This window comes from Oncorhynchus kisutch, linkage group LG1, assembly GCF_002021735.2.
Source record: "Oncorhynchus kisutch isolate 150728-3 linkage group LG1, Okis_V2, whole genome shotgun sequence".
NCBI classification, from domain to species: Eukaryota; Metazoa; Chordata; class Actinopteri; order Salmoniformes; family Salmonidae; genus Oncorhynchus; species Oncorhynchus kisutch.
In genome coordinates, this window is record NC_034174.2 from 33,454,652 (window position 1) to 33,508,268 (window position 53,617).

Sequence of the window (53,617 nt, forward strand, 5' to 3'; positions counted from 1 at the left end):
TGGGAGGGAGGGGTACTGTCTGAACTGTTTCGGTTCACTTTGTTGTTTTTGTTCAGTGTTAATTTACTTTATTAAAAATATGGACACTTACCATGCTGCGCATTGGTCCTCACCTTCTTCCACCACCAACGGCCGTTACATCCCTCGTAATGCTGTGGGCTTGACTTCATCAAAGAGGAACAGTGGAAAAGAGGTATGCTGAGGGGTGGGGGGGAAGAGGGAATAGACACAATCTGATCTGACCTGGTCCTCTCAGCTCTCATCTACCCACCCCAGGGGTGTGTGTGTGTGTGCGGGTCGTGTGCGGGTGTGTGCGGGTGTGTGTTCAGGTTATGCCTTTCGGCAGATTGAGAGACCCTCCTCTGTGGTAAGACCTGGTGTCCTGGAAGTTCTAAACAAGTGAGAGAGACTTGAAAAATTCTTCAAACAATCCATCTTTATTTGATATCAATAAATTATTGCAATAATGAAGCTGGTCGACGAACCACCCGTAAGTGATTTGTTGAGAGCTCTGCAATAATGAGGCTGGTCGACCCCACACTCTTGAGTGTTGGCTCATGTACTTCTACTCCCCTAAATGGAACTCCTACTCGGGTAGCTAAGGGGACATGCCCACACACATACCAGTCTGTCAGGTTAACAGCTAGAACAGTGTGATTCAGGTGAAATAACCCAGTGTCCTCCCAATCATGGCGATGGTGCGGAAAGCGCATTTCCTGTGGCTTCACCCCAGGGAGGGCGAGAGTGGCTGATATTTTAGTCCTCCATGGGACTGCGGTCAAGTTGGTCAAGTTGGTTGAGTTCAGCTTTTCTGCTCTCTGTTGTTTGCCTGTTCCAAGCGCCCATACTCCAGCTTTAATGAGGAGGATGAACACGAAAGCAACAAACATAATGCGTAGAGTCTGGTCCTGGTCCTCCCATGATGATCTAGACTGCACCTGGTGGTGGCTCCTCCTCTGGTACATCCTCAGCTGGATCGTGTGGCACTTTCCGTCAGTGGCTGGCGTGGATCTCCACGTAGATCTCTCAGACACACGAACAGTGGTTGGAGTGGTCAGCAATACCTGGAATGGTCCAGTCCACCTCCTCAGATCCTTGACTACCACCCAATCACCTGGCTGTAGCTGGCACAGGATCCCCACTAATGGCTGAGGCAACGATGCTTTCACCCTGGGAAAAATAGCCTTCAGAACGTTGTTTAGAGCAGTACAGTAACTTACCATAACATCATCGCAGACCAACAGGGTCAGCTTGTTCAGTGGGAAAGGGATGTTTAGCATTCTCATAGGTCTGCTAGTCAGTATCATATGAGGTGCCAACCCAGTCATCCTGTGGGCTTGCCCTCATAAACATCAGTGTCAGGGGCATTACTGTGACCCAGGGGAGGCCAGTCTCTGCCATGAGTTTCACCATGTAAATTTTTAGGGTCTGACCAGGCATGGTGTCAACTCAATGAAATCCATCATCACATGTTCAAATTGCCCTTCTGGGGTTGGGCAGACACAGGCATGGGAATCCCCCTTCCTGCATTGTTATTCCTACAAATCACACATTTTGCACAATATTGTTCAGCAAACACAGAAAATCCAGGTGCAAACCAAAAATGATTTACAAAATTTACCCCTCCCCCCTTTGACACATGGTCCTGGCCATGTGCCAACTTTGCCAGGTAGGAAAAACACGAACATGGTTGGGTTGGGAGCCCAGCCGGACCCAACCTCAGTTTCTGCAACCTGTCATATGTACACAACCTATTCTACTTCCTCAACTCGACAGGACAGAGGATTGCAAGTCAACGATGTCAGTAGGAGAGAAGAGATTCTGAACAGGAACCGCAATCATCTGCAACACAGGCAAATCGAGTGACACAGCTGCTGCTTTGGCTGCCAAATAAGCCATTGAGTTGCCCTTGAAGACAGGATCAAAATAATTAGTATGATCCAAACATTGACATACAGCTATTGCAGAAGGGAGAAGAATAGCTTTCAAAAAGTTATTTTGAGGGAGAAATAGTTTCCCCAGAGGACGTGAGGATCCCACACTATTCCCACAATGTACCAAAATCATGTACTTCCCCAAATGTATACTGGCTATCAGTGTAGATAGTAACTGACTTTCACCGGTATGCAAGCTTTTTTGAGTGCAAGAAGTTCCACAACCTGCGCTGAGAGATGTGGTGGAAATGTAGCACTTGTGGTTAATGCATACACAACCAATAGTTCTCCTTTCTCAGATCTCCAAGCCAAGCCATCTACAAAAATGTCCAATTCAGCATTCAACAAAGGGACATCAGTTAAGTCTGACCTTGGTTTTGAGACAAGCTCAACTAGAGCTGTGCAGTCGTGGGGTTCTCCGTCTTCTTCAGTTGGCAACAATGTAGCTGAATTCAACACAGTGCATCTTTTCAGGGTTACATAAGACATGGTTAGCAACACATTCTTATAGTGGAGCAGCCTTGCTCGAGTCAGATGAGCCATCTTAGTCTGTGAGATGAGAGCATGAACAACGTGAGGAACATGCACAGTTAGTTGCCACATAGCCACAATGTCAGCACATGCAAGTACAGCTTCAGTAGCCGCAGCCACAGGTCTCAAGCAACAAACCAGACCTCTCGCCACACTATCTAATTGCTTAGAATAGTAACCCACTGGTCTCTGCTTCCCCCCATGATCTTGTGTCAGCACAGGTGATATGAAACCATTCTTCTCACACAACAGATTGAAAGGTTTAGAATGGCCAGGGAGACCCAAACAGGGAGAGGTAGTCATGAGCTGTTTCAGTTTCATCAGGGCAGTCAGCCCTTCAGGGGTCCATTTGATCTTGTCATTCATAGCCATTTTGTGGCCATAGATGAGGTCAGAGAGAGGCTGGGCAACCTCAGCATAGTCAGGCAGCCACGCCCTACAATACCCTGCCATACCAGTCAATGACATCATGTGCTGTTTTGTGGGACAGAGAATTGTTCTCTCTGGACCCAGCTGCCTGCCATTTGGGGTGATATCATGTCCCAAGTACTTTACAGTTTGGGAGACAAGTTGCAACTTAATTTTTTATACTTTGTGGCCATTCTTTGCTAGAATAGTCAACAGAGCTCTTGTGTCAGTTTCCCACGCCTCCAAGGTCTCAGAGAACAATCAGAGCACATGTCATCAACATACTGTATTAGACTGCTTCCCTCCGGGGGAATGAAACCTTTTTTTCACTAATGCAGCTGAAATAATTGCGGGGGATTCGGTAAAGCCCATAGGCGCGACCGTCCACGTATAATGGCACCCGAGAAACAAAAAGGAAAACCAGAAATGTGACTCTGGTGCAACCAGAATGCTAAAACATGCATTAGCCAGATCCATAACAGAAAACCATTTAGCTGTAGCTTGAACTGCTGACAACAGTGTAGTTGGGTTGGGAACCACTGGGGCACAAGCATAGACAGCCTCATTAACTGGCAAACTCAACAAAACACCAATCCCCTGATGCTTTTCTTACTAGCAAGATAGAGGTATTGCAAGGTGACTCTGGACACAGGACTAAGGCTCCCTTCTCTCCCATTTAAGCATGGACAGGGGTAATAACCTTGATTGAATACCCTTGATTGAGTGGATACTGTGCTTTAGAGGGCCGGCGGGTTCCTTTAGGTGCTACCACAAGAGGTTCCACCCACTTCCCAAAATCACACTTGTCCACTGCCATAAGCAGTCAGGAACCCTCTCAACAAGGGTGAGTCCTCACTCAGAAGCATGATGTATGTGGCGGATGGAGGTTGCTCAAGTTCAACTGGAGTATCCCAGTTGAACGGGTAACAAAATGTTAGTGTGCTGGGTGAAGATGCTGACACATCTGGATGCATTTCCCAATCTGTAGCTCCCATCAGACCCTTCATCTATACCCCAGTATCCGCCCGCTCAACTGTCTGATTTAGCAAGGGACACATAAGGAGTACTGTCTTCAAACAGGTAGAGCTTTTTCTGTGCAGGGGTTAAATGAACCTCTAAAGAACAAAAATCACTGCTACAGTACAACTCCTCACACTGCACTGACTCTTCATCTACACTCTGTGAAAACCATTCCTTCTCATAGCATAAATCCCTTGTCAATGGTGAGAAATGGGAAGTGCAATGTAAGCCTGTCTCAGACATGAAACTGCACTCGTGGCCCCAAAAGCGTTTTGCCATTGAGAAAACACGAGCAATATTGGGCACCTCATCGTTAACATCACATGCATAATACCAGTCACAAAACTCAGACATCAGCATCAATTGCTCCCCTTCTTCATCCTCATGTATAACTGTGAGCCCAGTGGGTCCACATGTTATGTTAACACCCAATTTGCATGTGAGGTCTCTGCCCATCAGATTGACAGGACAGTGGTCAGAGTAGAGAAATTGATGCTGGCACTGCTCCTTAGAAAATTAGACTGGCAAGGGCATGGTAACGTGTTCCCTGAAAGGGAGACCCAAAGCCCCTAATGTTTTGACTGTTTCACTAGACAGGGGAGGTTTCATCATAGCTTTACAGTTAATCACACACATTGCAGCCCCAGTATCAACAAGAAAAATGATTGACTCACCATTGACGCAAGCCTCCACTGTTGGCTCAATTCAAGGGAGTGTAGCTCTTTAAAAACAATTGTTCCAGCATTTCTGTTAGCTCAACTTCGTCTGTCCCTGTCTCATCATCACGTCAATATTCTCCCTCCTGTTCTTGGCCTGGCCCTGGGTTATACAGGGTCATCTGTGTAGGCAGGCCCAACTGCCATTGCCCAGGTCGGCCTCTTCCATGGGGGCCCTCTTGGGACAGCCACTGCTGTTGAGGCTGAGATTGAGGGGGTGGCCCAGGCCACTAGTTTGGTGGCGGGATGCCACAGTCCTGAAGCTAATGCTGGCCCATGTCCTCTAAGGGCCCCCCCTCTTCTGACTCTTGGTCCACTCCTGCCTCGACCTCTTCCACCCATCTGAGCTCCAGTCTGAAGTGCTTGATCACATTGAGCTGAGAAATGGCCAGGTTGCCTACATGTGAAACAATTTCCCGGCTTAGTCTTACCCCCACGACCCTTCCCAGCCCCTCCTTTGGCTGGCGCCTGGCCTTGGTAGAAAGTCAAATGAGCAGCTTGTAGCTTCTGGGTCGTCACCTTCTCTTCCTTCTTCTTCCACGTCTTTTGGATCCACACAGCAGGCTGTCAAAACGTGTGTCCTGCCTCTCCTCTCTGGTGTCAACTTCTTCTGTAGTCTGGTTTTACTCGCTGGGGGAGGAGATGACTTTGACCCCGACTGTGATGATGTGTCGCTGTCGTCCTCCACAGCCGAGCTGCTCGGGCCTCCCATCTGGGGGAAGGGGTTAATGCTCTTTCTTTCCTTTGGCTCCCTCAGCAACTTCTTTATTTCTTGACAACTTTGGAGTTCCTCCCATCATGTCTGCCAGGCCAGTGAGTGGTTTGGCCACCACATCTGTCAACAGGGAGGCGGCTTGCGGTAAGGGCGGGGACGTAAGCACTGGTGCAGTAGGTGGCAGGGGCTCCAGCAGGGCAGGTGGAGGAGGAGAGAGGGGCAGCCCATTGTCCACTGGCAACACTGGGTAGAGGTTAGGAGGAGAAGAGTAGGGAGGGGGAAAATCTCTCTCATCATCTTTCCTATTCTTCCTCATGGTTTCTTCTTTCCCCTTCCTATCTTCCCCCTCAGTCTGTATTGCCATGTTCTGACGCGGCAGACCCCTAAATGGGTCTTGTCTTTCTGTACGCCTTTCTGCCTCTCTCTCCCATTTCCTAAATTTAGCCCAGTCTATGTTATCCCCTTTTCCTTTTTTCTTTCCCTCATGTTCTGTTAGTCTTCCCCTTACTTCTTCTAACAGTGTCACACTCAGTGTCCCTGTCAATGGAAAACCACCTTCCCAATGCCACAATTGCACCTGGTCCAGAACGTCCCTTCCCCACTTATCTGCCCCACTTATCTGGGTCCCATCAGGGGGTTTGGCAGGCCGTCTCCTTTGCTCCCTTGTGCTCCCATGGTTTCTGTTTCATGCTCACACAAACACATAACACAGAACACATACAGACGGAACAGAAAAAAAACGTCTTTAACCCTTTCACACGTACCATCACACGGGTGTGATTGTTCCACAGTGGTCCCTGAAGCGTACGATCACACCCATATGATTAGAACACTCATTTAGAACGGCCAGTTTCGATTGACGCAACAATCAGCGTTTGAGCTGGCCACACTTTTTTCAGAAACTATTTACACAAACACAGTCCTTACAAAGTTATGTCCAGAATGTGAGCAGTTTATTTTTGGATGCAATGTTCAGATATTCACAGAAGTATATATAGCATGACACAATCATCCTAACCGGAAAAAGGTAGGCTACATTTGTCCTAGCGCTAACTGAGGAAAGATTGACCCAACACAAGCAGTCATATTTTCTAACTCTCGTCTGACATGAACTACAATATGAATTAGCTAATAGCAATTACTATGTATAATTAATCAACTCACGTGTGAGCTCACCATTGATTGAAATAACTAGGTAAAACACTTTATAGAAATCGAAAGTAATCCGACGATTAGTTTCAGTGCACAGCCATGCATTTTTTCCTCACAGAAACCGAAGATAATAAGAGAAGACAAGAGGAGTTTGGTCTGTTTATAGTATGCATGTTGAAGGTGTGTGTCATCTACCGTCGTTCACATCCCACCATTAATTTCCGGAAGTCCTCAAAAAATTTGTGAACTTGTAATGCTCCGGGTGTCGTGGGTGTGGAGTCAAACGCAGGAGACAGAGAGTGCAATGCTGTGCTCTTTAATTGCACCAACGCACCACAGGGTGCTCACAATAATCACGACCAGGAACTAACATGTTCCTCTACTACCAAGCCGAAGGTTACAATGATTAATCCCGCACAACAACCAGGCGGGCCGGCTGTCTAAAGAAGCCCAACTAATCATCACAAACAGGTGCTACCAATAAACATACAAGGAGGGGGAGGAAAGACAATCAGTGGCAGCTAATAGGCCGGTGACGACGACTGCCGAGCGCCACCCGACCGGGAAGGGAAGCCACCCTCGGTCGGACTCGTGACAGTACCCCCCCCCCTGACACCGTCCTCGAGGTCGCCCCGGAGGATGAGGTGCAGGGCGATCCGGATGGAGGTGATGGAAATCCCTCAACATGGATGGATCCAAGTTGTCCCCCACCGGTACCCAGCACCTCTCCTCCGGACCGTACCCCTCCCAGTCCACGAGGTACTGCAGGCCCCTCACCTGGCATCTTGAGTCCAGAATGGCCCGGATCGTATACGCCGGGGCCCCCTCGATGTCCAGAGGGGGGGAGGGACCTCCGGCACCTCACTGTCCTGCAGGGGACCAGCTACCACCGGCCTGAGGAGAGACACATGAAACGAGGGCTTAATACGATAATAGGAAGGGAGTTGTAATCGATAACACACCTCGTTTATTCTCCTCAGGACTTTAAAGGGCCCTACACACTGCGGACCCAGCTTCCGGCAGGGCAAGCGGAGGGGTAGGTTTCGGGTCGAGAGCCAGACCCTGTCCCCCGGTACAAACACGGGGGCCTCACTGCGGTGGTGGTCAGCACTCCTCTTCTGCCGTCCACTAGCTTGTTGTAGAGATTCCTGGATGGCCCTCCAGGTCTCCTTGGAGCGCTGTACCCATTCCTCCACCGCAGGAGCCTCGGTCTGGCTCGGATGTCATGGTGCCAGGACCGGCTGGTACCCCAACACACACTGAAAAGGGGACACGTTAGTAGAGGAGTGGCGTAGTGAGTTCTGGGCCATTTCCGCCCAGGGAATGTATCGTGCCCACTCCCCTGGCCGATCCTCGCAATACGACCGCAGAAACCTACCCACCTCCTGGTTCACTCTCTCCACCTGCCCATTACTCTCGGGGTGATAACCGGAGGTCAGGCTGACAGAGACCCACATCTCACAAATGTGGAAATTCTGGAGATTTAAAAAAATAAATTCTGACAATGAGTCTGAGTATGAAAGTCAGGAATCAGATTCTGACAGTGACAGTGAGGAGCTGCCCCCCAACCTTGTAGCCATTGAGAACCCTGAATCTGAATTTCCCTTGTCCACTGACGAAGTACCAGGTCCCTTTGAAGATGCTGGTGGTGATCAGCCAGTCAGCTCCAAAGATGTCCAGCTCCAGTTATGATATTGGCAAATAATGTTTGTGGTTTCTGAAAGTACAGAATAAAGAGGAATTATTCATTAGAATACAATATAAGGATATAGCAATAAAACAATACTACAAAGAAGTAACATAAACGCTGCTATAATTTTTTTTTATTGCATTGACAAAATCACAGATTTGAGTTATAACAGTAAGAAACTAACTTTTGAGCTCCACAAGGGGGCAAGGCAGGGCAGAACAGAGCTATGCTGAATAGACCAAATAAACAAACCATGGTCATATTTTCTATTTATTTAACCAGGCAAGTCATTTAAGAACAAATTATTATTTACAATGATGGCCTACTCCGGCCAAACTCAGACCACGCTGGGCCAATTGTGTGCTGCACTATGTGACTCCCAATCACAGCCAGTTGTGATGCAGCCTGGATTTGAACCAGGGTGTCTGTAGTGACGCCTCTAACACTGAGATGCAGTGCCATAGACCGCTGCGCCACTTGGGAGTCATAAGGCCAGGGAGCTTCAAAATACAACACAAGCTAATAGTTCTCTGACGCCACTAGCATTGTTTTACAGAGCCAATAGATTAATGTAGCTACGTAAGCACAATTGACTACAACACCATAAAGGTTATAGACGCAGGGTGGCAGGGTAGCCTAGAGGTTAGAGTGTTGGACTAGTAACCGGAAGGTTGCAAGTTCAAACCCCTGAGCTGACAATGTACAGATCTGTCGTTCTACCCCGGGTAGTTAACCCACTGTTCCTAGACCGTCATTGAAAATAAGAATTTGTTCTTAACTTACTTGCCTAGTTAAATAAAGATAATAAAATGTGTAACATTACCTCATGTGTCTGCGGTTATAAGGAGTATATTATGATCCATACATATAGTGAGCTACGGTATATGGAGACTATTATGACGTAATAAGGCACTTACTTTGATAGAAATGCAGCCTGGATATGAACCAGGGAGTCTGAAGCACTGATGTGCTGTGCCACTTGGGAGTCATAAGGCCATGTAGCTTCAAAATACAACACAAGATAATTCTTCTCTGACGCAATTAGCATTGTTTTACAGAGCTAATAGAAGAATGTAGCTTCATAAGCACGATTGACACCATAAAGGTTATAAAATGAGTAACGTTACCTCACGTGACCGCGGTTATAAGGAATATACACAAATATATAATGCTCCATACATACAGTACACTACAATAGAAATGTGGAATGGAAAATGGAAAATGTGAACACGTGTGCAGATCCTGTTCTGACGGGAGATGAGCAAATGTCTGCAGATGTGAACTGCACAAACAATTGGGAAGTGCTTGGGGAATTTTGTCCGTACCAGAAATGTCCCAAAAATGTAACTGTCCGCAAAAGTACAAATTACTTTTTTTATGTGAATGAATGAGGAGGTGGAACACACCTAAATTCAAACTGGTTTTAGAAAATAAAAACTTGTTAGAAAATCATTTGAAATTGAAGTTGAAACAGCCTATAAATATAAACTGCTGCATGCTTAAGTTTGAGGGCAGCGCTGATCAAATGTACTGTTACGTATCAATCACATTCTGGAATGGAGAGAACATTCTAACATCACGTGCATAAAAAACTCACGCTGTGGCGACCGTTAGAGATATTTGGAACTCACGCATGAAAGGGTTATAATAATATTTTCTTCTGCTAACTAGACTCTACCGAGCCATAGGGGAGTAGTTGGGTCCCCGTTAAAATATTGTTTTATTAAAGGTCCAAATGCAGGATGTTGTCTCCACACAGGCTCGTCACCCACGGCAATCACCATAGTGTAGAGTCTTCCATTCCTATCCAAATACACAAAACTGCCTACTGAGTACCCATGTCTTCTACTTAAGTTTGTAACATGTTCCCAGAAATCCAGTCTTAATTAATATTTTCTCTTTTCCACCACAGGAGATGTACCAGGTAAAGGGAAACATTGTAACCCAGGGCATACCCTTCAAACACAACTAAAAACACCAATAAAAACACAACAGGAATGAACTCACCAGGCAAAGAAACCCACTCAGGAGAAACTCACGCACTGGACTTTTGTTCTTACACAACCTCACCAGTCCTGCTGAGATCAACCAGCCATGGCCATGGACTTTTGGTTAGCCCTCAACTGTCTAGTTAAACAATTATGTTTAAGGATTTACTCACTTAAAAACACTCTTATCAACTCAGCACAGTCCTGCTAGCCACCCTCTGGGCGTACCCTAAAACAGGGGCTTAAACTGTTGAGAACCATCCAAGCTCACCTCTCTCAATGTTTCTATGTTCGGGATATGGTATCCACCCACCCACCCTGCTGCCTCTTGGATCCTTAGGCGGGTCTCAGCTGCTCCTTCAGGAATGCGTCTTCTCTGAGATCCCAATTTGGAATCCCCTGTAAATGTTTACCCAGGTCCTCAGGAGCGGTCAGTAAGTGAAGTTACATATCTCATCCTCGTCGCTAAGAATGTCATGGAAGTTCTAATCAAGTGGTAGAGACTTGGATAATTTTTTCAAACAATCAATCTTTATTTGATATTGATTCATTATTTCAATAATGATGCTGGTCGACGAACCACCCGTAAGTGATTTGTTGAGAGCTCTGCAATAATGAGGCTGGTCGACCCCACCCTCTTGAGTGTTGGGCCGAAAGCTCTGACATACAGAACTAAAGAGAGGTCTTAAATAGTAGACCTGTAAATGCTTAGTCATGGCTGGTTCCACCACAAACGTCTCAATGTGTCGAACCAACCGATATCTACTGGATGAGGTGGCCAAATATTCAGAGTCCTCTGTGTTCTCATGCGAGTTCTAAGAACAGGTTGTTCTTAGAATAGAGGATGAGGAGAGGCTTTGTTTGAAACAGACAGGTTTCAGAGTACAGAGGGTGGGGGTAGAACACAAGATGTGCACAGCCGTGGTGGATTAGGTATAGAGTTATGTGAAAACAGCAATTTACACAACCAGAATAACAGAATTGTACATAGCTATCATTTAAAGTAATGGTAATACAAATGTTTTCCTAACACTGGTTCCAGAGCCAGGGAAGGGAGGGGAGGAGGTGTAGGGGCAGGACAGACATTGAGTTACAGCCCTCCAGGCTCCACCATGTATCCTACTCTAACAGCAGGTCACCTTCTTTCACCAGACAGTGACGGAGCCTAACATTCAGAGACACAAATACACACACAGTAGCAATCCTGCCTAATACACATAGACGTAACATTTGAAACAAGGTCTAGTTGTGTCCGCAACCGGACTAGATTGTGAACGATTCTTGGCAGAATGCATTGTTTGACTGACATGAGGGTTGTAAACACACCCCCCCCCCCAAATGATTCGTACTCGAGTTTGAGTTTGTTGAGCAGAGGCTGTATACAGTTGAAGTCGGAAGTTTACATACACTTAGGTTGGAGTTATTAAAACTCGTTTTTCAACCACTCCACAAATTTCTTGTTAACAAAGTATAGTTTTGGCAAGTCGGTTAGGATATCTACTTTGTGCATGACACAAGTGGGTCAGAAGTTTACATCCACTAAGTTGACAGTGCCTTTAATGACTCGAGAGTCATGCGTTGCTTGTTGTAGGGAGCTCTGTAGATTGTTCCATACGTAATATCATCGGCTTCATTGACAAACAGTTAGAAAGACACACCTCAAATCATGACAGAGAAGAGGAGAGAGGGAGAGGAAGGAGGAGAGAGAAATAGTTTAGTTGTTCATTTGGTCTGCCGGCTGCAATGAGTCCTGCAGCAGGATTGATACATGCTCCAGAGACGTGTTCAGACTAACAACTACCTGTCATATATTACGCCTGTAGGGAAATAGATCATGCTGAAGGCAGCATAGAGAAGAAAAACACATGTTTCTAACAAATAAATGATTGCATGGTGCAGGAATAAATTAAATTAGTTGATTATTGAATGTTATGTTGGACGCAGCTAATAGAACCAAAAACCTATAGTTGATGTCGGAAGTTTACATACACCTTAGCCAACTACATTTAAACTCAGTTTTTCGCAATTCCTGACATTTAATCAGAGTAAAAATGCCCTGTCTTAGGTCAGTTAGAATCACCACTTTATTTTAAGAATGTGAAATGTCAGAATAATTGTCGAGAGAATGATTTATTTCAGCTTTTATTTATTTCATCACATTCCCAGTGGGTCAGAAGTTTACATACACTCAATTAGTATTTGGTAGCATTGAATTTAAATTGTTTAACTAGCCTTCCACAAGCTTCCCACAATAAGTTGGGTGAATTTTGGCCCATTTCTCCTGACAGAGCTGGTGTAACTGAATCAGGTTTGTAGGCCTCCTAGCTCACACAATCTTTTTCAGTTCTGCCTAAAATCTTCTCTAGGATTGAGGTCAGGGCTTTGTGATGGCCACTCCAATACCTTGACTTTGTTGTCCTTAAGCCATTTTGCCACAACTTTGGAAGCATGTTTGGGGTCATTGTCCATTTTTGAAGATCCATTTGCGACCAAGCTTTAAACTCCTGACTGATGTCTTGAGATGTTACTTCAATATCTCCACATAATTTTACACTCCTCATGATGCCATCTATTTTGTGAAGTGCACCAGTCCCTCCTGCAGCAAAGCACTCCCACAACATGATGCTGCCATCTCCGTGCTTCATGGTTGTTCTTTGGCTTGCAATCTCCCCCTTTCTCCTCCAAACATAACGATGGTCATTATGGCCAAGAGGTCTATTTTTGCTTCTTCAGACCAAAGGACATTTCTCCAAAAAGTACAATCTTCGTCCCAATGTGCAGTTGCAAACCATAGTCTGGCTTTTATATGGCGGTTTTGGAGCAGTGGCTTCTTCCTTGCTGAGTGGCCTTTCAGGTTATGTTGATATAGGATGAGTTGTACAGGTACTCTTCCAATTGACTCAAATTATGTCAATTAGCCTTTCAGAATATTCTAAAGCCATCACATAATTTTCTGGAATTTTCCAAGCTGTTTAACTTCAGTAGTGTAGGGGGCAATATTTTCACTTCTGGATGAAAAGCGTGCCCAAAGTAAACTGCCTGCTACTCAGGCCCAGAATCTAGGATATGCATATATTTGGTAGATTTGGATAGTAAAAACTCTAACGTTTCCGAAACTGTTAGAATAATGTATGTGAGTATAACAGAACTGATTTGGCATGCGAAAACCTGAGAAAAATCCATCCAGGAAGTGGGATTTTTTTATGTTTGTAGTTTTCTATTGAATGCCATTACAGTATCCACTAACCTAGGACTCAAATTGCACTTCCTATGGCTTCCACTAGATCAACAGTCAACAGTCTTTAGAAATTGTTTCAGGCTTGTATTATGAAAAATGAGAGAGTAAGACCACTCTGAATGAGTGGACCAAACAGTGTCCCAGAGGTTTTTTATGCGCATGACTGAGAGCGCGCCTTTCTTGTTTACCTTTTATATTGACAACGTTATTGTCGGGTTGAAATATGATCGATTATTTAGGCTAAAAACAACCTGAGGATTGATTATAAACATCGTTTGACATGTTTCTACAAACTTTACAGATACTATTTGGACTTTTTGTCTGCCTGTTGTGACTGTGTTTGAGCCTGTGGATTACTGAACAAAACACGCGAACAAAACTGAGGTTTTTGGATATCAACAGGGACTTTATCGAACAAAACAAACATTTATTGAGTAAATGGGAGTCTTGTAAGTGCAACCATATGAAGATCATCAAAGGTAAGTGATTCATTTTATCGCTATTTCTGACTTTTGTAACTCCTACTTTGCTGGTAACTGTTTGTAATGATTTGTCTGCTGGGCGCTGTTCTCAGATAATCGCATGGTATGCTTTCGCCGTAAAGCCTTTTTGAAATCTGACACAGTGGTTGGACTAACAGGAAGTTAATCTTTAAACCGATGTATAACACTTGTATGTTTTATGAATTTTTATAATGAGTATTTCTGTTTTTGAATTTGGCGCTCTGCAATTTCACTAGATGTTGGCCAGGTGGGACGCTAGCGTCCCACGTACCCTAGTGAGTACCTTCTTTGGGATAGTGGGTAGTATTTGGAAGTTTGGATGAATGAGGTGCCCAAAGTAAACTGCCTAGGATATGCATATAATATATGCATATAATTGGTAGCATTGGATAGAAAACACTCTACAGTTTCCAAAACTGTTAAAATAATGTCTATGAGTGATATGAACTGATATGGCAGGCAAAAACCCGAGGACAATCCATCCAGAATCTTTTTTTTTCACCTCACCAATGATTACAATGGCTGTCAATGGGAATATAAAATGAATACCTCCCAGATTGCAGTTCCTAGGGATTCCACTAGATGTCAACAGTCTTTAGAAAGAGTTTCAGGCTTTTTTTTTGAAAAATTAGCTAGAAATTGTAGTTATTGTAAGTGGCTCCCATTTTGGCTGTAGTGTATGTAGCGTGTTCCGGTGAGGGTGCGCACTTCGTTATTTATCTCCTGTAATGAGCATACTATTCTCCGTCTTAAATTGTATTGTTTATTTACATATTAGGGTACGATTATTGATCAGAAACGTTGTTTGACTTGTTTGGAAGAAGTTTATTGGTAACTTACGGGATTCATTTGTATGCATTTTGAACGAGGGAAACCGGTGGATTACTGAGTCAAGTGCGCCAAGTAAACTGACTTTTTGGGGATATAAAGAAGGACTTTATCGAACAAAAGGACCATTTGTTATGTAGCTGGGACCCTTGTGATTGCAACCAGATGAAGATCTTCAAAGGTAAGTGATTTATTTTTTCGCTATTTCTGACTTTTGTGACGCCACTGCTTGGTTGGAAAATGTAGGTAATGCTTTTGTGTGCGGGGCGCTGTCCTCAGATAATCACATGGTGTGCTTTCGCCGTAAAGCCTTTTGAAATCTGACAAAGCAGCTGGATTAAAAAGAAGTTAAGTTTTGTATATGTTGTATGACTCTTGTATTTTCATGAATGTTTAATATTACAATTTTTGTAATTTGAATTTCGCGCTCTGCAATTTCCCCGGATGTTGTTGAGGCCGAGTGTACGCCTATCCCAAAGAGGTTTTTAATCTAACAATATCATGCTTATCTTTATAAAAAAATATTTGCATCGAAAATGTACGAATTAACATCCTTCTGTATGCCTATATCTGTATGCCTATACCTCCTTCTGTATGTCTATGCCTATATCCTATATAGCAGTAGTATCTGACAAGTATAAAGAAATGCATATCGGTGTCGGGAACATGGCGCCGACATATCTCTAGCTCAGTCGCTCCAGGGCTAGGCTTAAGCTTATCTTCCCTTATATTTATATTTTAAATATTAATATCATACAGTGGACACTTAGGCCTATACACATAACTGTGGATCATTTGGCCAATATTGCTTGTTGATTGATGGCGCTGGCAGCATCTGGTAGGAGGTTTCTTTCTCTTTCTTTCTACACTTGGATCTGAACAGATCTCTTGGATCTCACAGGTCTTTTTCCACGGGCCTTTTCGGAATTCGTCTGACTGTACTCCTGTCCATTTGGAACAGGTTTCTGTTTTTTTTATTACATTTTTTATTTATGCATATCAGGTTGGGTGGGAAAGCCACAGATTCACAAATACTAAATTACAGAACACACTCAAGAGAAACTATCACATTCCTGAGCAAAGTGATCCCAAATCTAGCATTTGAACTGCCCAATAGGCACCCGTACATCTAGTTGTAGGGAGCTCTGTAGAATGTTCCATAAATAATCTGATCTGTTTCCTTGACAGACAGTTAGAAAAGACACATCTCAAATCATGACAGAGATGAGGAGAGAGGGAGAGGAAGGGAGAGAGAGAGATGGAGGAGGGGAGTAAGACCTTTGCGCAAGGCAAATAAATAAGCAACTAGGCAGGCCAGGGGAAAAATGCATCTCACGTCCTCTTTGTTAGGATGGACAGGAACGAGGGAGGAAAAGGAGAGAAATGAAAGGAGACATGAAAGAGAGAGGCTAAATGGCTGGAAGGAGGAATACAAGCTTGTTCCAAATAAGACTGCTACCAGTGTCTGCAGAAGGCAGGCAGAAAGACTGGATGACAGAGAGGAATATACTGTAGAGTAAAGAGGGAGAAAGAATAAAGGGAGAGAGAGAAAGTAAAGAGAGAGAGAGAGAGAAACATAGACAGAGAGAGAGAAATAGAAGGAAGAATTGGGGATGGGAGTGTCAAAAAAGACAGCTACATAAACAACAGCCCAATACCTTTAACTACAGTATGATACACTGATGGAGATAGAGGACTGTTCCATATGACAGCACCTAGTAACAGAGGGAGAGAGGAAGGTCCCACTGCAGAAGATGTGTTGAAGGGAGAAGGAGAAGAGAAAGAGTAGGATGGGTTGGAGAGTGTGAAAACAGTTGAAGGGAGAAGGAGAAGAGAAGGAGTAGGATGAGTTAGAGAGTGTGGAAACAGTTGAAGGGAGAAGGAGAAGAGAAGGAGTAGGATGGGTTGGAGAGTGTGGAAACAGTTGAAGGGAGAAGGAGAAGAGAAGGAGTAGGATGGGTTGGAGAGTGTGAAAACAGTTGAAGGGAGAAGGAGAAGAGAAGGAGTAGGATGGGTTGGAGAGTGTGGAAACAGCTGTGGAGAAGTAGCCATATTATCACTGTCACTATGGTTGGCTCCCCCATCCTCCATCAACTAGAAACAACCACACACACACACACACACACACACACACACACACACACACACACACACACACACACACACACACACACACACACACACACACACACACACACACACACACACACACACACACACACACACACACACACCCTCAGTGATCCATGGTTCTAGCAGACTGTCTGATCCCCATCTCTCCTCAGGGGGGTGTAAATCTGGAGGAATCTAAGGGGCTTCATTTGGACACCACTGTGAGGGGAGTAATAATTCTCTTTCTCCCCCCCCCCCCCCCCACCCCCACCGCACGCACGCACGCACACACACACACACACACACACACACACACACACACACACACACACACACACACACACACACACACACACACACACACACACACACGTTTCAAGTCCATGTAAAGTCATTTCAAGCTGTAAATAGATCTTCCATGCTGTATAGGTTGAAAGGTGTGTACTCCACGGTACCTACCAACAGCTATCCATGTATTTACTGTAACGTAGAAGAACGAACGGTGGCCATGCGGCATTACACAGAGCATACACACAAACCCCTAAATCATTACATACTGTAGGATATGGAATGGGAGAAAGAGTGGGAATGGATGTCCTTATCATGGTGGTCAGCTGTCTCATCAGATCCAGAGAAGCAAATCCAGCTTAATTCCCCCTCTCTCCTCTCAGCCCCACAGCATGAGACCGATCGAATGAGGGAAGGAATGGCAGGGGGATGAGTGTGAGATAAAGGAGTAGGAGAGTGAAAACAATGGATGGGGAATGGACACATACAGGTAAGACACATTTTATAATCGGTTAACTAAAGTCTGAGTACAATATGCTCTGGGAAAAGCTGTGTCTGTCTGTCTGTCTGTCTGTCTGTCTGTCTGTCTGTCTGTCTGTCTGTCTGTCTGTCTGTCTGTCTGTCTGTCTGTCTGTCTGTCTGTCTGTCTGTCTGTCTGTCTGTCTGTCTGTCTGTCTGTCTGTCTGTCTGTCTGTCTGTCTGTCTGTCTGTCTGTCTGTCTGTCTGTCTGTCTGTCTGTCTGTCTGTCTGTCTGTCTGTCTGTGTGCTCGCGCCCATGCATGTGTGTGTGTGTGTGTGTGTATGTGCATGTGCGTGTGTATGTAAAAATAATGAAAACACTTGAGTAAATGAGGGATAAAAAGTATGTTGAAAGCAGGTGCTTCCACACAGGTGTGGTTTCTGTGTTAATTAAGCAATTAACATCCCATCATGCTTAGGGCCATGTATAAAAATGCTAGGCAGGACATTATTTTGGCTACCATGGCTATGCCCCCATAGGATGACAATGCCCCCATCCACAGGGCGCGAGTGGTCACTGAATAGTTTGATGAGCAGGAAAACGATGTAAGCTATTTTCCATGGCCGTCTCAGTCACCAGATCTCAACCCACTCATGCGGCGCATGAGACAGCGTTTTCCACCACCATCAACAAAACACCAAATGATGGAGAATGGTGTTGCATCTCTCCAATAGAGTTCCAGACACTTGTAGAATCTATGACAAGGTGCATTGAAGGTTTTCTGGCTCGGGGTGGCCCAACGCCCTTAAGCATTTCCTTTATTTTTGGTGTTTCCTTTATTTTGGCAATTACCTGTATGTTTGTACGTATGTGTGTGTGTGTGCTCAGATATCAAACATCACACCGTGGTACCATATTCAGCCTGAATGTCCTCCCCTCCTCTCCTGTTCTAGTCACCTTCTCCCCAATTTATTATTAACGAGCTCTGTGGGCCTCGTTAGTGGCCAGACACACAATGCTGCTTCCACAAACAAAACAAAACGCTCCAAACCGGCCTGGGTAATTGCCTTTTTTCTTCGATGTCTCTCTCGCTCTATCGCTCTCTCTCCTTTCTCTCTCTCCCTCCTCTCTCTTCTTCTTCCTTCTTCTGCTGACACCTGCCGCAGGAGAACTTGTAAACAAATGGACACACTCACCAGGACTGTTTCTTTCTTGCTCTCTGCATTTCTCTCTCTCTCTCACCTATCTTCTCTATCCATCTCTCTGGTCTTTAAGGCCACAGTTTTTGCTTTAATCTTATCCCATCCCTCCCTTCTCCCTCTTCTCCCGCTCATTGGAATTCTCCACATCCTTCTCTCTGCCTTATTAGGACCATCTCTTTGAGCCAATTAAACGAGTCCTCCTCTCCTTCTCTCTTCCTCTCCCTCTCTCCTTCTCCCACCTCTTACATCGAAACTGAACACCTCCATACCCTCTCTCTGCCTTTCTCTCCTCCTCCACATTTGGGGACGGAAGTATGTGGAACTTTTAAACGCCCAAATAATGCAAACAAGGACTCACAGAGACAGAAAGCGGGGTTAGAGAGTGGAAAGGGAAAAAGGAGAGAGAGAAAGACCAGGATGTGGAAAGGGAAAAAGGAGAGAGAGGTTAAAAAAGGAAAAGAGAGACAGAGAGACAGATGGGATGCTCTACTGCCTGGCTGGTTGACACACACATGGTCTCTGCAGACGGAGAGAGAATGGTGAGGAGAGAAAGAAGAGAAGGAAAGATAGAAAGAGAGTTTATGTTAGAGACGTACGCCTCCACCCCCCCCCCCCCTCCCCAGAATGAATCTGTATGCTTCGCTTCTCCTAGATCTTAGCATTCCTCTCCATTTCCTTCCCCTGACTCTGAGAGGAGATGCAGACAGCATGGCCTGTCACAGTCACAGGTGTGTGTGCTTGTGTGTGGGTCACCGTGTGTGTGTGGTATAATATAATAATAATACATGACATTGTTATCCAAAGAAACATAGGTGCTTCCATTGTTTACGTATGGGTGGTCCTGGAAATCAAACCCACTATCCTGGTGATGCAAGTGCCGTGCTCTACTAACTGAGCTACAGAGGACCACTGTATCTGTATGCGTGACTGTGTGTGTGTTTGCCTTGTCAATGAGAATGGACAGGAGATATTAGGCTGACAGTATTGACAGAGAGACCCCTGTGACTTCTGTAAGCTTAAAAACTCACATCAGGGACTTGAGATGGACACACGCTCTCCTCTCAGTCCAGCTTTTCTCCAATAACTATGAATTATTCACACAACCCTGAATGACAGTCCTAATGAGGAAATAGTTGCTAAAAGTAATTATGCATGTGTGTGTATGGTGTGTGTGTGATATGTGTGTGTGGTGTGTGAGTAAATGTATGCATGTGTGTGGGTTTGTGCATGACTGAGTGTGTGAGAGGTGAGAGTATAACATGCGTATGTATGTGTGTGTGTGTGTGTGTGTGTGTGTGTGTGTGTGTGTGTGTGTGTGTGTGTGTGTGTGTGTGTGTGTGTGTGTGTGTGTGTGTGTGTGTGTGTGTGTGTGTGTGTGTGTGTGATATGTCAGACACTCATGTTTTCTCCTACAGAGACCATAATTACAAGCAGCGCCGCTGGACATGAGGAATCATTAAGACTCTCTGTCAAGGAGAACATCTTTCTGAGAGAAGCCTTACTAGACATACAGACTAGATCTATGAGAGAAAATCTAGTACTTACGGGTATCCAAGAAAGAGAAGTTCCCGAAAACATAGTGAAAGAATTCTTTCTTACAGCGCATCAAATCCCATTAGATACTGTCGATAAAATCCAACTCGAACGTGTACAACGTTTTCGGACAGAGGACAGAGATATTAGCGTCCAATCATTGCCAAATTTGTTTTCTGTAAGGATAAAGTAATGGTTAAAAGCCTGGATAAAAGACTCGCTGGCACAAAAATAGGCATGAATGATCAGTTCCCGAGGGAGATTTCAGAACGGAGCAAAGTTCTGTATCCAATCTTCAAGGAGAATAGATTAAAAGGGAAGTGTGTAGCTCTTGTAGTTGATAAACTGTATATTGACAACCAAATGTTCTGAGACAGAAATACTTCCACATGGCTATTCTAAAAATGACAAAGTTCTCATAGAGTCAAATAATGTAACACCCAATACCAGCCATAGTAGGGATTGTAATATTTTTTTTTTTTTGAGAAAAACAATTAAATAAAATTGTTAAATAAATAAAGTACAACTACACTGTACCTTTCAAGATAGGGAATGTTGTAAAATAATTAGTATTCCATTTTCCATTTCTAGTATTTTATAAATGGATAAAACGACATTAGAAGAAAGGATAACTAGCAAAATGATACATTTTCAAATATAACTAATTGGAACACAAAAGTACTCAATCAACATGGTGGAGATAGAACCACAGCAAACAGAAGACATAGAAGGCACAGTATGTGGGTATGTGTGAATGTATTGTCATGGAAGGTGAGGTATGTGTTTTTGAAGTTTGGAAAAGTGTGACATTACGTGGTGTTAATAAGGGAGTGAGAAAGTAAATGGTTGCATACCAAATCAAACCAAATTGTACTTGTCGAATACAGTGAAATGCTTACTTACCAACTTAACCAACAATGCAGTACAAAAAAAGAGCAGCAGTAAAATAACAATAGCGAGGCTATATACAGCGGGTACCGGTACAGAGTCAGTGTGCAGGGGCACCGGTTAATTTAGGCAATTGAGGTAATATGTACATGTAAATAGAGTTATTAAAGTGGCTATGCATAGATAATAACAGAGAGTAGCAGCAGCGTAAAAGAGGGGGGGCTAAGCAAATAGTCTGGGTAGCCATTTGATTAGATGTTCAGGAGTCTTATGGCTTGGGGGTAGAAGCTGTTTAGAAGCCTCTTGGACCTAGACTTGGCGTCCCGGTACCGCTTGCTGTGCGGTAGCAGAGATAACGTTCTATGACTAGGGTGGCTGGAGTCTTTGACAATTTGTAGTGCCTTTCTCTGACACTTCCTGGTATAGAGGTCCTGGATAGCAAGAAGCTTGGCCCCAGTGATGCACTGGGCCATACGCACAACTCTCTGTAGTGCCTTGCGGTCGAAGTCCGAGCAGTTGCCATACCAGGCAGTGATGCAACCAGGCAGTGATGCAACCAGTAGGCTCTCGAGGGTGCAGCTGTAGAACCTTTTGAGGATCTAAGGACCCATGCCAAATCTTTTCAGTCTCTTGAGGGGGAATAGGTATGGTCGTGCCCTCTTCATGACTGTCTTGGTGTGCATGGACCATGTACTTTGTTGGTGATGTGGACACCAAGGAACTTGAAGTTCTCAACCTACTCCCCTACAGCCCCTTCGATGAGAATGTGAGCGTGCTCGGTCCCCCATTTCCTGTAGTCCACAATCATCTCCTTTGTCTTGATCACGTTGAGGGAGAGGTTGTTGTCCTGGCACCACATGGGCAGGTCTCTGACCTCCTCCCTATAAGCTGTCTCGTCATTGTCGGTGATCACACACTGTTGTGTCATCTGCAAACTTAATGATGGAGTTGGAGTCGTGCCTGGCCGTGCAGTCATGAATGAACAGGGACTACAGGAGGGGACTGAGCACACACCCCTGAGGGGCCCCGTGTTCAGGATCAGCGTGGTGGATGTGTTGTTACCTACCTTTACCACCTGGGGGCGGTCCGTCAGCAAGTCCAGGATCCAGTTGCAGAGGGAGGTGTTTAGTCCCAGGGTCCTTAGCTTAGTGATGAGGGCACTTTGAGGGCACTATGGTATTGACCGCTGAGCTGTAGTCAATAAATAGCATTCTCACATAGGTGTTCCTTTTGTGCAGGTGTGAAAGGGTAGTGTGGGGTGCAATACAGCTTGCATCATCTGTGGATCTGTTGGGGCGGTATGCAAATTGGGGTGGGTCTAGGGCTTCTGGGATAATGGTGTTGATGTGAGTGTCACGATCGTCGTAAGGAACGGACCAAAATGAAGCGTGGTATATGTTCATGATGAAGTTTTTAATTAAAGAAAGCACTGAACACTGAATACAAACTATACAAAACAATAAACGAATAACGACCGTGAAGCTATAATGAGAACTGTGCTGACACAAGCAACTAACATAGACAATCACCCACAAACAAACAGTGAAACCCAGGCTACCTAAGTATGATTCTCAATCAGAGACAACTAATGACACCTGCCTCTGATTGAGAACCATACTAGGCCGAAACAGACAGGAAGAGGTTGAAAATGTCAGTGAAGACACGTGCCAGTCGGTCAGGGCATGCTCGGAGTACACGTCTTGGTAATCTGTCTGTTGACCTGTGAATGTTGATCTGTTTAAAGGCCTTACTCACATCGGCTGTTGAGAAAGTGATCAGACAGTCGTCCGGAACAGCTGACGCTCTCGTGCATGTTTCAGTGTTACTTGCCTCGAAATGAGCATAGAAGTAATTTGGCTTGTCTGGTAGGCTTGTGTCACTTGGCAGCTCACGGATGTGCTTCCCTTTATAGTCTGTAATAGTTTGCAAGTTCTGCCACATCCGATGAGTGTCGGAGCCGGTGTAGTACGATTCGATCTTAGTCCTGTATTAACACTTTGACTGTTTGATGGTTCGTCGGAGGGCATATCGGGATTTCTTATAAGCTTCCGGGTTAGAGTCCTGCTTCTTGAAAGCTTTCGGCTCTACCCTTTAGCTCAGTGCCGATGTTGCCTGCAATCCATGGCTTCTGGTTGGAGTATGTACATACAGTTACTGTGGGGACGACGTCATCAATGCACTTATTGAGGAAGCCAGTGACAGATGTGGTGTACTCCTCAATGCCACTGAAATAATCACAGAACATATTCCAGTTTGTGCTAGCAAAACAGTCCTGTAGCTTAGCATCTGCTTCATCTGACCACTTTTTTAATGAACCGCGTCACTGGTGCTTCCTGCTTTAATTTTTGCTTGTAAGCAGGAAAAAGGAGGATAGAATTATGGTCAGATTTGCCAAATGGAGGGCGAGGGAGAGCTTTATACGCATCTCTGTGTGTGGAGTAAAGGTGGTCTAGAGTTTTTTCCCCTCTGGTTGCACATTTAACATGCTGGTAGAAAATAGGTCAAATGGATTTAAGTTTCCCTGCATTAAGGTCCCTGGCCACTAGGAGCGCCGCCTCTAGATGAGCTTTTTCCTGTTTGCTTATGGCCATATACAGCTCATTGAGTGCGGTCTTAGTGCCAGCATCGGTTTGTGGTGGCAAATACAAAGCTACGAAGAATATAGATGAAAACTCTCTAGGTGGATAGTGTGCTCTAAGGCTTATCATGAGATACTATACCTCAGGCAAGCAAAACCTCGAGACTTCCTTAGATATCGTGCACCAGCTGTTGTTTACAAATATACATAGACTGCCACCCCTTGTCTTACCAGAGGCTGCTGTTCTATCCTGCCGATACAGAGTATAACCCGCCAGCTGTATGTTATTCATGTATTCGGTCAGCCACGTCTCTGTGAAACATAAGATATTACAGTTTTTTATGTCCCGTTTGTAGGATATACGTGATTGTAGTTCGTCCACTTTATTATCCAGCGATTGTATGTTGGCCAATAGTACCGATGGATAAGACAGATTAGCCACTCATAGCCGGATCCTCACAAGAAACCGGCTATCTCCTTCCACGATACCCCCATCTCCTTCTCCTGTGAATGACAGGGATGAGGGCCTGTTCGGGTTTCTGGAGTAAATCCCTCTCATCCGACTCATCAAAGAAAGACTATTAGTCCAGTTCAAGATGAGTAATGTCCAGAAGCTCTTTTCGGTCATAGGAGATGGTAGCAGCAACATTATTTACAAAATAACTTACAAACAATGTGAAAAAACAAACAAAATAGCACGGTTTGTTAAACCTCTCTGGGATAGGGGGGACGCTTGCGTCCCACTTGGCCAATAGCCAGGGAAAATGTAGAGCGCCAAATTCAAATAAAATACTATAAAAATCAAACTTTCATTAAATCACACATTTAAGAAACCAAATTAAAGCTACACTCATTGTGAATTCAGCCGGCATGTCAGATTTCAAAAAGGATTTTCGGCGAAAGCATAATGTGCTATTTTCTGATGATAGCACAACCGTAAACAAAGAGAGAAAGCATATTTCAACCCTGCAGGCAGAACGCAGAAATAAAATATAAATCATGCCTTACCTTGGACGAGCTTATTTTGTTGGCACTCCGATATCTCCCATAAACATCACAAATGGTCCTTTTGTTAGATTAATTCTGCCGTTATATATCCAAAATGTCCATTTATTTGGCGCGTTTGATCCAGAAAAACACAGCTTCCAACTTGCGCAACGTCACTACAAAATATCTCAAAAGTTACCTGTAAACTTTGCCAAAATATTTCAAACTACTTTTGTAATACAACTTTAGATATTTTTAAACATTAATAATCGATCAAATTGTATACGGGACTATCTGTGTTAGTTCAATACAGGAAGACAACAAACTAACGCTACCTTTCTGGTCTCTAACAGTACACATAACGTGACAGTCATTCAAGATGGCCGTACTTCTTCATTAGACAAAGGAATAACCTCAACCAATTTCCAAAGACTGGTGACATCCAGTGGGAGCGGTAGGAACTGCAAACAAGTCCCTTAGAAATCTAGTTTCCCAATGAAACCTCATTGAATAGACAGTGACCTAAAAATACAAAAAATCGGAATGATTTTTCCTCTGGGTTTTGCCTGCTACATAAGTTCTGTTATACTCACAGACATGATTCAAACAGTTTTAGAAACTTCAGAGTGTTTTCTATCCAAATCTACTAATAATATGCATTTCTTATATTCCGGGGATGAGTAGCAGGAAGTTGAAATTGGGCACGCTATTTATCCAAAAGTGAAAATGCTGCCCCCTATCCTGAAGAAGTTTTAAGAGCCCATAAAACAGCAGCCTTTCCCTCCGGCTCAATATTCCTAATCTCAAAACCTAATCTATGAGCAAGAGTTGTGAAAGAGAGCTTTCAATTTTGTGCAGATGAGGGATATACATTATAAAATCATTTATTTTAATTAATTTATATATTATAAATGAAAAATTATGAATTTATACATTATTTGTATATATTTATTTATTTATTTTCCTATCATGATGGAACGGTCCCCAACCCTATACCCTAGACACTCACCGGAACGACCCATACACTAAAGAGAAGTCCCTATCTGTTTTGTGGGCCTGCTGTAAGCTGCTTATATGCAGCCAAAACAGAAAGATAAATGCGATCAGCAACATACTAGAGCTGTCACACTCTGATCTGTTTCACCTATCTTGGTGATTGTCAACACTCACCTCCAGGTGTCTCCTGTTTTCCCCATTAGTCCCCGATGTAGTTATCCCTGTGTTTCCTGTCTCTCTGTGCCAGTTCGTCTTGTTTTGCCAAGTCAACCAGAATTTCTCCTAGCTGCTATTTTTCCAGTCTCTGTTCCCAGTCTTTTTTCCTAGCCCTCCTCGTTTTGACCCTTGTCTGTCCTGATGCAGAATCCGCCTGCCTGACCACTCTGCCTGTTCTGACCTCGAGCCTGCCTATCCCATTCTATTGTTTGGACTTGGACCTGTTCACTGAACCACTGCCTGTCCTGACCTCGAGCCTGCCTATCGCCTGGTACTGTTCGCCTGGTTTATGAACTCTCGCCTGTTCCCGACCTGTGTTTTGCCGACCCTTTTGGTGTAATAAATATCGGAGCTCAATCCTCTGCCTCCTGTGTCTGCATTTGGGTCTCGCCTTGTGCCCTTATAAGAGCGGCATCACCCCCTCAAGATTCTGAGCCTGCCTGGTGGGAAAAAAAAGCCAGAGCCCCCTGATGGGAGAGCATAGTACACAAGGATATTCTCAAAGCTGCTAATGAGAACCTTGATAACCTTGTACCTAGCCATTGTGGATTCCATTGGGGTGTCCCCACCCAGGTAGTGGCAGTGCTGGCAACACTGTCTGTGTGGGAGCAAGATGTACATATAGGGAGAAACATAATACTGTACCACAAGAGAAAGATACACTTAGAGTGCATTTGCCATTCTGGTAAAATGTATTGTCTATTGTATAGGACAGGAAACCAAGTAAGGCCATGAGAGCATAGGACAGCTGGACATACCAAGGTCAGAGGGACATAGAAAGGAGGGGGTCAGCCAAATGACCAACTGATGGACTATAGACATAGGGCATATATTTTTAGGACATGAAGAGAAGAGACACACAGTCTACTAGTCCTAATAAGGACAAGCTAAACATAAGGGGCCCATAGGATAAGATGGGCATGTATTATTTTTGGGACATGAAAAGGTCCTGTCATCATTATAACTTGACTGAAAGCAGATATGGGCGTTATTGGGCGTGAACAAGCAGGAAGCACAGATTGGGATATAATGGTGGCAGATGGACTGAGGGAAATAACTTCATTTGCATGTGGGATGGACTCATATGTTGTATGTGTATAAATCAGAGCCAGTGCTCTGGAAAAGGGTGTGTTCCGCGGACCATCTAGGCTTCTGATATGTTTGTATTAAAAGCCTATATTGAATTCACAAGTTCTTGTAAGTGTTATATTTTGTAACGATCCTCCACGACATCTGTAGTAACCCATGGGGAGGGGGTCACACTCGGACAATCAGAGAGGGGGCATATTATTGTGGCCCTGGTGGCACAAAATAATCAAAGGTCTGACTGCACAGAGATGCTTGGGGAAATGATCATAACGGGGCACCATCTGATCTCCATCACCAAGGACTTGACATTTGTTAATCAAATCTCAACATTTTCCAATTCTTGCATGCTTTCTCAAACAGCCGTAACTGTATTTGCATTCATAAATCAGGTCCTTTCTTGAGTTGGGCTCTGGGATGTAACAACCGTTGAGGATCTGAGCTGGTTGATTGTGGGGGAAAGGGGTTGAGTGTGTGTGTGTGTGTGTGTGTGTGTGTGTGCGTGTGTGCGCGTGTGCGTGTGTGATAATGTGCGTCTAGGTGGTAGGTGTAGGAGTCAGGCGCAGGAGAGCAGGGATGTCTGAGATGCGTGTTTTAATAAGAAAGTCCACCAACACAGGAATGGCACAATCGAAAAGGTAACGCCACCTTTTGCTACGATTACAGCTGTAAGTTGCTTGGGGTATGTCTCTATCAGTTTTGCACATCGAGAGACTGACATTTTTTCCCATTCCTCCTTGCAAAACAGCTCGAGCTCAGTGAGGTTGGATGGAGAGCATTTGTGAACAGCAGTTTTCAGTTCTTTCCACAGATTCTCGATTGGATTCAGGTCTGGACTTTGACTTGGCCATTCTAACACCTGGATATGTTTATTTTTGAACCATTCCATTGTAGATGTTGCTTTATGTTTTGGATCATTGTCTTGTTGGAAGACAAATCTCCGTCCCAGTCTCAGGTCTTTTGCAGACTCCATCAGGTTTTCTTCCAGAATGGTCCTGTATTTGGCTCCATCCATCGTCACATCAATTTTAACCATCTTCCCTGTCCCTGCTGAAGAAAAGCAGGCCCAAACCATGATGCTGCCACCACCATGTTTGACAGTGGGGATGGTGTGTTCAGGGTGATGAGCTGTGTTGCTTTTACGCCAAACATAACGTTTTGCATTGTTGCCAAAAGGTTCAATTTTGGTTTCATCTGACCAGAGCACCTTCTTCCACATGTTTGGTGTGTCTCCCAGGTGGCTTGTGGCAAACTTTAAACAACACTTTTTATGGATATCTTTAAGAAATGGCATTCTTCTTGCCACTCTTCCATAAAGGCCAGATTTGTGCAATATACGACTGATTGTTGTCCTATGGACAGAGTCTCCCACCTCAGCTGTAGATCTCTGCAGTTCATCCAGAGTGATCATGGGCCTCTTGGCTGCATCTCTGATCAGTCTTCTCCTTGTATGAGCTGAAAGTTTAGAGGGACGGCCAGGTCTTGGTAGATTTGCAGTGGTCTGATACTCCTTCCATTTCAATATTATCGCTTGCACAGTGCTCCTTGGGATGTTTAAAGCTTGGGAAATCTTTTTGTATCCAAATCCGGCTTTAAACTTCTTCACAACAGTATCTCGGACCTGCCTGGTGTGTTCCTTGTTCTTCATGATGCTCTCTGCGCTTTTAACGGACCTCTGAGACTATCACAGTGCAGGTGCATTTATACGGAGACTTGATTACACACAGGTGGATTGTATTTATCATCATTAGTCATTTAGGTCAACATTGGATCATTCAGAGATCCTCACTGAACTTCTGGAGAGAGTTTGCTGCACTGAAAGTAAAGGGGCTGAATAATTTTGCACGCCCAATTTTTCAGTTTTTGATTTGTTAAAAAAGTTTGAAATATCCAATAAATGTCGTTCCACTTCATGATTGTGTCCCACTTGTTGTTGATTCTTCACAAAAAATACAGTTTTATATCTTTATGTTTGACGTCTCAAATGTGGCAAAAGGTCGCAAAGTTCAAGGGGGCCGAATACTTTCGCAAGGCACTGTATGGCTCATTAACCTTTATGGACCAAATAATGATGATCCCCGCTTCTTTGAAAATATATATAATAAATGATCAACCCTGCAAGCAATACAATACTCTATTATTATGGTGGGAGATTATAATACTGTTTTAAATACCATAAAGGAAATCACACTACAAACTATCACTCTCATGCTCTTAAGGAAATCCTGAATGTCATGGATATGGTCCAAACACACCAAGACTGTCGTGAAGAGGGCACGACAAAACCTATTCCCCCTTAGGAGACTGAAAAGATTTGGTATGGGTCCTCAGATCCTCAAAAAATTATAAAGCAGCACCATTGAGAGCATCCTGACGGGTTGCATCACTGCCTTGTATGGCAACTGCTCGGCCTCCGACCGCAAGGCACTACGGGGGTAGTGGGTACGGCCCAGTACATCACTGGGGCCAAGCTTCCTTCTATCCAGGACCTCTATACCAGGCGGTGTCAGAGGAAGGCCCTGAAAATTGTCAAAGACTCCAGCCACCCTAGTCATAGACTCTTCTCTCTGCTACCACACAGCAAGCGGTACCGGGGCACCAAGTCTAGGTCCAAGAGGCTTCTTAACAGCTTCTACCACCAAGCCATAAGACTTCTGAACAGCTAATCAAATGGCTACCCAGACTATTTGCATTGTCACCCCCTCTTTTACGCTGCTGCTACTCTCTGTTATTATCTATGCATAGCCACTTTAATAACTCTATTTACATGTACATATTACCTCAATTACCTAAACTAACCAGTGCCCCTGCACACTGACTCTGTACCGGTACCCGCTGTATATAGCCTCGCTATTGTTTTTTTACTGCTGCTCTTTAAACAAATTACTTGTAATTTAAATTTAAAAAATTGTACTGCATTGTTGGTTAAGTTGGTAAGTAAGCATTTCACTGTATTCGACAAGTACAATTTGGTTTGATTTGGTATGCAACCATTTACTTTCTCACTCCCTTATTAACACCACGTAATGTCACACTTTTCCAAACTTCAAAAACACATACCTCACCTTCCATGACAATACATTCACACATACCCACATACTGTGCCTTCTATGTCTTCTGTTTGCTGTGGTTTTATCTCCACCATGTTGATTGAGTACTTTTGTGTTCCAATTAGTTATATTTGAAAATGTATCATTTTGCTAGTTATCCTTTCTTCTAATGTCGTTTTATCCATTTATAAAATACTAGAAATGGAAAATGGAATACTAATTATTTTACAACATTCCCTATCTTGAAAGGTACAGTGTAGTTGTACTTTATTTATTTAACAATTTTATTTAATTGTTTTTCTCTCCATTTTTTTATTATTACAATCCCTACTATGGCTGGTATTGGGTGTTACATTATTTGACTCTATGAGAACTTTGTCATTTTTAGAATAGCCATGTGGAAGTAGAACATTTGGTTGTCAATATACAGTTTATCAACTACAAGAGCTACACACTTCCCTTTTAATCTATTCTCCTTGAAGATTGGATACAGAACTTTGCTCCGTTCTGAAATCTCCCTCGGGAACTGATCATTCATGCCTATTTTTGTGCCAGCGAGTCTTTTATCCAGGCTTTTAACCATTACTTTATCCTTACAGAAAACAAATTTGGCAATGATTGGACGCTAATATCTCTGTCCTCTGTCCGAAAACGTTGTACACGTTCGAGTTGGATTTTATCGACAGCATCTAATGGGATTTGATGCGCTGTAAGAAAGAATTCTTTCACTATGTTTTCGGGAACTTCTCTTTCTTGGATACACTGCTCCTATTCTCTGTTTATTATCTATGCATAGTCACTTTAACTCTACCTACACGTACATATTACCTCATTTACCTCGACTAACCTGTGTCCATGCACATTGACTCTGTACCCCCTGCATACTGTATATATCCTCGTTACTGTTATTTTACCGCTGCTCTTTCATTATTATTATTTCAATTTGTTTTATTTTTACTTATCTATGTTTTACTTAACACTTGTTTTTCTTAAAACTGCATTGTTGGTTAAGGGCTTGTAAGTAAGCATTGACCTTACTGAGGATATTGGAAATGTTGTCAAAGCCTATTGGATGATTTAACTATTTAACTAGGCCAGAGGAATTTTTAACTGAATTTTCCCAACATAACATGGGTACTGTCACGCCCTGGTCTAAGTATTTTGTGTTTATCTTCATGTATTGGGTCAGGCCAGGGTGTGGCATGGGGTTTTTGTATTGTGGTGTGTTTTGTCTTGGGGTTTTGGTGTGTATGTATTGGGATTGTAGCTAGTGGGGTTATCTAGCAAAGTCTATGTCTGTCTGGAGTGGTTCTCAATCAGAGGCAGGTGTTTATCGTTGTCTCTGATTGGGAACCATATTTAGGCAGCCATATTCTTTGAGTTTGTCGTGGGTGATTGTCCTTAGTGTCCTGATGTCCTTGTTCTGTGTTAGTTTACACAAGTATAGGCTGTTTTCGTTACGTTTATTGTTTTGTAGTGTTTGTGTTTAGTGTGTTTGTCATTAAACATGAATCGTAATCTACACGCTGCATTTTGGTCCGACTCTCCTTCACCACAAGAGAACCGTTACAGAATCACCCACCACCAACGGACCAAGCAGCGTGTTAACAGGCAAGAGCCACAGGAGAGGCAACAGAGGCAGCAGCAGCAGCAGCAGCAGCAGCTGCAGTGGGAGAGGTTGCACCACCTGGAGAAATGGACATGGGAGGAGGAACTGGACGGTAAAGGACCCTGGGCTCAGCCTGGAGAATATCGCCGCCCCAAGGAAGAACTGGAGGCGGATAAGCGGTGAGGCGCTGGTATGAAGAGGCAGCACGGCGACGCGGATGGAAGCCTGAGAGTCAGCCCCAAAAAATTATTGGGGGGGGGGGGCTCACAGGGAGTATGGCTATGCCAGGTAGGAGACCTGCGCAAACTCCCTGTGCTTACCGGGGGCTAGAGAGACCGGGCATGCACCGTGTTATGCTGTGGAGCGCACGGCGTCCCCAGTGCGGGTGCACAGCCCGGTGCGGTATATTCCAGCTCCGCGTATCGGCCAGGCTAGATTGAGCGTCGAGCCAAATGCCATGAAGCGGGCTCTACGCATCTGGTCCCCAGTGCGTCTCCTTGGGCCGGCTTACATGGCACCAGCCTTGCACTCGGTGTCTCCGGTTCGCCTGCATAGCCCAGTGCGGGCTATTCCACCTCGCCGCACTGGCAGTGCGACCGAGAGCATTCAACCAGGTAAGGTTGGACGGGCTCGGTGCTCAAGAGCTCCAGTGCGCCTGCACGGCCCGGTCTATCCGTCACCACCTCCACGCACCAGCCCTCCGGTGGCAGCCCCCCGCACCAGGCTGTCTCTCCGGCCCATCCTTACGGGGGCTCCCTCCTCTCCAGCGCTTCCAGAGCCTTTCTCCTCTCCTGCGCTGCCGGAGTCTCCCGCCTGTTCAGCGCAGCCAGAGCTGCCAGCCTGCATGGAGAAACCAGAGCTGCCAGCCTGCATGGAGCAGCCAGAGCTGCCAGCCTGCATGGAGCAGCCAGAGCTGCCAGCCTGCATGGAGCAGCCAGAGCTGTCAGTCTGCATGGAGCAGCCAGAGCTGTCAGTCTGCATGGAGCAGCCAGAGCTGTCAGTCTGCATGGAGCAGCCAGAGATGTCAGTCTGCATGAAGCAGCCCGAGCTGCCAGTCTGCAAGGAGCTGCCAGTCTGCACGGAGATGTCAGTCTGCAAGGAGCTGTCAGTCTGCAAGGAGCTGCCAGAGCTACCAGTCTGTAAGAAGCCGCCAGAGCTGTCACCCTACATGGAGCAGCCAGAGCCGCCAGTCAGCATGGAGCAGCCAGATCTTTCAGTCTGCCAGGATCCGCCAGTCAGCCAGACTCTTCCAGATCTGCCAGCCAGCCAGACTCTTCCAGATCTGCCAGCCAGCCAGACTCTTCCAGATCTGCCAGTCAGCCAGACTCTTCCAGATCTGCCAGTCAGCCAGACTCTTCCAGATCTGCCAGTCAGCCAGACTCTTCCAGATCTGCCAGTCAGCCGGGATCTGCCAGAACTGCCAGTCGGCCAGGATCTGCCAGTCGGCCAGGATCCGCCAGTCGGCCAGGATCTGCCAGTCAGCCAGGATCTGCCAGTCAGCCAGGATCTGCTGGATCTGCCAGTCAGCCAGGATCTGCTGAAACCACCAGCCAGCCAGGATCTGGTAGATCTACCTACCTGCCTAAGCTTCCTCTCACTCCCGAGCTTCCTCTCACTCCCGAGCTTCCTCTCACTCCCGAGCTTCCTCTCACTCCCGAGCTTCCTCTCACTCCCGAGCTTCCTCTCACTCCCGAGCTTTCTCTCACTCCCGAGCTTTCTCTCACTCCCGAGCTTTCTCTCACTCCCGAGCTTCCCCTCAGTCCCGAGCTCCTTCAGTCCCGAGCTGTCCTTCAGTCCCGATCTGCTCCTCAGTCCAGTGGGGTTCTGGGTGAGGACTACTAGGCCATGGTCGGCGGTGAGGGTGGTCTATCCAGGGACGCGAGGAGAGGGGACTAAGACATTGACTGAGTGGGTTCCACGTCCCGCGCCGGAGCCGCCACCATGGACAGACGCCCACCCGGACCCTCCCTATTGTTTTGAGGTGCGTTCGGGAGTCCGCACCTTAGGGGGGGGTTCTGTCACGCCCTGGTCTAAGTATTTTGTGTTTATCTTCATGTATTGGGTCAGGCCAGGGTGTGGCATGGGGTTTTTGTATTGTGGTGTGTTTTGTCTTGGGGTTTTGGTGTGTATGTATTGGGATTCTAGCTAGTGGGGTTATCTAGCAAAGTCTATGGCTGTCTGGAGTGGTTCTCAATCAGAGGCAGGTGTTTATCGTTGTCTCTGATTGGGAACCATATTTAGGCAGCCATATTCTTTGAGTTTGTCGTGGGTGATTGTCCTTAGTGTCCTGATGTCCTTGTTCTGTGTTAGTTTACACAAGTATAGGCTGTTTTGGTTTTCGTTACGTTTATTGTTTTGTAGTGTTTGTGTTTAGTGTGTTTGTCATTAAACATGAATCGTAATCTACACGCTGCATTTTGGTCCGACTCTCCTTCACCACAAGAGAACCGTTACAGGTACAGCAAATCAGCTTATTGTATGGGACACTTTTAGATGTGCCTTTGGGGGCCATGCAATTCAGTGCTCATCTCTAAAACAAAAACGATTTAGGTCAAAGGAGTCCATACTAACAAAGGAAATAGGAGGTCTAACAGAACAGATATATATCAATAAAAACTATACCATAGAGACTCAGAATAGGTTAGAGGAAAACCTAAAAGAAATGGAGGAACTTATTCAACAAAGATCAAGTCTAATATATTATAATAATAATGCAAACTGGATGGAATATGGGGAAAACTACACCAAATTATGTTTTTGTCTTCAACATAGAAATAGAAATTACTGAAACTTGTTACACATGATGGAGTCACACATGATTCACCAAATTATATTTTGAAAGAGGAAGCAAAGTACTTTAAGCATACTGTATGTTTTCATTTCAGTCTCCTCCATCTCCTCTAACTGACGCTAATTGTATGGATTTTTTTCTATTCATAATGTAAAATGATCAGCCGTACAGAAAGACTCATGTGAAGATGAAATTACATAGGAACTTCTTGATGCAATTAAAGCCTTTAAGTCCGGGAGAACTCCCCCAGGTGTACGCGCAATGCCGTCGGGGGTACGCCAAATAAAAATGTGATTCACATTTAAAATATATATATATATATATACTTTTTTTTAAATATATGTTCACATTTTCAAACAGTCCATTTAGAATTTCCAATGGTGCTATACATTTGGGTGAGGTTTATTTCTCGCCTGAGTAGCCTCGTTTCACTGCCAAAAACAAAATTAAACCATCTAGTGTTCAGCGAATAACAACACAATGTCAAATACCGGTAGCCATGTCAAAAAATGAACATCCAATCACAATAACTGTTACTCTTGTTACATCTGCTCCTTCCACGCCCTCTACTTCTGATCCTGTGTCTCTGTTTTCCCAAGCCTGACGCTGCTTTTCTCTCTGCTACAGTTCCGTCCTCTCTGACTCTGGTCCCTGTCTCCAGTCCCTTGTGTCATCAGTCCTGCTTCCCAGCCCCGGACCCGAACTCTACTGCTTCCTTGGATTCCCGACCTGCTTACCCTGCCCCTACTCCCCTTGCCCCAGCATCTGCCACAGTTCCTGGCTCCCGCTCCCTGCTACCCCCCCGATCTTCTCCTGGCCTGCACCCCATCTGACCCTGCTTTTCAATAAATACCTTAGTTACCTTATCTCTGTCTCCTCGTTTGAGTCTGCAATTGGGTTCACCTGCTCTGCCCCACGTAACAAGTCTCTCGCGGGAATTCCACTAACGCTCCATATGTAGCCAAACGTAGCTGCTGCTCATGTTGGTATCTGTACTGATGGCACAAAAGTCATGACAGGGAGACATAGTGGAGTGGTAACGCACGTGCAAGCAGTTGCTCCCGACGCCACTTGGGTACACTGCAGCATCCACCAAGAGGCTCTTGCTGCCAAGGGAATGACTGACAGCTTGAAAGACGCTTTGGACACTACAGTGAAAATGGTTAACTTTGTTAAAGAAAGGCCCCTGAACTCTCGTGTATTTTCTGCATTAGGCAATGATATGGGCGGCGACCATGTAAAGCTTTTACAACATACAGAAGGAAGTGTGCTGGTTATCAAGGGGCAAAGTATTGACCCATTTTTTGAATTGAGAGACGAGCTTAAAGTTTTATTTTACTGACCATTTTCACTTGTCTGAGAGCTTGCATGATGATGATTTTCTCACACGACTGGCCTATCTTGGTGATGTTTCTCCGCAACTGTATTGAATGTGAGGAACAAAATTGAGGCTATGATTAAGAAGTTGGACCTCTTCTCTATCTGCATTAACAAGGACAACACACAGGTCTTTCCATCATTGTATGACTTTTTGTGTGCAAATGAACTCAAGCTTACGGACAATGTCAAATGTGATGTAGCGATGCACCTAAGTGAGTTGGGTGCACAATTACGCAGGTACTTCCCGAAACGGATGACACAAGCAACTGGCTTTGTCATCCCTTGCATGCCTTGCCCCCAGTCCACTTACTGATATCTGAACAAGAGAGCCTCATCAAAATTGCAACAAGCGATTCTGGGGAAATGTAATTTAATCAGAAGCCACGGCCAGATATCTGGATTGGGCTGCGCTCAGATTATCCTGCCTTGGCCAATCTCGCTGTTAAGACACTGATGTCCTTTGCAACCACGTACCAATGTGAGAGTGGATTCTCGGCCCTCATTAGCATAAACTATATACAGGCACAGACTGTGTGTGGAAAATTATTTAAGACTGTGACTCTCTCCAATACAACCCAACATTGCAGAGTAATGCGCATCCTTTCAAGCACACTCTTCTCATTAACCTGTGGTGAGTTATACACACCCTTCTCATTAACCTGTGGTGAGTTATTCACACCCTTCTCATTAACCTGTGGTGAGTTATTCACACCCTTCTCATTAACCTGTGGTGAGTTATTCAGAATTTTCGATGAACAAATAAGGTTTTATATGTAAGATGATTATTAATCAAATTATTGATTATTATTATATTATTATTTGTGCCCTGGTCCTATAAGAGCTCTTTGTCACTTCCCATGAGCCGGGTTGTGACAAACTCATACTCATTCTTATGTTTAATAAATGTATTGTATAGTGTGTGTGTGTGTGTGTGTGTGTGTGTGGCAGGCTTACAATGATGGCAAAAAAACAACATTTGAGAGTGCGCTGACCCTGGTGCTAGAGGGGGTACACAGCTGGAGGTTGAATGTTTGAAGGGGTACGGGACTATAAAAAGTTTGGGAACCACTGGCGTATAGAATTAAAAAGGTATTGTCCAATGTTATTCATTTTAATCAGACATGTTTTTTACATGGATGATACATTGCATATAATATAAGGCAAGTACTGGAAACAATAGAACACTTTGAAAAATCTGGGAAACCAGGCCTGCTATTCATAGCTGACTATGAAAAGGCTTTTGATAAAGTACGACTGGAGTTAATATATAAATGCCTGTAACATTTCCATTTTGGAGAATCTCTTAAAAAATGGGTTAATAGTAGTTTAATAATAGTTTATAGTAACCCTAGGTGTAAAATTGTAAATAATGGCTACTTCTCAGATAGTTTTAAACTGTCAAGAGGAGCAAAACAAGGTGGTTCACTATCGGCATATCTATTTATTATGGCAATCGAAATGTTAGCTATTATCAATCAAATTTATTTAGAAAGCCCTTTTTACATCAGCCAGTGTCACAAAGGGCTGTACAGACACCCAGCCTTAAACCAAAGACAGCAAGCAATGCAGATGTAGAAATACGGTGGCTAGGAAAAACTCCCTAGAAAGGCAGGAACCTAGGAAGAAACCTAGGGAGGAACCAGGCTCTGAGAGGTGGCCAGTCCTCTTCTGGCTGTGCTGGGTAGAGATTATAACAGTACATGGCCAAGATGTTCAAACATTCATAGATAACCAGCAGGGTCAAATAATAATAATCACAGTGGTTGTAGAGCTTGCAACAGGTCAGCATCTCAGGAGTAAATGTCAGTTGGCCTTTCCTAACTGATCATTCAGAGTTAGAGACAGCAGGTGCGGTAGAGAGAGAGAGTCGAAAACAGAAGGTCCGGGACAAGATCAGATTCCATAGCCGCAGGCAGAACAGTTGAAACTGGAGCAGCAGCACGACCAGGTGGACTGGGGACAGAAATGATTCATCAGGCCAGGTAGCCTGAGGCATGGTCCTATGGCTCAGGTCCTCCAAGAGAAGAGAAAGAGAACAAGCAAGAAAGAGAGAAAGAGAAAGAGGGAGAGAGAGATAATTAGAGGAAGCATACTTAAATTCACACAGGACACCAGATAAGACAGGGGAAATACTCCAGATATAACAGACTGACCCTAGCCCCTCGAAAACAACCTATTGGAGCATAATTACTGGAGGCTGAGACAGGAAGTGTTAGAGTTGCGTCAATTCGAATCTGGTATCAGGATAAATATGACAATGAGTCACCGATTGTATACTATGTATTTTTTATTAGGGTCGGGAGACACTGTGGCCCTGTGTGACGCTACCCCGGACAGGGCAAACCAGGCAGGATATAACCGCACACACTTTTACAAAGCACAGCCCACACCACTAGAGGGATATCTTCAATCAACTTCCTACCCTGAGACAAGGCCGAGTATAGCTCATGAAGATCTCCCCCACGGCATGAACCCAAGGGGGTCGCCAACCTGGACAGGAAGATCACGTCAGTGACTCAACCCACTCAAGTGACGCACCCCTCCTAGGGAAGGCATGGAAGAGCACCAGAAAGCCAGTGACTCAGCCCCCGTAACAGGGTTGGAGGCAGATAATCCCAGTGGAGAGAGGAGAACCGGCCAGGCAGAGACAGCAAGGGTGGTTCGTCGCTCCAGTGCCTTTCTATTCACCTTCACACCCCTGGGCCAGACTACACTCAATCATAGGACCTACTGAGGAAATAAGTCTTCAATAAAGACTTAAAGATCGAGACAGAGTCTGCATCTCTCACTTGGATAGGCAGACCATTCCATAAAAATTGAGCTCCATGGGAGAATGCCCTGCCTCCAGCTGTTTGATTAGATATTCTAGGGACAATAAGGAGGCCTGCGTCTTCTGACCATAGCGTATGTGTAGGTATGTACGACAGGACCAAATCGGAAAGATAGATAGGAGCATGCCCATATAATGCTTAGTAGTTTAACAGTAAAACCTTAAAATCAGCCCTAGCCTTAACAGTAAGCCAGTGTAGAGAGGCTAGCACTGTGTCACGTGTGCTCCCTCTCTAGCCTCTAGGTCACCAGGCTGCTCGTTATGGCGCACACCTGTCACCATTGTTATGCGCACCTGAGCGTCATCAGATTCACATGGACTCCATCACTTCCTTGATTACCTGCCCTATATATGTTACTCCCTTTGGTTCCTTCCCCAGGCATCATTGTTTCTGTTCTTGTTCCATGTCAGTGCACTGTTTGTGTTTCTTGTTTTGTTCATTTCTTGTTTTGTTCATTTATTTAATGCCCGGCTCCCCTGCCTCCGCCGGCTCGTCAGGCTCTCATGCCTCAGCCGGATCGACAGGCTCTCATGCCTCAGCCAGATCACCTGGCTCCCCTGCTTCCACTGGCTCGTTAGGCTCTACTGCCTCAGCCAGTCTGTCAGGTTCCCATGTCCCAGCCGGCGACAGGTTCCTACGTATCAGTTGGGGTGACTGGTCTGCTCCTGATCCCTGGGATTGTCCCTTGGGTTGGCGTCCTGTGGCTGGAGCTGACCATGCCGGGGAGGGGGTACCGTCAGTTATGCTCTATCTCGCTCCGGTGCTCTAGGTCGCCATGTTCCTGTGACTCAGCCAGATTGACGGGTTTCCTGCGCCTCTGCAGAGGTGACCGGTCCGCTCCTGTTCCCCGGGATCATAATCTTAGTCTGCGTCCTGCGGCTGAAGCCGCATGTCGGGGAGGGGGTACTGTCACGTGTGCTCCCTCTCCGGCCTCTAGGTCACCAGGCTGCTCGTTATGGCGCACACCTGTCACCATCGTTATGCGCACCTGCGCGTCGTCAGATTCACTTGGACTCCATCACTTCCTTGATTACCTGCCCTATATGTCACTCCCTTTGGTTCCGTGTTGCCCAGCAACAGCCCCAAAACATCACTGCTCTAGAGGAGATCTGCATGGAGGAATAGGCCACCTTGTGGAGACTTACAGATAACAAAGAATTGAGATAAACTTTTGTTTTTGACCAAATACTTATTTTCCACCATAATTTGATAATAAATTCATTAAAAACTCTACAATGTGATTTTCTGGATTTTTTTCTCATTTTGTCTGTCATAGTTGAAGTGTACCTATGATGAAAATTACAGGCCTCCCTCATCTTTTTAAGTGGGAGAACTTGCACAATTGGTGGCTGACTAAATACTTTTTTGCCCCACTGTACATATCCCGAAAGAAATAAATGATCTCACTCCAATAAATTTTAATAGAAAGTTTGCAAAAATAGATAAGATCTATTTAGAAATAGAAATACCTTTCTATTGGTGGAAAAATCACCCGGATTATCTCTTTAGTCATATCCCAGTTTATCTATTTGCTTACGGTCTTGCCTACACCTAGCAAACCTTTTTAAATGATATGAGAAAAAAACATTACATTTGAATTGGAATGGCAAGCCAGACTAAACTAAACGGGCCTATTTCTATAATGAATATGTTTTTTTATATATTTAAAAAAGGTATAATCTTAGTAAATTATATCATAAATAGGACTGGTGGAATTATGTCATACATGCAGCTAACAAAAACATATGGAAATGCCTTCTCTACCCAAAATTACAACCAAATTACAAAAATTACAATTGCAGCACTTCCGCAAAAATGGAAGAGGAAAGTGGAAGGGGGAAAAAGTTTAACCATAATTGGTTAAAGAAAATAGTGATAAATACAAATGTAAACTAGTTTCATTTAAAGACCAAAAAATGTACAGCCGTGCCATATAGATTGCAAAATAGTTGGGAAGAGATTTTTGACGTATCGATTCCATGGCACATGTTTTATGAACTGATACGCAAAACGACGCCGGATTCAAAACGTAGAATTTTTCAATTGAAATTCTTATACAAAATTCTAGCAGCCAAATAGAATATTATTTATGTGGGGGATACAATCTTCCCAGCTCTGCAGATTTTTCTGCGAAGAAGCAGAATCGTTAGATAGTTTTTTGGCCACAGGTCCAAGAATGGCTGAAGAATTGCAATATTTACCTGTAGCTAACCCTGCTGATAGCACTACTGGGCGATCTGAAAAGTCATAGTCAATCAATCAATAATATAATAATACTTTTTGCAAAAAAAAAAAAAAATCTATTTACAATCTGTAGAAACAATGAGAAAAGAAAGGTTCAGAACTTTTGTGAAACATCACAGCACAGTTGAAACATATATGGCAAATAGAAATCCAACATGGATGGTGTTAGGAGATAGATGGGAGGGGTTGAATGGAGCTGAAGGTTGGGACTGGATGGTGTTAGGAGATAGATGGGAGGGGTTGAATGGAGCTGAAGGTTGGGACTGGATGGTGTTAGGAGATAGATGGGAGGGGTTGAATGGAGCTGAAGGTTGGGACTGGATGGTGTTAGGAGATGGATGGGAGGGGTTGAATGGAGCTGAAGGTTGGGACTGGATGGTGTTAGGAGATAGATGGGAGGGGTTGAATGGAGCTGAAGGTTGGGACTGGATGGTGTTAGGAGATGGATGGGAGGGATTGAATGGAGCTGAAGGTTGGGACTGGATGGTGTTAGGAGATGGATGGGAGGGGTTGAATGGAGCTGAAGGTTGGGACTGGATGGTGTTAGGAGATAGATGGGAGGGGTTGAATGGAGCTGAAGGTTGGGACTGGATGGTGTTAGGAGATAGATGGGAGGGGTTGAATGGAGCTGAAGGTTGGGACTGGATGGTGTTAGGAGATAGATGGGAGGGGTTGAATGGAGCTGAAGGTTGGGACTGGATGGTGTTAGGAGATAGATGGGAGGGGTTGAATGGAGCTGAAGGTTGGGACTGGATGGTGTTAGGAGATAGATGGGAGGGGTTGAATGGAGCTGAAGGTTGGGACTGGATGGTGTTAGGAGATAGATGGGAGGGGTTGAATGGAGCTGAAGATTGGGACTGGATGGTGTTAGGAGATAGATGGGAGGGGTTGAATGGAGCTGAAGGTTGGGACTGGATGGTGTTAGGAGATAGATGGGAGGGGTTGAATGGAGCTGAAGGTTGGGACTGGATGGTGTTAGGAGATGGATGGGAGGGATTGAATGGAGCTGAAGGTTGGGACTGGATGGTGTTAGGAGATGGATGGGAGGGGTTGAATGGAGCTGAAGGTTGGGACTGGATGGTGTTAGGAGATAGATGGGAGGGGTTGAGTGGAGCTGAAGGTTGGGACTAGTAACAACAAGATAACTCATGTAAAACATACTGTGCCCGTAAACGTACATAGGCTGAGAACTTTAGTGAAAGAGCACAGTTTGAAAAGATATGTCAAAAAGAAATCAAACCGGATGGACATCAGAAATAGATGGGAGAGGTTGAGGGTAGAGGAAAAACAGGAGTAAAAGCAAACTGAATTGAACTATTGTAAAACAGACGGTGTCTATAAAATGTATATAGTATGTATAAGCTGGAAATACAGGCCTAAGCGTTGTTGTTCACTAGTTTGCTCCAATTGTGGGAGGGGTGGTAGGGTTGGAGGGTAATAAAGGAAATATATATATATTTTTAAATATGTATGTATTTATATGTATGTACTGTATGTATGTGTATACAGTATGTATGTATTTATGTATGCATGTGTATGTATGTGTGTATATGTATATATATATATTATATATATATATATATATATATATATATATATATATATATATATTTGCAAACAAATATATGGGGGATTGTGGTGATGCAGACAATTACATTGATGGAAGCTACAATATTAAATATTAAAGCTGATCTACCCCCTAAATTATATACATTTTTTAATACAAAATGAAAAAGACTATCTAATTAATTAAGCCATGAGGACATTCGAGACACACACACACATATACTGATACTGCAGCAATATACTACACTGATGTACTGATCACACACACAACAAACACACACAAATATGTCAGCTCTGTAGATAAATGCTCCTATTTAGAGGCCGACACGAAACAGTCTATTACTCTCCTCTACACATTGTACTTGCTGGCTAGTTAACACACTAGGGACACAGACAGACAGCTGACACAAGCACGTGGAGGCTCACCCACATAGAACCCCCATCTCCTTTTCTCTCCATCTCTCTCTCCCACCCTCTTTCCTTCTCTCTCTCTCTGTTACCTTGGAGCCTGGCCGTCATGCTCCTGTGGCTCCAGTCTAAAGGTTACGCTGTGTACCCACCGTCACTGCCTGTCACCCCCCCCCCAGCCCCCCCAGCCCCAGCCCTGGCCCCTGTCAGCCCGTCTCATACCCCTGGCCTTAGAATCAAATAACCACTGTGTGTGCCCCTATAGTGCCCTGCCTACCTCCTTATCCTCCTCTCGACTCCTTTGCTTCCTCTTCTTCCTTTTTCTCCACTGAGCTTTGAAGGTTAGAAGAGAAGAGTGACTGGAAAGGATGTTAAGAGAGAAATAGAGTGAGAGAGAAGAATGGGTTTGAGGTGATAGCTGTGTGTTCTAGGTGGAAATGGATCGTGGTTAAAGGTCTGTGTTACAGAAGGTGGAGTGTCAGAGGAATTACAGGTCATTCAGGGCCTAGGTCTGTGGATCAGGTTGTCATGCTAGAACGTGGGTGTGGGTGCGTATGTACGTATGTGTGTGAGTGTGTCCATCACTGCAGAGGATTGGTGTCTTGCTCTTACTGGCATGGACACATGTAATAAAAAGCACTCCCCCTCTCTCTCCTCCTCCTTTCCACTTCTCTCACCTCTTCCATCTTTCTCTCCATCTTCCCCTCCCCACAGTTTTTGCATCAATAGTTCCTAAAAAAAAAGAATCTTCATATCCACTGAATCTTCAGCCCCAAAAATGTTTATTGTAAGCCTATTTCTCCAATTCCTATTGCCTGTTCTCTCTACCCCCCCCCCCCTCTCAGTCCAATTAGGCCATATAAAGTGTGTATAAATTGAGTGGGGGCAGAGCACTTAAAGGGCAAATATCAATGAGAGCATGGGCTCACTGTGATAATATTAACAGGGTAATGAATGAGACAAACACACTAGAGGCCCATGCCCATTTTACAGACTCTCACAACAATGTACACACACACGCACACGCGTTCACATACAATAACGTAAATACAAACATACACGCACAGGCATGCACATAATATATATTCACTTGTACACACACGCAAACATTGTCTGCACATATTATCATTCTACCAATCACAGTCAAAACACATGCTGTAAACACACATACTGACTCCCAGTCCAACCCACCCTGGGATCTCTGTACCGATCTGACCCGATGCACTCCCAAACCCAGACAGACACCAGATCAATATTGACAGATCAACACCACACATCACTCCTAACACGTCTTCGCTAGGGATATCTTTCCTATTGTTTTTCATTCGTTTATTTTTCGTTTTTTCAGTTATCCTTCTCTCTCATCTTCTCTCCCTCCTTCTGTCTCTCCCTAGTTCCTCCTCTCTCCGGGCCATCTGTGGAGCGTTCAAGCGCTCCGATTCCACGCATAGTGAGCTCTCAACATCTTGTCTCGTCACGGCAATTACACACACACACACACTTTTCAAATAGATGCGATTGTACTGTATAGTCACATACATGTGGTGAGAATTCTGAAGAGATTAGAGATTCTGAAGAGAACTAGAATGAAAATGTAAAAACTGAGTTTTTAGGTGATGTAGTATTCAGAGCAGTGTTGTGTGTGTGTATACAGTATATATATATATATATATATATATATATATATATATATATATATATATATATATATATATATATATATATATATATATATATATATATATATATATATATACACTGAGTGCGCAAAATATTAGGAACACCTTCCTAATATTGAGTTGCACCCCCTTTTGCCCTCAGAAGAGCCTCAATTTGTCAGGGCATTGACTCTACAAGGTGTCGAAAGCATTCCACAGGGATGCTGGCCAATGTTGACTCCCATGCTTCCCACAGTTGTCATGTTGGCTGGATGTCCTTTGAATGGTGGACCATTCTTGATTCACACAGGAAACTGTTGAGAGTGAAAAACCCAGCAGCGTTGCAGTTCTTGACACACTCAAACCGATGCATCTGGCACATACTACCGTGCCCCGTTCAAAGGGACATAAATATTTTGTCTTGCCCATTCACCCTCTGAATGTCTCAATTGTTTCAAGGCTTAAATATTTTTTTGACCTGTGTCCTCCCCTTCATCTACACTGATTGAACTGGATTTAACAGATGACATCAATACGGGATGACCTGAATTCACCTGGTCAGTCTATGTCATGGAAAGAGCAGGTGTTCCTAATGTTTTGTACACTCAGTGTACATGTTACACAGAACCTGCTGTTTTCCATAGATGTTTGTAACCCAGTTTGACTGAACACACATCGATGCACACACACACACACACACACACACACACACACACACACACACACACACACACACACACACACACACGGTGTATCAATGAGTTATCAAAGTATAATTACAGGGACAAGAATAGAGACATGAGGGTGTGATGAGATGGGGGGCAGTCAGTGACCCTCATTACTGTGAGAGGGTGAGGGTTAATTAACGGCAAACTTTAATCAGCGTCAATTAATGATTCATAGCCTCTGAGTCTAAAGCCAGTCAGGTATTTAAAACAGCCTCATATAGACATGAATATGGACAGCTACGCTAGGCATGCATTATTCATTCACTCTTTTTACACTATACAGTAAATGATATATTCACAGTTGGATTTGTTCCACCAATTTCACCTAATTTTAACACTCTGTCATTAAAGGCACATGTTCAACTTAATAAAAAACAAGTTTTCCTGGGGTAAATATAGTACGTGCCTATTAAGTGCAAAATATAGTAACAGGTTTGTTCGTAACAGGGTTAACAGTAACAGGGTTGATGATTTCATCTTAATCAGCCTTAAATCTCCTTGTGACAGGGTGAATGGAAGATTGTTGTCTTTAACAGGGAGGGGGCCATTTACTTCTTAGGGCTGCAATCTCGTTAACAGGATTGATCTGACAACAGCCAGTGAAAGTGCAGAGCGCCAAATTCAAACAACAGAAATCTCATAATTAAAATTCCTCAAACATTCATGTATCTTATACCATTTTAAAGGTAATCTTGTTAATCCCACCAAAGTGTCCAATTTCAAATAGACTTTACAGCGCCACAAACAATTATGTTAGGTCACCGCCAAGTCAAATTCAGCCATTTTTCCAGCCAAAGAGAGGAGTCACAAACAGCACAAATAGAGATAAAATTATTGATAAACCTTTGATGACACTCATAGGACTTCATGTTACACAATACATATATGTTTTGTTCGACAAAGTGCATATTTATATAACAAAATCTCAGTATACATTGGCACATTATGTTCACTAGTTCCAAAAAAAGAGAGCCACATCATTTTACAGAAATACTCATTATAAATGTCGATGAAAATACAATTGTTAGACATGGAAATATAGATACACTTCTCCTTAATGCAACCGCTGTGTCAGATTTCAAAAACACTTTAGAGAAAAAACAAACCATGCAATAATCTGAGTACCGCTTTCAGACAACAAAGCAGCCAAAAAGATATCCGCCATATTGGGTAGTCAACAGAAGTCAGAAATAGCATTATAAATATTCACTTAACTTTGATGATCTTCATCAGAATGCACTCCCAGGAATCCCAGTTCCACATTAAATGTTTGATTTAGTTCGATAATGTCCATCATTTATGTCCAAAGAGCTACTTTTGTTAGCAGGTTTGGTAAACAAATCCAAAGTCATGAAGCGCGTTCCCCAGTTGCAGATGAAATGTCAAAAAGTTCCGTTACTGTCCGTAGAAACATGTCAAACGATGTATGGAATCAATCTTTAGGATGTTTTTAGCATAAAACATCAATAATATTCCAACCAGAGAATTCCTAAGTCTCTAGAAAAGCAATGGAACGAGAGCTAACTCTCTTGTGACCGTGCCTCAGAGCCTGTGGCAATCTGCCAGACACCTGGCTCAAACAACCCTTATGAGCCCCCACTCACAGTGGAATCCTCAAACAAGTTTCTAAAGATGGTTGACATCTAGTGGAAGCCTTAGGAAGTGCAACATAACCAATATCCCACTGTGTATTCAATGGGGGCTGGGTTGAAAATCGACCAACCTCAGATTTGCCACTTCCAATTTGGATTTCTTCTCAGGTTTTTGCCTGCCATATGAGTTCTGTTATACTCACAGACATCATTCAAATAGTTTTAGAAACTTCAGAGTGTTTCCTATCCAATACTAATAATAATATGCATATATTAGCAACTGGGACTGAGGAGCAGGCCGTTTACTCTGGGCACCTCTGGGAACCTTTCATCCAAGCTACACAATACTGCCCCTGCAGCCATAAGAAGTTAATGCATTCTTCACAAAAAGAAATGTAATTGTTAAAACTTTCTAGCCTGTCTATCTATGGGTAAAAATGTTGACGGGTTATACTTTACCACTCAGTTTTCCACCACAAAACACCAGAAAATGGCAAAAAATAGTAGAACCGGCTCACCTGCTTTTACACTATGATTTCACTATTAGATGCCCAATGTTTCTTTATAAAAAAATATTTGAAAAGGAATAGGTTCGCAATATTAAAAAGAGAGTTCACTTCACATCACAGGGTTGACCTTAAAATGAGTGGGAAACATTAATGAGTCACTAATCACATGAAATAAATAATCATCTTCAGAAATTACTGTCAAAGCAACAAAAAAGCTAGGGCTTTAGATTGATGGAGATCCTTGCGGGATGTGTCAAAATGCTGAATCTTTATTCGTATTGAAAATCAGATTTATTGAATTCTCCATATGGCCTATGTTAATTTAATATATAACAGGCTTTTAAAATTCAATATTTGTGCACAATTTCTACTTAAAATATCAAAGGGACTCAGAAGGAACACATTTCGTGGAATTACCCAGTTATTGGCTATAAAGTGTCAGTGTGCCGCAGTGAGGATGGAGTCAGGTGCAGGACACAGAACTGAGTAAAATAACGTACTTTACTCGAAAAGAAACAACCATAAATTCCACGCAGGGAAAAACACACCATAACACAGCATTCTAACACTCAACAAGGAACAAATACACACAAAACATATTGGGAACCAGAGGGTTAAATAGGGAAAATAATATTAATGTAATGGGAACCAGGTGTGTACAATCAAGACAAAACAACATAGAAAAAGAAACGTAGATCGGTGGCAGCTAGAAAGCCGGTGATGACAACCGCCGAACGTCGCCCGAACAAGGAGAGGCACCAACTTCGGCGGAAGTCGTGATATTGGCACATGTAGAAACAGTACAGTGCATTCAGAAAGTATTCAGACCCCTTGTATTCAGACCGATATAGAATTACAGCCGTATTCGAAAATGTATTCAATTATTACTTTTCCCTCATCAATCTACACACAATACCTCATAATGACAAAGCGAAAACAGGTTTTTAGAAATTTTAGCAAATGTCTTAAAAATACAACAGAGAAATAACATATTTACATAAGTATTCAGGCCCTTTGATATCAGACTCGAAATTGAGCTCAGGTGCATCCTGTTTCCATTGATCATCCTTGAGATGTTTCTACAACTTGACTGGAGTCTACCTGTGGTAAAGTTAATTGACTGGACATACTTTGGAAAGGCACACACCTGCCTATATAAGGTCCCACAGTTGACAGTACATGTAAGAGCATAAACCAAGCCATGAGGTCGAACTAATTGTCCGTAGAGCTCCGAGACAGGATTGTGTCGAGACACAGATCTGGGGAAGGGTACCAAAACATTCTGCAACATTGAATGTCCCCAAGAACACAGTGGCCTCCATCAATCTTAAATGGAACAACCAAGAATCTTCCTAAAGCTGGCCGCCCATCCAAACTGAGCAATTGGGGGAGAAGGGCATTGGTCAGGGAGGTGACCAAGAACCCTATGGTCACTCTGACAGAGCTCCAGAGTTCCTCTATGGAGATGGGAGAACCTTCCAGAAGGACAGCCAGCTCTGCATCACTCCACCAATTAGGCCTTTATGGTAGAGTGGCCAGACGGAAGCCAGTAAAAGGCACATGACTACCTGCTTGGAATTTGCCGAAAGGCACCTATAGGACTCTCAGACCAGGAGAAACAAGATATTCTGGTCTAATGAAACAAAGATTGAACTCTTTGGTCTGAATGCCAAGCGTCACATCTGGAGGAAACCTGGCACCATGCCTACAGCATGGTGGTGGTGTAACATTATAACTTTAGTCCGTCCCCTCGCCCCTACCCGGGCTCGAACCAGGGACCCTCTGCACACAGACAACAGTCACCCACCAAGCATCGTTACCCATCGCTCCACAAAAGCCACGTTCCTTGCAGAGCAAGGGGAACCACTACTTCAAGGTCTCAAAGCGAGTGACGTCACCGATTGAAAAGCTATTAGTGCACACCACCGCTAACTAGCTAGCCATTTCACATCGGTCACATTCACCCCCCTTTTGACCTCCTCCTTTTCCGCAGCAACCAGTGATCCGGGTCAACAGCATCAATGTAACAGTTTAACTTTAGTTTAACTTTAGTTTAACTTTAGTCCGTCCCCTTGCCCTTCCTCGAACCTGGGACCCTCTGCACACATCAACAACTGACACCCACGAAGCATCGTTACCCATCGCTGCAAGGGGAACCACTACCACTACTTCCACTACTTCAAGGTCTCAAAGCGAGTGACGTCACCGATTGAAACGCTGTTAGCGCACACCACCGCTAACTAGCTAGCCATTTCACATCGGTTATAATGGCAGCATCATGCTGTGGGGATGTTTTTCAGTGGCAGGGACTAGGAGACTAGTCAGGGAAAGATGAACAGAGCAATGTACAGAGAGATCCATGATGAAAACCTGCTCCAGAGCGCTCAAGACCTCAGGCTGGGGCGAAAGTTCACCTTCCAACAGGACAATGACCCTAAGCACACAGCCAAGACAACGAAGCAGTGGCTTCAGGACAAGTCTCTGAATGTCCTTGGTTGGCCCAGTCAGAGCCTGGACTTGAACCCGATTGAACATCTCTGGAGAGACCTGAAAATAGCAGCGACACTGCCCATCCAACCTGACAGAGCTGAAATGGATCTGCAGAGAAGAATGGGAGAAACTCCCCAAATACAACTGTGTCAAGCTTGTAGCTTCATACCCAGGAACACTCTGTAATCGCTGCCAAAGGTGCTTCAACAAATTACTAGTTTTTTATTTGTATTTCATTTGCAAAAAAATCGAAACACCTGTTTTTGCTTTGTCATTATGGGGTATTGTGTGTAGATTTAATCCATTTTAGAATAAGGCTGTAATGTAACAAAATGTGGAAAAAGTCAAGGGGTCTGAATACTTTCCCGAATGCACTGTATCTTCAGGAAGTCCTTTAATTCAAATGTATGTCCTCTCCCTGAGACCCCCCTCACCACCACCCTGTGATTCCCATTTGTCACAATTCCGACCGAGGGTGGTTTCCCTTCCCGGTCGGGTGGCGCTCGGCCACTGATTGTCTTTCCTCCCCCTCCTTGTATGTTTATTGGTAGCACCTGTTTGTGATGATTAGTTTGTCTTTATTAGACAGCCGGCCCGCCTGGTTGTTGTGCGGGATTATTCATTGTAACCTTCGGCTCAGTAGTAGAGGAATGTGTTAGTTCCTGGTCGTGTATTTTTCAGTAGTCATTTTTCATTCTGTGTGTTTTGGGGCCGTTATTATTGTGAGCACCCTGTGGTGCGTTGGTGCAATTAAAGAGCACAGCATTGTACTCTCTGTCTCCTGAGTTTGACTCCACACCCATGACACCCGGAGTATTACACCATTTGGAAAGCCCTCTACAACCAGTTGTTGTTTTATTCATCCATTTTAGAGTGGGGTTGTAACGTAACAAAATGTGGAAAGGGTCAAGGGGTCTGAATACTGTCCGAATGCACTTTATGCTTGTGACAATTCACGGCTCAAAACTGCAACCAAAATGTTTGCGACTCTTTGACTTGGCAATGTGACACCAATTTCTTATTGGTCACTAGGGTGCCAGTAAAAAAATGTTTTTCTGGTTACGTTACATTTTTGTTTACAATTTGCTTTTATTTTTTATTATCAAGATTTATTCAAACAGCAATGGGTATGCAGGTCCGAAGTCTTGGTTGAGTCTTTACGATGTGCAATCCAGTCATCATGTTTGAATGAACATTTCTAAAGGCTTTCCAAACAAAGGTTCACAATTCAATGTTGACATCATGATTATTTGTAAGCTGTGATTTGAAAACTCTGCTATGACATGTAGCCTACACTTTACATACAAACACTGCTAGTAAAACACAAAGGTAACTTGCTAGGCACACAATTGAATTAAAGGGCAACTACACTAAGCAACGTTTTGTTGTTGTCGATTGTTCCCAGACCTCAAAAGGGGTTTCCTGATGTGGTTTAAGGATTGTTGTAGACTTAGAACATTACATTTGTGTAGTTTTTCTATTAAAATAAAGTATGATTTTGAGAGTGAAACCTTGAAAAAATGAGGAAAACTCAGAAACCAGGGGGAAATGCTGCTATATGTTGTATGTGTGTTGTTTGACATGTTGAAAGGGGAATGCAACATCAGAAAGATCTGATATGAAGACTAGATCACATGCGTATGCAAATAGATAAATACGTCAACAGTTGATGACATCTGCTGTATCCTAAAATGAAGTTACAGACACCAAACTCATTATTCTGCTAAAAGATTTACACTAGCAGACTAGGAGCAATGGAGAAATGGTGTCACTGGAAAGATAGATGAAGAGAAAGAAAGAGAGAGGGAGCAACTTGGGTCGTTTGCGATTTACTGTTATGCCTGTGAATGCAGGGAAGATAAGTCACCCTCTAAGCTCTTTCGATATATTTATTAAATCATGTGTCTCTTCTTTGCTGTTTCTAGCCATCATTCAAACCCTCCTTAGATACACTAAGCTTCAACTCAATGAAGGAAATAGTGCATTTAAATATTAAAACATGGCTTTACAGGAATGACATACCAGGGAGAGGAGAAATGGTGAGAATCTGATGAAAAGGGGGGAAATCAGAAGATTACCATTTCAAATACACACACCATGCTGAAAAGTGCACCATGTGCACGCATGAACACACACAAACTAATAAGTGACAAATAGGCCTAAATGTGTCACGGTTCAGTCAACGACACTTGCAAAATGGCACAAAATGGTAATTTGCTCTCGTTAAGTAATAATTACAAATCAGTAGCAGTTGGGGACATTTAAACCATTAATGGAATCTTTGATCCTTGTTTAATGCAACAACTAAAAACTGTCTCAAAGTGATCAACCCACTAGATCAGGGGTCTTCAACCTTTTCTTTTCCATGGATCCCCCTGGAAAACGGGCGACCCAGGGACCCGCATCCTACATTTGTAAAAACAAATGTACATTTAATGTATTGTCTTACCATCAGGTGAATGAAAAAGTAATCAACATTTTAAAAGGAATAGATTTGGTAGATAGTTTCTCATTATTTTGACCTCCCCACATTATAATTGGAAGAGGAAGTGTAAACTCTGACAGGTAACTCCAAACACATTTTCACTAAGAGCAGCTGTTTAGCAGCTGGATAAATAAAGGTTAGCCATGTGTTGGCAAAAATGTATGTCTAAGTTAAGAAAACTAACCAGCAGCCAGCGGCACTTGCCACACTGGTAGCCTATTCGCTGGTGTGTGAGTGTAATTGGCTCCAAGGAGTGTATTTGTTTAACTTTTTTCAAGAAATAAAGTTGACATAATTAGAAATAGGATATTCTCATATTTTCTACTGTAGGTATGTAATGCAACATTTGTTTATTCTGTTGTTGCTAGCGATATTAATACAAACATTATTTTGAACAGACTTGAATACCCCTGCACTAGATCAACATGTAAAAGCCAACATGTAAAAACACAAAATAAAAATGTTGGACTAGTGCTAGACTGTGAAAGGAGTATCAGTGGTATGCCACGCCATAAGTTAAAGGGGTGTATCTGAAAGTAAAAAGCAATTGCGTGACTGAAAGGAATATTAACTTGGGAAATACTGTACAATGCCTTCAGAGAGTATTCAGACCCTTTGACTTTCTCCACATTTTGTTACGTTACAGCCTTGTTAAAAAAAATATGAAATAGTTTTTTCCCCCTCATCAATCTACACACAATACCCCAAAATTACAAAGCAAAAACAGGGTTTGAGAAATGTTTGCAAATGTATTAAAAACAAAACACTGAAATATCATATTTACATTAAGACCCTTACTCAGTACTTTGTTGAAGCACCTCTGGCATTGATTTCAATCTCAAGTCTAATTGGGTATGACACTACAAGCTTGGCACACCAGTATTTGGGGAGTGTCTCCCATTCATCTCTGCAGATCCTCTCAAGCTCTGTCAGGTTGGATGGGGAGTGTTGCTGCACAGCTATTTTCAGGTCTCTCCAGAGATGTTCAATCCTGTTCAAATCCGGGCTCTGACTGGGCCACTCAAGGACATTCAGATACTTGTACCAAAGCCACTTCTGTGTTGTCTTGGCTGTGTGCTTAGGGTTGATGTCCTGTTGGAAGGTGAATCTTCGCCCCCAGTCTGAGGTCTTGAGCGCTCTGGAGCAGGTTTTCATCAAGGATCGCTCTATACTTTGCTCATTTCATCTTTCCCTCGATCCTAACTAG

The 53,617-nt window shown here is 43.8% G+C and overlaps 1 long non-coding RNA gene across 1 annotated transcript; it reads left to right on the top strand.

Annotated features, from left to right (window-relative positions):
• Nucleotides 1-17,254: 17,254 nt before the first annotated feature.
• LOC116376115 (uncharacterized) lies at nt 17,255-35,385 on the top strand. Its single transcript, XR_004211499.1, has 2 exons — nt 17,255-17,613; nt 35,147-35,385. It is a non-coding gene; the product is annotated as an uncharacterized LOC116376115 (long non-coding RNA).
• The last annotated feature ends 18,232 nt before the right edge of the window (nt 35,386-53,617 follow it).